This window comes from Lycium barbarum, chromosome 3, assembly GCF_019175385.1.
Source record: "Lycium barbarum isolate Lr01 chromosome 3, ASM1917538v2, whole genome shotgun sequence".
NCBI classification, from domain to species: domain Eukaryota; kingdom Viridiplantae; phylum Streptophyta; class Magnoliopsida; order Solanales; family Solanaceae; genus Lycium; species Lycium barbarum.
The window spans coordinates 139,559,882-139,629,587 of NC_083339.1; the positions used below are offsets into that span (position 1 = coordinate 139,559,882).

At 34.7% G+C, this 69,706-nt stretch overlaps 8 protein-coding genes and 1 non-coding gene across 15 annotated transcripts in view; 6 read left to right on the top strand and 3 right to left on the bottom strand.

Moving 5' to 3' along the window:
* The first annotated feature begins 17,025 nt into the window (after positions 1–17,025).
* Positions 17,026–22,923, top strand: LOC132632965 (uncharacterized). Its single transcript, XM_060349122.1, has 10 exons — positions 17,026–17,265; positions 18,368–18,534; positions 18,621–18,685; positions 18,911–18,951; positions 19,054–19,142; positions 19,242–19,355; positions 20,320–20,397; positions 20,712–20,777; positions 21,458–21,535; positions 22,504–22,923. The coding sequence occupies exons 1-10, from the start codon at positions 17,154–17,156 to the stop codon at positions 22,609–22,611; spliced, it is 918 nt and encodes a 305-aa protein (XP_060205105.1). The 5' UTR covers positions 17,026–17,153; the 3' UTR covers positions 22,612–22,923.
* A 1,496-nt stretch (positions 22,924–24,419) lies between these two features.
* On the top strand, positions 24,420–29,241 carry LOC132632966 (transcription factor bHLH47). Its single transcript, XM_060349123.1, has 5 exons — positions 24,420–24,555; positions 25,215–25,333; positions 27,177–27,295; positions 27,423–27,550; positions 28,387–29,241. The coding sequence occupies exons 2-5, from the start codon at positions 25,266–25,268 to the stop codon at positions 28,795–28,797; spliced, it is 726 nt and encodes a 241-aa protein (XP_060205106.1). The 5' UTR covers positions 24,420–24,555; positions 25,215–25,265; the 3' UTR covers positions 28,798–29,241.
* Positions 29,242–30,889: 1,648 nt separating this feature from the next.
* On the top strand, positions 30,890–33,771 carry LOC132632968 (HVA22-like protein a). Its single transcript, XM_060349127.1, has 5 exons — positions 30,890–31,185; positions 31,341–31,367; positions 31,453–31,575; positions 33,049–33,292; positions 33,423–33,771. Exons 1-5 carry the CDS (start codon positions 31,115–31,117, stop codon positions 33,486–33,488), a joined length of 531 nt encoding a protein of 176 aa, XP_060205110.1. The 5' UTR covers positions 30,890–31,114; the 3' UTR covers positions 33,489–33,771.
* Positions 33,772–34,459: 688 nt separating this feature from the next.
* TRNAP-AGG (transfer RNA proline (anticodon AGG)) lies at positions 34,460–34,531 on the bottom strand. The gene has a single exon. It is a non-coding gene; the product is annotated as a tRNA-Pro (tRNA).
* Positions 34,532–35,960: 1,429 nt separating this feature from the next.
* Positions 35,961–47,303, top strand: LOC132632967 (PH, RCC1 and FYVE domains-containing protein 1-like). 7 transcript variants are annotated; one of them, XR_009579512.1, is made up of 11 exons: positions 35,965–36,640; positions 37,570–37,710; positions 38,852–38,938; positions 39,830–39,919; positions 40,015–40,095; positions 41,107–41,289; positions 41,363–43,483; positions 43,910–44,056; positions 44,934–45,115; positions 45,184–45,225; positions 46,596–47,303. XR_009579512.1 is itself a non-coding variant. In XM_060349125.1 (9 exons), the coding sequence occupies exons 2-9, from the start codon at positions 37,663–37,665 to the stop codon at positions 45,015–45,017; spliced, it is 2,841 nt and encodes a 946-aa protein (XP_060205108.1). In that variant the 5' UTR covers positions 35,965–36,640; positions 37,570–37,662; the 3' UTR covers positions 45,018–45,116. The 7 variants fall into 7 exon arrangements, 2 of the variants coding, with proteins under 2 accessions (XP_060205109.1, XP_060205108.1); XR_009579510.1 differs by having other exon boundaries at positions 46,806–47,303; XR_009579513.1 differs by lacking the exon at positions 45,184–45,225.
* A 2,309-nt stretch (positions 47,304–49,612) lies between these two features.
* On the bottom strand, positions 49,613–54,771 carry LOC132632969 (microtubule-associated protein RP/EB family member 1B). Its single transcript, XM_060349128.1, has 8 exons — positions 54,202–54,771; positions 52,569–52,637; positions 52,394–52,480; positions 51,727–51,833; positions 51,493–51,629; positions 51,344–51,420; positions 50,597–50,710; positions 49,613–50,075 (listed from the first exon to the last, which is right to left on the bottom strand). The coding sequence occupies exons 1-8, from the start codon at positions 54,304–54,306 to the stop codon at positions 49,974–49,976; spliced, it is 798 nt and encodes a 265-aa protein (XP_060205111.1). The 5' UTR covers positions 54,307–54,771; the 3' UTR covers positions 49,613–49,973.
* A 3,346-nt stretch (positions 54,772–58,117) lies between these two features.
* Positions 58,118–65,063, top strand: LOC132632970 (uncharacterized). The gene is made up of 12 exons (XM_060349129.1): positions 58,118–58,338; positions 60,732–60,830; positions 61,060–61,172; positions 61,342–61,496; positions 61,580–61,668; positions 61,753–62,290; positions 62,703–62,813; positions 63,571–63,809; positions 63,898–63,980; positions 64,219–64,330; positions 64,419–64,493; positions 64,585–65,063. Exons 1-12 carry the CDS (start codon positions 58,249–58,251, stop codon positions 64,759–64,761), a joined length of 1,881 nt encoding a protein of 626 aa, XP_060205112.1. The 5' UTR covers positions 58,118–58,248; the 3' UTR covers positions 64,762–65,063.
* A 1,160-nt stretch (positions 65,064–66,223) lies between these two features.
* On the bottom strand, positions 66,224–67,206 carry LOC132632971 (late embryogenesis abundant protein 2-like). The gene is made up of 2 exons (XM_060349132.1): positions 67,045–67,206; positions 66,224–66,846 (listed from the first exon to the last, which is right to left on the bottom strand). Exons 1-2 carry the CDS (start codon positions 67,096–67,098, stop codon positions 66,400–66,402), a joined length of 501 nt encoding a protein of 166 aa, XP_060205115.1. The 5' UTR covers positions 67,099–67,206; the 3' UTR covers positions 66,224–66,399.
* Positions 67,207–68,649: 1,443 nt separating this feature from the next.
* LOC132634290 (uncharacterized) overlaps positions 68,650–69,706 on the top strand; it is a 1,517-nt gene continuing 460 nt past the window's right edge. The window contains exons 1-3 of the mRNA XM_060350562.1: positions 68,650–68,805; positions 69,348–69,428; positions 69,534–69,706. The exon at positions 69,534–69,706 is cut by the window's right edge and continues 460 nt beyond it. Of these exons, the coding sequence (XP_060206545.1) occupies positions 68,746–68,805; positions 69,348–69,428; positions 69,534–69,706 (314 nt within the window). The 5' untranslated portion in view covers positions 68,650–68,745. The remainder of the gene's footprint in view (positions 68,806–69,347; positions 69,429–69,533) is intronic.

The following is a 69,706-nucleotide window of genomic DNA, read 5'->3' on the forward strand; positions in this document are numbered from 1 at the left end:
TGGGAGGATTATATTAAAGAGCAGTTACATTACTATAATTATTCATGTTAAATTTTCCTTTTTATTGAACTAAAGTTTGATCAATTGATGTGGTATTTTTTAGAAAGGTCTTCTAGTAGTGTATTAATTTTATTATGAACTGTGATTTACTCATTTGATAAGATTGTATAAGAATTGAAAATTTTTTGATGGTTTTCACAACTTGAAGGGTTTTTATGTTTATAAAAAAAACTGCAACTTAAGAAATCCAAATTGCATGTCCAAACGTGATTTCATCCCATGATTTCATCTCATGAGATGAAATCATGTCCAAACGGCTCCTAAGTTGACCGCTGTAGTACTAGCAATTAAAAAAATGGAAGCAAAAAAAAAATATCTAAGTTGAATAAAGATGAAGTAAACTTATTTTAGTGAAGTACTCTATTTGTTTCAATTTACTACTTATAATGTGACGCGATCTCCTTTTTAGTTGGTCTTGAACAGAATTATGATATCTTCTATATTTAGTAAAATTTAAACCGTAAATTTTTCATTTTACTCTTAATGAAATGATTAATTTATGCCTACACAAATATTTATGGTTTGTTTTAGGCCACATATTTCAATGTCTTTCTTATATTTTTAAACTATATTTGCGGTCAAACACCATCACATAAACTGGCTAACGGGGGAGTACTACCGGGTAAACTTGCGTACACCCTGCCTAATTTAACTGAATACTTGTTACCTAATAGACTAATATCCTGTTCAAATTAGATCAAACATAATTTCTGTGACCTCTTGGTTACAAAAATGAACATCCACTCCTTTGGAATTTGCAACTATGATGGTATTTTTGGTTGCCTGTGCGAATTGTAGTTTCTATATCCAAATGCAGGGTTCTAGTCCGTTCTTGTGACTTTGTTAGGAGAAAAAAGAAAGCTTAAAAACAACGAAAGCATTAATGTAAAAAAGTTTCCCCTACGATCGACTAGTACGTATTTCCTCTCGTACGTGCATGTCGTTTGTCTCTCAGTCTCTATAAAGCAGTGACTTTTCAAATGTACGTGAAATAAATGAGAAAAGCCAAAGTCACTTCTTTTTTAACTAATTGGAAGTGTCAGAAGAAAAAATGAAATAAAACTGGCAAGATGGCTAGTTGAATGAATCCAAAAGTATGTGGTGGACCTTGGAAGCATTAAAGACTATCTATCTGAACTGTAACAGTTGGCATCTTCAAGCTTTAACTTTTTAGGGAAAACTTATCTGCCATGCTGTAGCCATTCAGGGCATCTCCAACCGATTTCAATCATTTTCTGCACTAAAATGATGCAAATTAATTTCAATCCATTACATTATTTTTTACATCAAAAGAGAATATTTTTTTATATTATTCTCTCTTCTATATTATATTATTCTCTTTTACTTAAATTTTATTTTTTAATTTCATAAAACAAATCCTTTCTTTTTTTCTTTTTTACATATTCATCGCATGTAATTCATAATCCTTTGTTATATAACCATTTAATATAAAATTATTTTATACCATAAATTTTTAAATAATATAAATTGTAAGAAAATATTATACGTTATACATATTAATGGATATTTCAAATAAAAGTGAACTCATTGATAAAATATAATTAAATAAATATTACATTAAGGTAGAATTTATTTTAATTTCTAAATAAATATCCAACTTCCATGATTAGTACGTTGCTCCCATAAATGCTCTATTAATGCATTACGAAGTGCAAAATGAGCATCTTTGTTCTTAATTTTTTTGTGTCGAGCTAAAAATTGTTCAAATCGGTAATTTTCATGTACTATCATTTCTACTGTTGGAGTTGGACCTTCCCAAGCATCTTGAATTTGTGCATTAATATCACGCTCATCCTCGATTATCATGTTGTGCAGTGTAATACATGTAGTTAATATATCATGTAGCACTTCTTTTCTCAAAAAACGTGATGGTATATTATTAACAACATATTATATTTTATATTTGCACTTTTCATTTTTGTGATGGTTATATTTTTTTATGCAATTATAATTTATAATAAAATTATCTCACAATTTTATATAAAAATAATGCATACGAAAATTAATTTATAAAACTTACACTCCAAAATTAAGATGTAAAATTAATATTATAAGATATTGCATAAAAAATAATTAGGTATATTAGGAATCTAAATGTAAAAATTAAAATTTATAATATGTTAAATTAAAAGTGTTATATAATAAAAAAAATATTAATGAATAGGAATGGTGTAGATGAATAGGTATATTAGGAATCTAAATGTAAAAATTAAAATTTATAATATGTTAAATTAAAAGTGTTATATAATTAAAAAAAAATATATTAATGAATAGTAATGTTTGTAGATGAATAGTGTTGCACCAAATTTGGTGCAACACTATTCATGCACCAAAATGGTGCAAAAAATAGTGCGCAAGATTGGAGCTCCAAAACATCATTTTTTGCACCAAAATAGCATTTGGTGCAAAAAAATGGTGCAAGGTTGGAGATGGCCTCATGAGGCCTAGTTAGTCAATTTACCAGTCTTTTTCTTAGCAAATACAGGCAACAAATGAGTCGTTTTAATAGCTATTGCGTGAAAAATATACCTTGTTAGTTAGAGATGAATTAGAATTTCAGATATTTGATAATTGATTTAACTTATATCATTGACATGGTAAAGAATAACGGTTACACTATGCGTATATTTTCAAATCCTAAACTTCAGTATTTGCAAATAATGGTTTGACCATCAGTAGCTACAAACATACTTCACGTGAACTATTTTTTTATATCGAAAAGCCACTCAATTTTCTTAAATATCTGAAAGTTAAAAGTCACTAGGAGGAACTAGAACAAATGAGACATGGTGATAACTAAAACAAATGAGATATGGTGATAACGGATATATCATTATTTCAATAATACTTTGGCAAATAGATTGAGTGACTTTTGGTTGCAAAAATATTATTTGGTGACTTTCTTGATATTTAGGCATAAACTAAAGTTAAGTGACCTTTTGTGAAGTTACTTCAACTTTTTTCCAGGGGAATTTCATTAACCAACACAACTTCAACATTCAAATTTTCTTAAACTTCTTCAACTTCAAATCACTACAAGAAAAATATATTTGGCAACAAATATTTTTTTGTTGCTATAGATTGATTATTGTTGCAAAAAATACTTTTGGTAACAAAAAAAAAATTGTTGGATAGATTTTTCCCAACGGTTGTTATTGCAACAACGTGCAACAAATTTTTTTTTTTATCGTCAAAAGTATTTTTTGCAACAATAATCAATACTATATCAACAAAATTACTTTGGCAACAAAAAAGTTCATTTGCCAACAACAAAACTAAGTTATTGTCAAATATTAAATTTTTTTCTTGTCATTTCTATACTTTCTTATAGTGAATGATCCGTTTCTTTCAATTTCAACCAAATATTATATTGTCCAAACCCTACTTACTGGTTTTTTTCTCTTTGGCAAGAACTGCACTGAATTGAACTGTGTTGTAGCATACAAATTTCCAATAATACAGTAGTATAGATTGGCATTTTTGCTAGTAGTAGTACACTTTACCTGGGCAAGGGGGCTAGAATTTGGAATTTTCACTTGGGTGAAATTATTTCAGTGAGGAGTGTAATTGGCTGTCACAGCCATAATATCAATATAGAAATTTTGTCATGGTTGTACAGAAACTAGCACATGGGTTGAAACCATAAGGTACAACAGAGTGGTCCCTTAAGAAATCCTTGTAGCCCTTGGAATAGTATATGATTAAACAGTCCGAATTAAACCATACATCCAGCCATTGTCTTCTTTTTGGAAGTAATTAAAATCAAGAAAGTCGGGGACCAGATTGGGGAGATTGATTTTAAGTTGCTAATACACATCAATTTTGCTAAATTTGGCCCGGTAATCTCCCTTCTATGATTCCCGCTTTCCCAATATTATAAAATGATGTTGATAGCTCACTTACTTTTGGTTTTTGATTCATCTTCTTGGCTACAATTACTTTTTGTTTTTTGTTTTTTATTGATTTATTTCCTCACCCTCAACCTCAAGCCCCCTGTCACACTTTCGTACAGCGGCGAAGTCAAAAATATCATTAATATATATAGAAAAATAATTTAGGTATATAATATAATTTTTTGACGAAGGATATTCAACTTATCACTTTTCGACATATGTGACTTTGCCCTGCACGCACAAAAATAGAAAATAAGAAAACGTGTGTAGAATGCATCTTCTTCTTTTTTTGCTTTAAATATATGTATTAAAGTGTGAGACTATCTCGTTTAAAAACTTAATAGTTAGAGAAATCACACTCCTATTTACTTAATTATATACTCTCGGCGCATCCCCTCACGTGGGGCCTGATTCTTTTTCATGAGTCAATCACGTGAATTTTTTATTTTTATTTTTTTAATAACGGGTGGAAGTAGCACTTGAACCTAGGTTGAGATGGTTACACATGTAAATAATTTGATATTTGGTACTCACTAGCTCAATTACTCTAAATTCGTGTTGCATAGACTTGAGTAGAATATAAGTATAATTTAAGAAACCTAACTGGAGAGTGTAAGAATGGCAGTTGTAAGTCCATGATTGTAAAAGGTGCACGACAGTAGAACTGTAGAAGATGCCATATGTACCAGCTAGCATATTGTGCACATTAATCTCCCAACTTCTGTTTCACTTAAGGTGTCTGCCACAGAAAGCTCAGACACTCTCTTCCCCCATTTACCCTTTAATGTGGGCATATTTTCTGAAACCTTACATTCAATGCTTCTTTCAATTATTATATCATTCAGAACTCTTGTCATAAACATTTAAAGGATTATATATACTGTTCAGAACCAAGAAATTACATTCAATGCTTCTTTCAATTATTATATCATTCAGAACTCTTGTCATAAACATTTAAAGGATTATATATACTGTTCAGAACCAAGAAATTACTTATATATCTACCATAAGGACAGAGTGTCTTTAAACTCTTTTGGTCTCTTTATTGATTTTGTTGCGTTTAGTCATCGATCAATATATATTGAAATTAAATTTTCATTGTCATAACTGAATGGGAAAAAACGTTAATGTTGGAGCTGCTACCTAAGTTCCATCTTTTCGAGCTTTAAATAACATGTCAAATCTGATTAGTTGGTGGTTTTACCTTTTCTCCTAAAACGTGTAGAAAGGGTGACAGTATACTGTTTTTCCGATGATACGTATAGTTTGGATAATGCAGAGAACGGAACGAGCAAGTCAATCTACATTTAAGGGCAGATGCCAGATAGAAGGAACAACCCTTGTGTTTAAAATATTAATTACTAGAATACACACACACACTAGCTATATTCTCTTACTAGTGTATTTGACCGCGCTTCGCGCGGTATCTTAATAAATTTAAAAATGATCTTTTATAAATTACGTCAAGATAAATGAGATAATTTGTTTTGCTTAGACTGAAACTTCTTTTCCTTATTAACAAATTATGTATTATAAGATGCAATGCTATTGAAAACGATTAAAAAGAAAGGCATACAGATAATTAACGATCTTTTTGGATTGGTTGTGCCAAGTCAAGAAGGAAAATACAACTTCATAAAAGAGCAGATAAAATAGTTGAAAGCGGTAACCCTCCTATAATTCTGAAATCTAAGTAGTATTCTCTATAATTACACACAAACAAATGATGTTAAGCTTGGTATTGACTCTTAATTATATGTAATTAAAATTAGAACATTGGAGCACATAAATGATTTTATGCTACCACACAGAATTCTATATGATACAATCTATAGCTATTGTATAAAAATGACGTTCTTGAACTTCTAGATTTGCGGAGATGAATAATGCATGGAACACATTTAAAAGATGAGGAAGTCGATCTACTTTCTTCATGTTTGTCAATTGCCATGTAGAATCCAGTTTCAAATATTTTGTAGTTGTTGTTATGCAATTTTGTGTTCACCTCTTCTCATATGGAATTAAATATGAACGAATTGCAAGAAGACAAAGAGTTAGAAAACATGTAACGTTTAATTTATCTGTTTCACTTTGATTTTGAAAGTTATTGTGTGTAAACACCTTAAATAGGGAAAGAGGACCTTCTGATCATCCATTTTCCTAAACGTCTTTCTCATTTAACATTTTTTAAACATAGCGCAATTAATCATAATTAAGAGAGTTAAGAAGTGGCTTTTGAGTTATTTTAACATGGCACATATATGAACGGGGGGAAATAGAAAAATGCCAAAAAATTGAAGGAAAGAAAAATAATTGTTCTTGGCCAGAGAGGGGAAAAGATTTATTACCATAGCTATTTTTCACAAATATTGAGAAAAGAAAGTTCATAAATCAGTAATACTCTAGCAATTTCTAAATAAACTAAAGAGTATTACAAAGAACACGAAGGAGAACAAAAATAGCAACATACCTTGTATCAAATGTCTTTTTCGATGAAGTAGCGGAGGCTTGGCGCAAGAGACAAACGTGATCATTTTTTTTTATTTTTATTTTTTGTACAGCACCTAAATTGAGAATTTTGAAGGTAAAAGTGTAAAATCTAAGAAAATGGAAAAATCAAAATCCTGATCAATAAATGGTGCCATATCATCTTCCCAAGAACATCAATTTTTTTTATAATTAGGACATTCATGCCAATAATGATAAATAGAAAATATGGGGAATTTTAAAAAAAAAAAAAAAAAAAAAAAAAATAATTGTGCTTTTTGGCAAAAGGAAAGAGTCAGGTCACTCTCCTTTGCCTAGCTTTATAATATATATGGATATAGGTGATAGTAGATTTTGCTAGAATTATTTAGCTTGCCAATCAAAATCATCCAAGCAACAAAGTCTATATATTTTAATTTTCATATATTAAGGTGTATAATATAGACTAAACTAAAAGGTATGATGACCATTCTCAACAATTTTGTGTCACGAATAAACTGAAAAAGAAGATCAACAATAGAAGTTCTATAACATAATAATCTAAGGGTGAAAAAAAAACATTCTAAAAACATGTTCATATAATAAAAGTACCAAGACACTCACTCACTTGCTAAAATAAATATTGTACCTGAGATGGGAACAATTCCTTCTGCATCAACATTTTCTTTATTTTGTGCTTTTGATCTCCTCCTCAGTTATACAATTTTGTGCTTTTGATCTCCTCGCCCATTCGACAATACTCTCCATTTATTGGAATGAATACCATGTTGGTGTGATTTTAATTAGGTGTCATAACTTGTACATTAAATTGTGAATTATGAAATTAATTACTAATACTAATTAAAGGTAGAAGTTATGAAGATGAGGGGGTGTGAGTTATGTAGATGACTTTGTAAATTAAAATAGAATAATTTAAAATGATATAAAAAATAAAAAAAATGAGAAAAAAGATAAATAGAATCCTTGGCCATATAGAGGTGCCACATAGGATTGTCTATTCCTAGCTTTATATTATATATAGATTAGTTTGTGGTTAGCTTACGTTTGCATAGTCATTTGTATTTGCCGTGACGTACATAGAGTTTTATACAACGGAAAAGGGCCTAAAATACCCTCGAACTATTGAAAATGGAGCAAAAATACCCTCCATCCACCTTTCAGCCCCCAAATACCCTTACCATCCACCTATTGGGTCTAAAATACCCCTATTGCTAACAGAATATTCTGGTCAAACACGTGGCATTTTTTTATTGGTTGGCTTATAAAATTAATTAAACTAATTGACCAGATAACCCAAGTGCCCCCCACACCCTACCCCCCCGACCCCCCCCCCCCCCCCGGTGAATTTTTTTTTTTTTTTTTTGAAAAAAAAGTTGACATTTTTTTTGCACCCCACCCCGCACCCCTACCCCCCCCCCCCCCCGACGCAAAAAAAATTAATATTTTTGAAAAAAAAAGTTTTGACGTTTTTTTTGGGTTTTTTTAGCTGGGAGGGGAGGGGGGTGTAGGGGGAGGGTGCGGGGTGGAAAAAAAGTCAACTTGTGCCTTTTAGATTTTTGGGGGGTGCGGGGGAGGTGTAGGGTGCGGGGTGGAAAAAAAGTCAACTTGTGCCTTTTAGAGTTTTGGGGGGTGGGGGTGGGGGGTGCGGGGGAGGTGTAGGGTGCGGGGTGGGGTGCAAAAAAAATATTGTAGTCTACACTTGTGCCTTTTAGATTTTTGGTTGAAAATATACCATGTTTTTTAGGGTGAGATATATTTTTTTTTTTGGTAACTCAATTACATTAGACATTTTAATTTATCAAGACATTTCACAGTACTTGTGCTTTTTACTAGGAAGTTGAGAAGCGTAACAATATTTTTTTTGCACCCCACCCCGCACCCTACACCTCCCCCCCCCCCCTCCCAGCTGAAAAAAAAAAGTTGACTTTTTTTCCACCCCTCCCCTCCCCCTCCCCCCCACCCCCCAAACCCCGCACCCTACGCCCCCCTCCCCTCCCAGCTAAAAAAACCCAAAAAAAAACGTCAAAACTTTTTTTTTCAAAAATATTAATTTTTTTTTGCGTCGGGGGGGGTAGGGGTAGGGTGCGGGGTGGGGTGCAAAAAAAATGTCAAATTGTTTTTCAAAAAAAAAAAAAATTCACGGGGGGGGTCGGGGGGTGGGGGGCACTATCTGGTCAATATTGCAAAAGTTAATTAGTTTAATTAATTTTATAATCCAACCAATAGAAAAATGACACGTGTTTAATGAAAAGATTATGTTAGTGATAAGGATATTTTAGACCCAATAGGTGGTGATAAGGGTATTTTAGACCCAATAGGTGGATGATAAGGGTATTTGGGGGCTGAAAGGTGGATGGAGGGTATTTTTGCTCCATTTTCAATAGTTCGAGGGTATTTTAGGCCCTTTTCCGTTTATACAAACAATATTGGCTTATTCTTCTAATTTGCTAGCTGTGCAATTACGTGAGTTTCGGTTTGAAATTTCTGCGTGTACACACACTTGTAGAAAAAGTTTTTGCCAAGCAGTATCAAATGACACCTCTGCCACTATGGACCTGAATAACCTTTATAATTATTACAAAAGGGCCAAAAATACCCTCAAACTATTGAAAATGAAGCAAAAATACCCTTCATCCACTTTTCAGCCCCCAAACACCCTTACCATCCACCTATTGGGTCTAAAATACCCTTATTGCTAACAGAATATTCTCATTAAACACGTGGCATGTTTTTATTGGTTGGCTTATAAAATTAATTAAACTAATTAACTTTTGCAATATTGACCAGATATTGCCCCCCACCCGAGACCCGACCCCCCCCCCCCCCCCCCCCGTGAAAAAAAAATTGACTTTTTTTTGCACCCCCCCCGCACCCTATCCCTACCCCCCCCCCCCCCGACGCAAAAAAAAATTAATATTTTTGTGTTTTAGCTGGGAGGGGATAGGGGGCGTAGGGTGTGGGGTTTGGGGGTTGGGGGGAGGGGGAGGGTGCGGGATGGGAAAAAAAGTCAACTTTTTTTTTTCAGCTGGGAGGGGAGGGGGGCGTAGGGTGAAATGTCTTGATAAATTAAAATGTCTAATGTAATTGCACCCCACCCCGCACCCCTAACCCCCCCCCCCCCCCCCCCCCGACGCAAAAAAAATTAATATTTTTGAAAAACAAAGTTTTGACATTTTTTTGGGGTTTTTTGCACCGCCCCCCCCCCCCCCCCCGCCTCAAACCCCGCACCCTCCCACCACCCCCACCCCCAAACCCCGCACCCTACGCCCCCCTCCCCTCCCAGCTAAAAAACCCAAAAAAAAACGTCAAATTTTTTTTTTTCAAAAATATTAATTTTTTTTTGCGGTGGGGGGGGGGGGGCGGTAGGGTGCGGAGTGGGGTGCAAAAAAAAATTCAAATTTTTTTTCAAAAAAAAAAAAAAAATCACGGGGGGGGGGGGGTCGGGTCGGGGTGGGGGGCAATATCTGGTCAATATTGCAAAAGTTAATTAGTTTAATTAATTTTATAAGCCAGCCAATAGAAAAATGACACGTGTTTAATGAAAAGATTCTGTTAGTGATAAGGGTATTTTAGACCCAATAGGTGGTGATAAGGGTATTTTAGACTCAATAGGTGGATGATAAGGGTATTTGGGGGCTGAAAGGTGGATGAAGGGTATTTTTACTCAATTTTCAATAGTTTGAGGGTATTTTTGGCCCTTTTCCGTTATTACTATTATAAATTAATACAACAACCCATAATTGACGTCTTTCCACACAAACCACACTTGTTCCTTTTTATATGAAAATTTATAAATTAACACTTTTAGGTTTTATAATTTTTTTACACTGTATGAGTACTATGGTTGGACCTTCAGATTGTTTTGTTGGATGGTTCCCTATCTACAACATGCTGTGTTGAGGTTTCCTTCAAAGAAGTTGCATGTTTGTCCTTTAAATGGGCTGGTCTTTTATTTTTGCCCCTCAAATGGGCTGGCCTTTAATTTTTTCCATTAGCAATCGGACTTATGCTTGCGGGGCTTAAGTTCTTTCATTGTTTTTGCACGGATTTCCTTCTTTAGGCGTGGTCTTTAATTTTTGGCCCTCAAATTGGTGGTCTTTAATTTTTGGGCAGAATTTTACCTTTAGGCAAAATTCTGCCTTAAGGCAGAGTTCTATCCAAAACTCTACCTTAAGGTAGAGTTTGCTAAGGCATAGTTTGGCTGCAAAACTGTACCTTAAGGAAAAGTTTGCAGGCTAATCCAGGCATAATTTGCCTGCGAACTCTGCCTTAAGGGAGAGTTTGCGGGCAAACTATGCCCGATGGGACAGAGTTTGTAGGCAGCCTTTGCCTAGTGATTTTTTTTTAATTTTCTCCTGAGCAGGGCTTCAAACCCGGAACCCAGAGGTTTTAAGCGAAGAACAAAAGTTAAATACTTTCATTTTGATGGACAAAAATTAAAGATCACCCAAAATAGGGCATTACTGTTAATTGCCCAAGTTCTTTAAGGATGCAGCCATAAATTGTATGATATTATGATGCGAAAATATAAATTTATGTCCCCCGAAAATTTATTTGTCTTGAGAGACAAAAATTAAAGACCAACACAAAATAGGGACAGAAGTGCAAATGGCCCGATTTCTTCCGTCGTAGTGTAATCAATCGCCCGATTTTGTGCTGGTCTTTGATTTTTGTCCCTCTAATAAACAACCTTTTCGCGGAACATAAATTTATATTTTCGCATCATTATATCTCACAAATTATACCCCGCGCCCTTAAATAACTTATGGCCACTAGACATAAGTACGATTGCTGACGGCAAATATTAAAGACCAGCCCATTCGAAGGGCCAAACTGTGCAATTAAATGGCAGCTACTTAGTATGCAGAAGTCTCAGATGAAACGTCTACTTCTGGGCTTTGGCCCAATTTTGTTACAGAAAAGACAGGACGAAGATTCTAGGAAAAGTTACATAAATACAAGTAAATAAGTAAAATATTTTTTAATCTATAACTATTAACTAAATTACATAATCTACAATATATACTTTATATTTAGGGTATTTGTATGATTTTATACCATAAATAAAAAATGCTGCTATGAATAAAAGGCTAATAATAAGGAGTTTCCTATATTAGTGATAATCAAATTAAATACATATCAGAACACATTAATTAAGTTTCTAAACATCTCAATGTACTCAGTTAGCATTTTAATCCATAAAATAGTATACTACTGTTTATATGATATATATTATACAATTCCTTGAACCAGTATAAATATTCTTGTTATTATATATTCCATATATTTCACTATTATATAATATATATAATATTATTTTTTACGTATATTAACTAGTATATACTATTTATAAAATAATTTCTTATGTGTAGTAAACAAAGAGTATTATATATATATATATATATATATATATATATATATATATATATATATATATTTGACCACATACATTATTGTATATATTAGGCATATATTGTTTATTATATTAAATATATACAAATATAAATTTAATTGAGTTAATTTTCCTATTTCATGGAAGAGAGAGAAAAGAAATTGAATAATTAATATGTGATGGCAGAAAGGAAGCCAAGTTTTATGAGATGGGGTGTCAATTATTAATTAAGATCCTATTTTATTGGTAATCCACAAGTAATCATATTATTTTATATGTTATTGTAGAGTACAATTGGTTGGCACATAGAGTTATATATTCATATATTAGGTATGTCGTAATATTATATACCCTATACACAAATAATATTATTATATTATATATTGTATATAATAGACAAACTTAAATATACTAATTTCTACTATTATATTCAAAAATATTTTGTGATAATCTTTTTAGTTAAATAAACCAATTTGAATATATCATATACCTTTTAAGGTATATTTTCATGTACATTTCTTATACCATATTTTCAAATACCATATATTTTCATGTACTTTTCTTAATAGTAATATATTCAAATAATTTATTTTAGTCACAAAAAATAATTGAATCATCATCAAGTGAAATTAAAAAAAAAAAGAAAAAAAAAGTAGGAAACGAAAGAAAAAAAAAGTCTTTTTAAAATGGTAGATGGAATATGGGATTTGAAGTTGATTTTGTTATGTTTATTTGAAAAATTACATTATAATGATTTTGAAAGAAAAATAAAGTAAAAAGTAGATATGCATTAATGGTAGTAACTCTTAAAATTAAGTATTATTAATATTTTAGGAATGTAAAAAGTTGTATTTTTGTAATTAAGAAATTAAAATTTTGAATAAGTTGTATTTATGTAATTTTTTTAAAGTAATTATTAAATTTTTAATTACTATTTGAAAAAGTTGTATTTGTGTGACTTTCCCAATATTCTACAGGTCCGAGGTGGGAGAACTTCAACAGAAAGCCCTACAGGACCATTAAAAATAGATTAGGAGCCTGTTTGGATTGGCTTATAAGTTGCTTATAAGCTGTTTTCAGCTTTTTTGAGTATTTGGCTGGCCAGCTTAAAGTCATTTTGTGATTAAAATAAGCTCAAAAAAATAATTGGGCCCATTTGATTTAGCTTATCTAAAACAGCTTATAAGCCAAAAAAAATAAGTTAGACTACCCCAACTTATTTTTTTTAGCTTATAAGCTGCAAATAGCTTATAGGCATAAGCCTATCCAAACAGGCTCTAGATTGGGTGTGGTGAAAACAAAAGATAGTAAGAAAGAAAATATCTACATATAATAAGTGCCATGGAGGGACGAACACAGCACTCCCTCCTTGTATCCGTTGCTTCACGAATTGTACCCGTATTAAATTCTTGTATCATGAGTTATATAGTTTGTACACTTTATCCAACTATTTTTATATCTCATGTAGACATGTGTCATGATACTTAATATTTATTCCCTACTCATGTATAGATGTATGCACTTTAAATTTAATTATCCGACACATTTATTTCCTCTGTGCACTTTTATTGTTCACTTTTGACTTTTCGTGTTCTAGCTGAATATTTATTGTTTTCTCATGTATAGACATATGCAATTCAATTTTAATTCTCCTACACAAATTTATTTCCTCCATGCACTTAATTTGTTCACTTTTGGCTTTTCACATTCTTTGAGAATTAATAAATCCCACGTGGATATATATCATAGTACTGAATATTTATTCTCTTCTCATATATACACGTGTGCACTTCTATTTTAATTCTCCGACACATATTTATTTCTTCCGTGCACTTTTACTTGTTCAATTTGACTTTTCAATATTCAATATATAATAAGTGCCATGGAGGGACGAACATAATAGTCCCTCCTTGTACCCGCTGCTTCACGAATTGTACCCGCATTAAATTCTTGTACCATAAGCTATATAATTTGTACACTTTATCCAACTATTTTTATATCCCATGTAGACATGTGTCATAGTACTTAATATTTATTCCATATTCATGTATAGACGTATGCACTTTAATTTTAATTCTCCGACACATTTATTTCCTCCGTGCACTTTTATTTGTTCACTTTTGACTTTTCGTGTTCTAGCTGAATATTTATTCTCTTCTCATGTATAGACATATACAGTTCAATTTTAATTCTCCTACACAAATTTATTTCCTCCATGCACTTTAATTTGTTCACTTTTGACTTTTCACGTTCTTTGAGAATTAATAAATCCCACATGGATATATGTCATAGTACTGAATATTTATTCTCTTCTCATGTATACACGTGTGCACTTCTATTTTAATTCTCCGACACATATTTATTTCTTCCGTGCACTTTTACTTGTTCAATTTGACTTTTCACGTTATTTAAGAATTAATAAATGAAGTACTCCTTCCGTCCCATATTACTTGGCCACATTACTATACTTGACTTTTCACGTTCTTTAAGAATTAATAAAAATGAAGTATTCCCTTCGTCCATATTAACGTAGACATGTGTCATAGTACTTAATATTTAATTCTCTTCTCGTGTATAGACGTATGCACTTTAAATTTAATTCTCCGACACATTTACTTCCTCCGTGCACTTTTACTTGTGCACTTTTGATTTTCGTGTTCTAACTAAATGTTTATTCTCTTCTCATGTATAGATAGACATATGCAATTCAATTTTAATTCTCCTACACAAATTTGTTTCCTTCATGCACGTTAATTTGTTCATTTTTAACTTTTCACATTCTTTGACAATTAATAAATCTCACGTGGATATATGCCATAGTACTGAATATTTATTCTCTTCTCATGTATACACGTGTGCACTTCTATTTTAATTCTCCGACACATATTTATTTCTTCCGTGCACTTTTACTTGTTCATTTTTTACTTTTCATGTTATTTAAGAATTAATAAATGAAGTACTCCTTCCGTCCCACATTACTTGGCCACATTACTATACTTGACTTTTTACGTTCTTTAAGAATTAATAAAAATGAAGTACTCCCTTCGTCCATATTACTTGGCCACATTACTAAAAATATATGTCTATTTTTCTATTCTATATTTATCTTCTTTTCTATTTCTATTATCCCCGTTTTCCTTCTTTGTCAATACTTTAAACGGGAAGAGAGGACGAACAATAGCAATGCAAATTTGCACCAAAAGTTATTTTAATGCTCCTACACATAACTTGTTTACTTTTGACTTTTCACGTTTTTTGAAAATTAATAAATCAAGTATATATTTTATCATAATATCCATATTTATTGGTATATAGTCTCAATAGCCTCAGAAAATGATTTGCAAATGAATAATTAATGTGAAGGGTAAAATAAGAAGAAGATTTTTTTTTCCTTGATATGTTAACATCGACAAGTAAAAGTAAAGGGAGGGAGTGACATTTATCCCCGTTTTCTTTCATTGTCAATATTTTACTTATTTACTCTCCTCTGCAGTCTCTGATTATTGTTTCTTTACATTTATAAAATGTATTACTTTATATTTTCATTTCAGAATTAAAATTTTAATGATTAATGATATAACATATATCTTTCTAATTTTGATTTCTTTGTAACAATTAATATAAAAAATTATAATATATTTTTTAATTAATTTAATAAAAATATTTTAATCCAATATATATAACAAAATGGTTTTTATGTTTGGATCTGAATAGTTACTTAATTGAAATGGATATCAACCCGTCGGTATACATATAAAATATTAAAGAATTTAAAAGAAAAAATTTAGAATCAAAATATTAATTTTCCCTCATATTCTTACTAATTTTCTTTTACATCAATGAACAACTTTCATTGTCATAATAATGATAAAAAAGTACGATTCTTTCCATCTCAAAGACTTTTAATTACAACTAAAGTGATGGTACATAAAATACATTTTATATATATAATAACAATTAAAATGTTTTTAAAAGTTATTTTTAAAATACAAACTTTAAAGATTGACTAATTAAAGTGAATAGATGCACGGGCGTCTATGGCTACTATTGTAGCTAATTGCCTAACTTTTATGATACCCACTAAAGACTACAATAATCATCAACTTGTTGTGAACTTGAAGTTCCCACATCGCTCGCACACGGGATTGTGTGCGTGCTTATAAGCAGGGCCTGAAACCTTTACTTGTAGACGCGTTTTAAAGCCGTGAGGTGCGCTAAAACGGACAATATCTACAAGCTGTTTTTAACACGTTATCAGCACGATGCTCGCGATGGGAGGGTGTGTTGTGAACTTGAAGTTCCCACATCGCTCGCACACGGGATTGTGTGCGTGCTTATAAGCAGGGCCTGAAGCCTTTACTTGTAGACGCGTTTTAAAGCCGTGAGGTGCGCCAAAGCGGACAATATCTACAAGCTGTTTATAACACACCTAACATTTTTTTTATAAGAATATCATGGTCCCACAATTAAAATCTTCTTTATACGATGTTTATAATTATTTATTTAGACCGACATATGTATAGAAAAAAAGAGAGGATAATGTGTAGATATTTTTTGTTAACCGTGTAAGGGATGCTGAGAGAACTACCTAAAATGCTCTTTATTTATTTAAAAGAAAAAAAAGTGTGCTGAGAAAATCAACTGGAAGGTAAAAAATAAAACTAGCTCCATGACCTTGGTTAGTTGTTGAACATGACATGTTACCTTAGTCTTCAAATGAATCCATTTTTATAACAGTCAGAAGCATCTTAAAATCACAAATAGATTACAAACAAGGATAATAACTGAACTCCTTTAATGCGGAATTGTTAACCCTAATTCAAAATTTATAGCACACATAAATATAAAGGAATTAAAATCTGAATAATTGAAAAAAAAAGTCACCTTCAGTTAGAAATTATCACTCTAACCCGCAAGGGTGGCTCAGTTAGTTGAGCACAGGGCTTTCATAATGGAGGTCTCAAGTTCGAAACCCCTGCCTACGACAACAGAGGATTTGCCTTCTAGGTTGAGCTCGTCGCACCGGGCTTGCCTAGTGTGGATTACTTCTCCGGTGTGGTTTGCGAGTTATTACACAGAAGCTGAGTTTGCTGCGGTTCCATGTCATTAAAAAAAAAATAAAAAAATTATCGACTCTGATCAGTTGACATGTGTTGGCACTTATAGTAAGTAACGTAAAATAAATGAACAGAGCTGACAAGTGCTGAAAATAGAAAGGAGATGAAGTGATCTGTGGAAAAGTAAACTGAAATTGGGGAAATAATGACACAACATAATCTATTGGACTGAAATTCGAAGTAATGGCTAGGGTTAGAAACTGTTGTTCCACTTCAAAACCGGCTATTTGGATCTGGTTAATCTCTGCAATTACCTTTTATATTCTCTTCCTTATGGCTACCCGCAATTCTACAGGTAATAGTAACATAGATTTATATTCATTAAGTTGTTTCCTTTTATATTTGTGAAAATTTGCTTTGGTTGTTGTGAAATCAGATTTAGTAATTAATTCCGTAGATTATTTATATTGATTCTTAAGTACACTTCTCTATTACTTTATTTCTTTATCTGCTGCTTCGCCGATAATTTAGCTTCTTGTTATCCTTAATTAATTAGCTTAGATTGACTTTCCATATTTGTATAAATTTAGCTTCTTTTTATCTTTAATTAATTAGCTTGGATTGACTTTCCATATTTGTGTGTGGATTTATAAATGCACTAAATTCTACTTCTGGATTTATATATAGTATATTATGATAGCTTAGTGAGACAGATACTGTAATCGAAAAACAGCCAGAGAGAATATCGATACATCTCAAATGCAGAATTTTGGTAAATCTATCAGTAAAGCCTAAATGGTTTTTTATTCTTAATTTTTTTTTTTAAATGTGAATAAAATGGTAGATTCTGACTTGTAATTGGGATGCTTTTTGCTTATTTTTGGTTTTCTTTCCTTTGCAAAAAAAATTGGGACTCGTCGCTTGTGTTAAGTTTATCACTCTGCTAATTATGGTTAAAAAAAAATTAATCTATGCGAAGTTTTGAGGCTACAATCTTGGTAAAACTGTAAATCTAGATGGAAGTTGAGGCTGATGTTTCTATAAATTGCTCGTTGTTATGCGTGTTTTCTTTACGGTTGTCGTGGAGGAGTTCTCCCCAAACCCTACTTGTGGGATTACACTGGGTATGTTTTTGTTATTGATAAGTAGTTTTCGTGGAGGAGCATTCCTTTCCATATGCTAGTGATGCTACATTTAAATGTTGTTCCATTTGGAGTCTCCTTTACTGAATCAGACTCCAGAAAAAAAGGTTCTGTCTAAAAAGAAAAGGATGATGTTTGCAACATCGAATTCGGGTTTTCTTTACATGTAATCCTGAAGACAACAAAACATCTTGGGAACTAATATATGGAGAAACTATTTTGAATATCATAGCAAGCTATGTGTTAGACACGCACAAAAAAAAAATGAAGCTATTCTGTTGCTTGAATTGACAAGTAATTAAATGGTTGGGACAGAATGGTCTATCTCAAATGCGGAGCAGAGGTCTAGATTGTATGAAAAGATGGAGAAAGACTTGGAGGATCACGGAGCTGCTTTCCTCAAACAAGGAGAAACTACTCAATCACTTTCCCTGTCAGATCTGTTTACTCTCAAAGACGGAGTGGTCACTCCTGTACTCAAGGTTAATTTCACTTATTAATCAACATTCAGCCATATGCTTGTTTGATTGTGTCTAAATTGAGGGTGGTTATTTCCATCTGTGCATAGGCTGCAAATCCCCCTGTGCGAGCAAGTGTTTTGTATCTCAACCCAGAGTATTCTGCCCCTATAACGTAAGTATTGCATTTTGATTTCTTTGGACAAAATCAGCACAAAATTTCTTAGCTATCACTGAAGCAAAATCAGTTACGTTTAGTTAATCTTAAGAAAGCCAAATTGACCTATTTTGAAGGAGAATATTGACTACTCTTACAATCTTGTTCAATTATGTGAATTCTACTTTTCACATTGAACGTGGAATTCCTATATTCACACTTGTTCTCATCTGTTTTGTAAAGGGAAGCTGTGAGAGCTATATTCTCGCCACATTTCGATAAAGGTATGGTGTCTTTTTTATTGATTAATATTTGAACGAATGAGTTAGCCTTTGTTATGCATCTCTCATTACATTAATTCGGATGCTTATACACATGTTGCTTAGCAATTTGGTTTCAGAACTCCAGTTTATATCACTTTAGCATGTTCCACGCTTCCCATCACATTACAGCTGTCCCTGCTTCTGAATCAGAGGTAAAAATGCTTATGGATGAAAAAATATCTTACTGTACATCCTTTCTTCTCATTGAAATATTATGTTGATGGAACTGATAATGTTCAGTGTTTCCTCAGATTGAAGCTGAAGCAAATGCTGTTAGAGCTGTTTCTGAGTCAATCTGCCCTCTAAAAATTGCCCTAGACCGAGTGGTTCTGACATCAACTGGGGTGTTAGTAGGTTGTTGGCAGGTCTTTTAATAAAACTCGATCTCTCCCTCTCTTTCTCTTAATCTATCTCTCTGGAGTATTTTAGTAAGTTTTTTTTTTTTTCTGATAAGGTATTTTAGTAAGTTTCTAAAAGGTAAATATTTGAGATAAGCATAGTGCTAGTGCCCGATACTACAGATTTTGTTTTTCCTCTATTCTGAATGTAGGGCATTCTCAAATATCATTTCAAGACACACTGATGTTTCAAGCTTTCATAGGCAGTTGCACGAGAATCTCTTACTTTGCTTTTGGATATAGTCTTGCGCTCTATATAATATTACTTATGCTTGCAAATAGATGATTAAGGACCAACATTACATTGATTGTTCGTCTGCATCGATATCTCTGTTGGTATGACATGGCCAGGGTTATTTTTTATTTTTCAAAATATGCTGTAAGTTAGCAAAGAAATTTGCACGATCCCATACTGGATACCACCCACATCCTTATTGGTGGTACACCATGTATGAGTCCATGTAACATTGTTAGGGACTTCAGAGTATTATGTATAAGTTGAACTTTAGGTCTACTTTTCCAACCGATAGTGTAGTCTCGGGCGTAAAAGCAGTGTTCTACCTATTATTTCATTATCAAGAGAGACATTGTTACGTTTGCATGACATGCCTCACTTTAACGGTGTTCAGCATAAAGGGTGTGAAGTTACCTGGGTGTATCTTGTGACATAAATGAGGCAAAAAGTTTTTTCTTGTTGAATCATAAACATCTTATCTAAATGACCATTGCAATGAGTTATCTATTTTCTTATTTATTTATGTTGTTTGCCGCCCCTTATCAATGGCTTATGGTCAACTCAAATGGTGCACCACTTTGGAATGGTCATCATATGTTGAAATCATTAAGTTAAAAAAGAACATCATGAAGATATAAGTTGGTGAAATTGCAGTCTCTTCCTTCTTACACTTACATTTTATGTTTTCATTTGTAGGTGGACTCTGGAACTGATCCTGTAACTATCCGACAAAAATTGAGAAATGCTCTCCCACGTGCACCTGCAAAGCAACTTGTGAGAGCTAAACAAACCTTTTCTGCTTTACATCTTGCTGAAGATGCTAATGTCTTTGCACTTCAACCACTAAGTGCTAGTTTACTCACATATATTCTCAAAGCTGTAAATATAGTGTGGGCAGTAAAACCATTATGAACTTTTATGACAAATCAGCCATTGCTACTGCATGATTCTTCCCCTCACTCTCTCATCCCCTCTAAGTTTAGGATTATTTGCTTTGATTTATAACTCTTGTATTCTCAAGATAGAACTGTTAAAATAATATGTCAAGATTTCTAGCATTTGCTAACTACACTTCCTTGGTGCTGCAGTATGATGCTGTAATGCTTCATACATCATTTGCCAGGCTTCTGGGACACCCTAGCAATTGGCCTGAGGTATTTTAACACTAGCATCTTTGATCTGTTGCCTGCATTTTAGATCTTCCATTGTTTCATTGATGATTAAAATCTGGAAATCACTACAGTCCCTGTGATATGTTGTTCTTGGTGATAAAAGGAAACGACACTAATATTAACTACTAGCAGTTACAAAAAGTCAAGATGTTTAACACCTCTTGATAGTTCAAACATAAGGGGATAGGGGAAAACAAACAATAAATCTTGATGGAGATCAGTCCCACACTTCCAGTTTGCTACCTATTATTGAGCATCTTTCTATTGAGAAAGAAGAACAGCTTTCTTTAACGGAAGGAGATGAAGGAAACCAAAACTATTAACTTGAACTTGCAGAACAAGGTTTTCTGATATAAATGATGCTTGTTTGAAGAAAGTACATTTGGAATCTTACAAGCTAGTCAAGAACTTAACTGAGGGCGATTCGGTTAAATACAATGTAACCATTTGTTGGAAAATCGCCCTCAGGTTCAAATAAATTACAATAAGACATAGACATCGTTTCAGCATGCGCACTTGTTTTCATGGCAAATCATGAGTACTTTCACTTGGTTATTTTCATCCAAAAAAAATAGTCACTTCTCAAACTAAAAAACAAAAAATAGTCACTTGGTTAATTGAATGTTTTTCTTATTCTTTTCACTTTCCTTTATCTTTCACAGGAAGCAAATAAGCTCTCAGAACTCCAATTTCTCCGTGAGCTCGTGAATAGATTAAACAACAAAATCCGTGGCATTAAGGTAATTTTTGGTTTTACCTAAATTAACCCTTATTGCCAAATAGTGAATGCATTGACCCCCTCCCCCCGTATGATATGTTTGTGCTGACCATGTCTGGAGCTCATGATTCTGCTTTTGGAAGGAATATGAGGCTTGCTTTCCATACACTTCAACATGTGTTTTAAGATTGAAGCGTAAATCTCTAAATGGAATGACATTTGGCAAGACTTGCTGCAATTTTGAGTATGTGTGGTCTTGTTGTCTCCCCACTTCATAAAGAAGCCAATTTTGCTCTCAGTTATTTTACCTAACAAGAACCTCCAAAAGAGATAACACAGCTCCTTATAGAGCATTTTTGGAAAAGTGATGGAGGTGAACAGTAAACCTTGATGAAGCTGTGGCTTGGGATTATATGACCTTGTAACATGGAATGTAGCTGATTGCAAGTAAATGTGAAACATATGATCTAAACATCCTGCAAATAGGATTCACTTGGGAAGATGGCGTGCATATAGAGCTTCTAGAGCATAGGAATTTGTTGTTGGTCATTCATACTGTAGAACTGTTCCTAGGCTTGGAAAAGATGCTAAAACTTGGACCACTTATTAGATCCCATATTCAGTAGCTCATTGGCAGCTGAGAAGGAACGGCTTTCTGGTTCAATAGTTGGCATCCCCTTGTTTCGTTACATCTTATATGAATCATTTGTGTGGTCATCCAAGTTATAGAAATTACCTAGCAAAGTTACTTTTGCTTTTTGTAACAATAAAATCACTCGTGTTTGAAGAATGATCCCACAAAATCACTCTAGCCTGAGAAGCTATTTCTCTCATCGGAAGATATGCCACATCATTTTAGAATGCCTAGTTGGACCCTAATGTGTTGTTCAATTCAGAAAGGCAATCTTGCTTTCTCAATGTTTTGCTTAAGATTTTGATACTGATTTTCATTGGGTTTTGCATTTATAATATTTACTTCAAATGTTGCAGGCAACGGTCGGTGAGCTCTGGTATGTTGAGGAGTATGACATATTAGCGCTTGCGTTGAATGGGAGAATGAAAGTCCGCAAGTTCCAGCTTGGCTGTTCGAAAGTGTGAACCAATCTATGAGAGTAGACGATTGAACCTCTCACTGGTCCCTATATGGCAGCGAAGTTGTTCACCTATTGATGGGATCATACGAACTCTGATGTACAGCTTATTCTCCTCCACTATATATAAAGGAGCGCTCAAAGTTGGATATTACAGTGTATTGCTTGCTCTGTGAGCATTTCTGCATGATACGTGAAAATTATAAGTCTGTTGGAAGTACGCAGTAATTTAGAAAAAGTGACGGTCTTTGGTGTAGAAGTTAAGATGGGAAGAGAAAATCGATTTCTCTCCCCAATTTTACGATCTCTGGTCTCTCTATATTTGCCTTTGTGCAGAAGACTCTTCTAAGACAGCTTTTTGCATTTTATAAACTGTTCTAAAGAAGTAAGCATCCAAAAAGGAATAAATTACAAAACCTTTGGTGCAAAGTTAAAGAGAAAAGGAATGCAAGTCCCGTCCCTCGATTATTTGATCTCTGCTTGTGGTATCTCTACATTTGACTATGTATAAAACACTTTATAACGTTTCATATTTTGCATTTCGAACCGATTGTAGACAGATCTAAAGGAGTGGGCATTCAGGGAGAAAATATAAAAGAAAAGCCAAAAGAGTCTGTTTCCCCCAACGCATGCTTCATCCCTCTTAACAAATGCTAAATTTCCTTTCTGGATGCCAAAGCGTCGAACCGGATAAAGGCATATGAGTAATACAACTCATAAGCTTTCAACAGGATAAAGTATCAACGAAGCTTAGAGTAGGATCCAGAAGTTACGGAAGCGACTAGAAGGGAAGCAACTGAACTAGACCGTTAAGGGTTAATTTCAATTTTCACAACCATAGTCTCTCATCCCTCTAATTGATCATTGTTGCTTTCCATTTCTCAAATGCATCACCTGAAGACAACTGTTACTCTAGCTACCTTCAATTCACTTCCACGACACTCACAAAAAGAACAAAGAAAAGTTTCACATTAGCCCTCACCCCCATTCAAACGATTTCTCTCATGTCTTCGTCTTTACCTTTTTTTTTTCCCAGTAGGCGGTAACTATATTACCTTCAAAGGGCATATCGACCTTCAACAACTATAATCCTATTCCTACCTTGATCCCCATAATATTATTGGCTATGTAAATAATTTGGGAGTTAATTATTGTGTAACTGTTTTTGTTTAGGATTAGAAGGTTTGTGTGTAGCTCGGACATCATTTATTAGTGATTTAGAAGGATTTGTGATAGCTCCTGCAAGAGTGAAAATTCAACTAGTAGGTGCAATTAATCATTTATTCCATTTGGACGTATTATACTTGTGGGTGATTAATTTCAGCGAGGAATGGAGATCTAGTCGTTAGAGATTTCTGAGTGCTGAAAAAAACGATCTTGGAATATGTCATAGTTCAGGGCAAGACTAAATCATTCTCATAGTTCAAGAGTAAATTTGATCCTCTTTCTTTATCAAAAGGCTACATGTTAGAAAGCATCCGTCATTAGTCAATAAAAACAAATAGAGACCATTTTTATAAAAGTAAAGATATATTTAATTCCAATAGTTAACAGGACAGATTTATTCGTAAAGTTTAGAAACAACTCTAGACTTGTTGCCCTAAATAAAATGAGGAGAAATGAAAAAATAAGAGGATAAAGACAGAGTTTGCTTCAATAATTGGAGAGGAGAGGCGTGTGTCATGTGTGAAGGGAGAAAAAGATGATGACATGGTATGGGCAAAGCGGCAAAGCCAGTGGTAATTGCAAGCATGAGCGTGTACGGCTTTACTATTTGACAAAAAAACAGCGCTGGCGTGGCACGCATCTCATGTGTTCCCCATTTGATACTCCCAGCCAACACCTGCTCTCCACACGCCCTTTCCCAACTCCAACATATAAAAATAAGTCTTTAACTTCCCTAATTTCATTTTTGCGAATCTCTTTCATCATTCCATCCATCTTCCACAAGGTATAATTGCTCTCATATTCTTTGTGTTTATCTCTCTGTTTAACGACTCTTTTAATCTTTCTTGATTTTAGCCTGAATTGTTGGGGGGTTTGCAATACTTCGTTTAGTTATGAATTTCCTTCTTGTTTCAGTTTATTTCATAAAATTTTCATTTTCCACACTGATTTACTTCATTTAGGATGCTAATTCTTTTACAAAATTCTATTAGGTTTTTGATTGAATAGTAGCGCCTTACAGAAGTCTGGGGCTTTTTTTTTTACAAAATTCGGGTTCTTGCTTTGGTGAGTAAATGGGGACTAAATGATGCATCAGGTAAAATTTCATTGAAATACATAAATGGGGATTAAATGCTGTTATCTCCAGCCTAAAAACTTTGAAACAAATAGTTTTCTTTTTCTTATGAGTTCTATTTACCTCAATTTAATCAGTGAATTACGCTGGACTTAAACAGTATATCTTGTATTCTGATGTGTAATAGGCAAAGTAGTGATCAACAATCTATTGAGTAAATGAAATATACCGTGTTAGCAGTAAAATTTTGTTACTTTCAAATGAATTTAGCTTGTTTGTAACACGTTGCTCGTCCATTGTTTGACAAACTGGTATCTAATTCTGAGCAAAAGTACCTTATCGATTGTTCCCTTTTCTCCTTTTCACAGGACAGCCAATAGCTTTTCACATCAAACATACAAGGTGGACTCAAATTAGAGATGGATACAGAAAATCCTGCTCCAGTAATTGAAAAGGATACTACTGATGTGGAGACATCATTAGATAGGTCAGTTCTTTTAGATCAACTTCACTTTTTGTCGCATGAATGTCATATCTTTTATTTTCTTTTGTAGTATGGGAATCTCCCATAAGACTGGTCTGTTTTTTCCAAACATATAATGTGTGATTTTCATACAATTTTGATGCCAAATTGAATCTTATTCAAAGCTTAGCTTATGATTTTGTTAAATTTTCAAGGGCATAGACCCCTAATATAGATAGATCAGATTTATATATCCATGTACGGAGCAATGTTTTTGTTTGGATTGGATGGAGATCTTTTATTTTTCCTTTTGATATTAGAGAAACCTCATGTGAGTTCGGTGGGGATCCCTTTGTGGTTGATGATACCAGCAAGGCTGCAACTATTATTTTCACAACATAGATGCATTATAAAAAGCCCAAAACCATACCTTGTTGAATAATTTCGTTTGTAGACATTGTCTCGCCGTAAGTTGGAAGGTTTTGTATGCTACTTGGCAGTTTGAATAGTAAATTTAGATAATTATATGATGGAAAAGAATTGTTGCTTCTTATTTCCAAAATCTGTGATTTTCAACAAGAATTTTAGTCCTTTCTGCAAGTTTAACTAAAGTTACGTAAGACAGCAGTTTCTTTTTCCAAACTGGTGATATTTGATGATTTTTGTGGTTATGTCGATATGGTCCTTTTCATCTGTCAAAGAGAGCCAACTCTTGCAGTGTATCTGTTAACCTTGGTTAAGTACTATGCAGGCTACTTCGTTCCTTCCCAAAGGACATATGCTCCAATTCCCTGCTTTTCTAATTCAGGCACATTATGACCTTCCATTTTGAGCAGCTTATCTTTTGAAATGTAACAGACCCCTTTAAATTAAGGGGAGATCTGGCTCCGGTCTGAGAAAAACTCATAATAGAAAATATGTAGTGTCCATCCAATAAGTAGTCTTTTTGGCGGCCACTTGGTAAATGGTTCTTTCTTTATTACTCGCGGAAAGATACAAAGATTTTGAATAAATATGTAGTGTCCATCCAAGAAGTAGTCTTTTTGGCGGCCACTTGGTAAATGGTTCTTTCTTTATTACTCGCGGAAAGATACAAATATTTTGAATAAAACACAATTGCCAAGTTGAGTGCCCATCTTAACTGATGCTTGATTTGTTTCCAGAATACATGAGATTGGCCCAGCTTCCCACTAAATGAAACTCCCTGAATTTGTTTTAGTGTTCTGCAAGGTTAATTATAGCTAAACAATAATTTGAAGAAGACCAGCTTACATCTCGATCCTAGCAGATACCTCCTATGTGACATGGGTTCTTACCAAATTGCTAAAAGTTGAACTAATCATCTGACTTACCTGTGTCCAAGTCTAAATAACTTGGGCATGCCCAAGCGCCTGGTGAAATAGCATTAAACTAGTTGTGGAGTTGCAGAAGAGCATAATTCTACTTGTTCTACTATATGAAAGTACCAACTTGCCCTGTATCAAAAAGAGGTGCACTATTAAACGCCAAAGGAATCTGTTAGATTCTGAACTGAAAGTGCTACTTATGAGAAACTCTGGGTCAAATTATGCCCCAAAGCAATAAAAATGGGGGACAAATGGGGATCTGGAATTGTGAAGTATTACATTTACTAACTTGCAAAATTTCTTCACAAATTTAGAGAATGTATTTCTGCCTCTTGATAACTCTAATGCTTATGTGTTATGTCTTTGAATCCTCATAAAAGTTTCCAAATCTCAGGTTAAATACAGTAATAATTTTTGTACTCAGCTCATGTATTTATTTTGACTTCGTTTGGATTGCTTTCTGCATCATTATCCGTGGCAAATCTATGACAAGTCCTGATTGTTAAGCTCTCTTGTTACAGCTCTCATATCGGCAAGAAGATTCAGAAGAAAGTTCCAAGAAGAATTCACAAAGCTGAGAGAGAGAAACTGAAGAGAGAGCATCTGAATGAGCTTTTTCTTAGTTTGGCTGATGCTCTTGGTAATTTCTTTATCGCTAATAACTTGCCCATGTTCATTTTTGACAAATCCCAGAAATGGTTCATCTAGTATACATTTTCAGTAAAGAGATTGCTGATTTATTAGACATGGGTGCCTTATTGTTGCAGAACTATCTGAGCAGATGAATGGAAAAGCCTCTGTATTGAGTGAAACTGCTCGATTTGTAAAGGACATGCTTTCTCAGATCAAGCATCTGAGGACAGAAAATACAACTTTGCTGTCTGAATCTCAATACGTAAGTGTCCTAATTTCTGGGAATTTTGCCAGCTTGGAGACAATGTCCATTTTTTTCTTTTTCATGTCCTTTGAACTTGGATTCACATAGAACATCGTGCCACCATGCAAACATGGTATTTAGAATAAATATGAGGCCCAAACTGAGAAGAGTTGAACCCCTTTGAAATGAGTCAGCCTTCTAATTAATTACTTAATGTGAGCTTTCCAGTAGGCCAATCGGTCTCTGCTTGATTGGCCGTGACTGCATGATCTAACTCAAGGAAGATTACAAAAATAAAATAAAAAATGATGTAATAATAAGACGGGGTTCGTTTGTCTATGAATGATTGTTTTTACCCTTCATTCCTCATCCAGGATGTTGGATCCACTCAGTTGTAGTTTATGCTTACAGCTTGTGATTTTTTCTGCTTTTATTCTTTTCTAGTTCTGCAGCAGTGTTGTCAAAGGCGCACTTAAGTCCTGAAGCGAGGCTCAAAACATGTCTAGCGCTTCGCCTCGCTTAATGTGCGCTTCAGTGTCATCGTCAAGGCTATAACACAAACTTTTCCTGGTGAATGAGCGTCTCTTGAGGAGGAGACACTAAACAATTGATATTTCACTTATATTGTTAAAAAAAAAAATATATTTCTTTATCCATACATTTGTTATTCATACTTATAATTATTAGTCTGTGACTAAACATATATATATTTGTACTTTTTTCTCCATTTTTCCTTTTTCCATTAAAGCCTACACTTTCTTTGCACTTAAAGCCCCAAAGGACCTTACAGCTTTTTTGCGCTTTTCACTTTTGATAACACTGTTCTGCAGTCACTAAACCTGTTTTCTTGACAGCTGAGTGTGGAGAAAAAGGAGCTTCAGGACGAAAATTCAGCTCTAGAGGCTGAAATTAGCAAACTGCAAAGTCAGGTCAAAGCAAGGGAACTTGAGACTAATCTTGACCTAAATCTAGCTCCTCCTGAAATACAGCGCGCAGAGTTTGCATTACAAAATAACTATATGAGATTGCCTGCTTCAGAAAACGCATTTCAGCAGTCGCAAATCATGAACCCTTTTTATGTCTATCCCTTGAGTTCTAATCCCCAGGCTTATCCAGCGCCTCATGCTGCAGATTCCGCAGGTGTGCCCACATCTACTGTGAAGAAACCACAGCCCAGATATCCCACACCAACTGATGTATGGCCATCTGAGATCTTCGAAAAGCAGCCTCGGTTATTGCTACAGGAGGTTCAAGATGGTGCATAACAATAGTAATTTAGAAGAAATGAGGCATTCATACATAGGGAATGGCATGTATAATTGGGTAATGTAGATTTGGACGATAAGCAGCAGATTCCGGAATACTTTGGACTTGCAGCTCTACGTGGTATATAACCTTTTGTTATATTTTGACCAACAATAATCTAGTTGTCTTTCGAGATAGTAGTTGGGGAGCAACCATAGAAGTGTTAGATACAGAAATGAATTTAGATGTTGAACTGTTACAATGTTCTTGCTGTTGAAGTCATTTTCAAGCTCTGGGTTTCTAAGGAGGCAAAATTAGTACTAGTCCATTCTACTTTGACAAGGCAGGAGACAAAGAAATGAATGCCGTAGTGTCATTATTGTACGAATCTTGAGAAACTGACAAAAACAATCACTCATGTTTGGAGTAGGTTTAAAATTGTTGCTTAGATTTATTCTTGAGCAGTTTTGGTGCTTGTTAAAAGCGAGCACTTTTAATTTTCATCATATATTTAATGAATGTTATTTATTAAATTTAACGTAAATAGTGAAAAAAAATATTCTTTTTCACAGTTACAGTTTATGAAATTTTGCTAGTGATTAAATGTATTCATTTTTTGATAAACTTAATAGGATTAAAACTGGTCAAAATATATTTTTAAAAAGTTATTTTAGAACTATCTGAAATAAGGAGCCATTTTTGTCATTTTATGTAGGAATGGGATCTTGCACCCGTTTTTTTAAGTTGAGATTACACTAGAACCTACCAGAAAATGGTCTTTTGTGTCAATCAAAGTAGTAAAAAAATCCTAGGAAGGGGCAGATATACCGAGTTCCGGAAGTTTTGGTTGAGTTGTTGGACGGTCTCACCATCCATGCTAATTATTTTCTATTTTTTATTCCTCTAATGCATTTTTAACGTCGAGGTGCATGCTTCCAAAGTTTAGACTAAATTTCTTTCACTTTTTGACCGAATTTTGTTAAAGAAAAGATTTATTTTTTTCCCGTAAAAGAACAGAATTTTTTTTGTTAGTGTTTGGTTGAAAAATAATTCTTCAAAAAGCTGTTGAATAGATAATTTCAAACAAAGGTTACCTAATAAGTTCCAACGGATTTTGATTTTTTTGTATACCCATTCCCATTACTTCAATATTATATTAGCAACCTCATACAGTGAACTCAACTCTAGATTTTAGTTAAGCCTTTCTTTTAATTATTTTTATTATTTCCTTGTGTTTTAATTTGATTTAATTAATACCATATATCAAAAGTTAAAAGGGAAACGTGAGAAGCAAGCGCAAGGCAAAATAATTGAGTCACGGATAGCCAAAGTTATCCTGATACTTTCAGCTTTTACCTTTCATAGATTCAACTTTATGTCTTGTGGAGATAATTTCTTCTCCTTTTTTTTTTTTTTCTAGTGGAAAGAAGTATTTTCTCCGGTAATGGACATAATGTATCAATCATGTTTTTAACTGAAAATGATTATTAATAAAGTAAATTCACTATATTGAACTTTTATTGTCGATGTCTCTGTCAAAAATCAAAATAAAAAGAATTCTTAGTGGTCGATGTCTCTGTCAAAAAATTGAAGGGTTATTTTCGAATTTCAACTTGAGAAACAATTAGAATTTATGATTTAAAATGATACCAGTGAAAGTTTGCTGCATGATAAGTTTTTAAATTATTTTGGTTTTCTCCATCTTTCAGCCTGAGTAAGAATAGGAACTAGACATTTTACTTATGATAATTCATATATTGTAGGCTTATTTTTATTTGCATTTAACCCTTGCAGTTTTAGAAAAATAATGCCCCCGTCTTAATTTACGTGACACTTTTCGAATTTCGAGAATTAAATAATTTTTTTATCATGATTTTTATACCCCTTGAAAAATTTGAATTGTCTATTATTGTGACTTTTAATACTTATTATGTAATTTTTAAATACTTAAATTTTATTTTAAAAGATTTTATGTTCGAATTTATGGTTAAAATTTAAAAATTTGACTTTCAAAATTTTAATTGTGTGGAGTATATATTTTACAAAATCAATCTGGAAATTTAGTCGGCACAGAAGCGAACGAAAGTAGTCAGAAATAGAAATACACTCGGTGCATTATTTTGTTGTTTTCCCATAGAAAGGACCGGAGAAAACTCTCTCTAACTTTACTCTTTCTCTGAACAAAAACAAAAGCAATAACTACTCTCCTCCTCAGCCACTACTGACCCAAATCTAGAACTATCTTCTTTTGCACTGCTACAACAACTGCAAATCTCAGACTTATAACTCTGTTTAGAAATTAAAAGTCACAGCATAATTAATTTTAGATTTTAGAAAATGGGAGGATCTGGTGGTGGTATAGGTAGCTTACTCAAGGTCATACTCGCCAACTTTGACATCCTTGCCGGGTATCTCTCCCATCCTAGTCCATTTTCCTAGTAGTATTTCTGTTACAAATTGATTTTTTTTTTCTAGTTTAATTCATAGATAATAGAGACCAATTTACGAGAAATTTATTCTTGTGAAGTTTAATTTATTTTTTCTTGTGTGCTTGAAATTGCAGGCCGGTTGTTAGTCTGGCATATCCTTTGTAAGTGGGTTTTCACTTGGTGATTTTTTTTTTCTTAAGGCCTGCTATGTGATTTTTTGGTACTGGGTTGTGGGTTATATGACAGGTATGCGTCAATAAGGGCTATTGAGACCAAATCCCCAGTGGATGATCAGCAATGGCTTACTTATTGGATTTTGTACTCTATGATTACTCTTTTTGAGCTCACCTTTGCCAAGCTTATTGAATGGTAAATTTTCATTGGTTGAGATTTTTATGTTCTTTTCAGCTACTTATTAGTGTTTCTTCGAATTCTATGACAAGTAGATAGACTCGTCTCTTTATCACTTGTAAACGGAACACTACAACAACAATTGTACTTTTGGGAATAGATTTGCTTTTCCTTAGGTTTGGGTGGACAGTGGTGGAGGGTTCGAAAAAAACAATAAAAGCTAAATATAGAAAAGTATGTTGTCTTTGGGGATTGAACCTAGGACGTTAGAGACAATTTTGAACACCCTGGACCGCTTGAGCTGATCTTTTGCATTTGTTCAGGGTGTTCAAAAAGTTAATATATGTACATAAACACGAAAAATTTACCCGATATATACACTATAATTTTTTGCTGAGGGTGTTCGGGCGAACACCCTCACCACCATGTACATCCGCCCTTGCAGGTGGAATGGAAGAAAAGTGATGAAACAGATGATGGTTGTGAATAACCTCTTTTTACTTTCTTAATAATGAAGCCTTGAGCATTGATTTCATTGCCTAACTTATTTCGGTTCCTTCCTGGTTTTTAAATAATTGTTATAGAAGAATGAAGGACTTTGAACTACTATATACTTCTATGTGATAACATGTCGGCCATTTTAAGTTTTACTAACTTGAACTTGGTAGACAGAGTCTTTTAACTTTAGGTGGTTTCTTCCTATCTGTCCAAGCCTTGATAGACAAAGTTACTTAGTACCGGTGCTGGTGGGTGCAAGCTGGCTCGGACTCCACAGTTATTAAAAACCAAGAAAAAGTTTGGTGTTGTAGATTGGCAAACAAGTGATGAGCGATGACGCGCTACCTAAGAAACAGAAAGATCATCTGCTGATTGCAGTTTGCTATCAGATAGAATAGGAATTGTTAAGTCAACAATCGTAGAAAAAATGGGAACGCAAAGTAATGGTGATTGAAACTTTGTTAGGCCAGGTAAAAAATGATTCTGATGTTTATCATAGAGTAACTGTCATGCTTGACAATAGTTTTGATTCATTATCGAGTGGGTTAGCACTCATATAGTGGAATTTCACCACTATATTTGAAGCAAGAACAGTGACCCTAATAGCTGTCTGTTTGATAATTCTTTGTGACGGTGGTCGTACAAGAATTTGGGTTGATAACTGCAAAAAATGAGCTGTGGCTGTGTAGTTGAATTACCTTGGTTGAAAATGATATGTTTGAGCACAAGGTACTTCCACATTGAGGTAAGGTTAGGAACACCCCCCTCCCCCTCTTTAACTCTGGGTCATGTTTCTCGTCATATTTGTCTTCTTTTTATTTCAAACGCTTCAATTTTCTGTAATGAAGCACTTTTGAATGCTGGAAACTAGATTGTCTGGCATAGTACATGAATCTCTTTTATATCGCTTCACTTCTAGTGAGTTTGGATGATTTTCCGAATGCCAGATCTGCATTTTCTTCCATTGATATGCTCTATTCACTTTTATATCAGGCTTCCTTTCTGGTCATATGCAAAACTGATTGCAACCTGCTGGTTGGTGATACCTCACTTCAATGGTGCAGCATATGTGTATGAGCATTATATTAGGCCTTATATCGTCCAGCGAAAAGCAGTCAACATCTGGTATGTGCCACGAAAGAAAGATGTCTTTAGTAAGCCTGATGACATCCTAACTGCTGCAGAGAAATATATACAAGAACATGGAACCCACGCATTTGAGGAGATGATCCACAAGGTATGATAATCAGTTCGCCTTTTTTGTTTATAGTTTGACGAAATGTCAAAGAAACATATAGAAACCAAGTGACTTGAGGCAGGCTGAAATCACAAAATTCAAGTGTTTAATTTATTTTATATTTCTGCAGGCTGAAGGAGAACGAAGGCCCCAAACCAGCAATTACGTGTTTTATGATGATGACTACAGATACTGAGCCTTGTACACTACAGGTTTTTTTGTTTGGTTTCTGCTGCTCCAGTACTTCAGGAAAGGAAGAGATCTATGTGCTGTTGTAAAAAGAAGTGCCCTGAAACTGATGTTTGGTCTGTCTCCGTGTTAACTACTATCTTATGTTTTATAGAGTTCTTTGCAATCCTGTAAACTATGTATAAACTTGTAGTGCTCAACCTTTTCACCTGTGCCTTTCTCCTAGATATTTTTGTCTGTCACTGTTAATCTCAAGCAGTTTGTTAGTAATGATAATAATCGTTGCTCTATTTCACTTCCTATTACTTTGATCGCTAGCTAGGTGACGGGTTCTGAGTGAGGTCGCGGTGATTGTTTGCCTGACTTGACTAAATTTAAAATACAGAACACGATCGAGTGCTGCATTGTATTTAAAACTGGAAGTGCTGTCTGCCTGTGTACTAGCACCTAAAAACTTTTATTAATGTCTTCAATTTTTCTATGTTATTCAATGATCCTTCAGGTAGTCAAAATCTGTATAGGTAGGAGCAAGTGCTAGCTTCACCAATGCTTTGGATACTTGTTTCTGTAGGTTCTCAAAATGTGGTTCTGTTGTACAGCTTTTGACAAAAAAAAAAAAAACAAGAAAAAAGAAATAAGAAGTAGTTTTGGTGTAATTAAAAGTTTGAAACTGCCTGCGGACCTAAACTTAGGCACCATGTCATATCATTGGCAAGTTGTTCCAATCTCTGATCAGGGTAAAATTACTATAGAATATCTTGCAAATTAAGCACATAAGTGATTTGAAAAATGACTTTACCAAACAATAGGTGAACAGCTTGATAACCTTTTTGGTAGTACTTTCTTATGTAAAGATCATTAGACTAATACGGTTCCCCGCTGAGCAAAAAAGATTAGTTTAGGGATTATTTTGTCAAAGTGTCTTGATGGTTAGTTGCTTTACCAAAACATAGTAGGGAAAAAGCAAAAAGAAAGAAGGGGGCATTCCGAGAATTGAACTCGGGACCTCTCGCACCCTAAGCGAGAATCATACCACTAGACCAAATGCCCATGTTGTTATCTCTTCTATTTCTTACCGTACAAAGTCGCTTTCCAAAGACTTCTAGTTCTCTAGAGAAGGCACTTTAATAGTTGGAACAACATGGAAATAATTCATACAGTGAATTCCAGATTGTTTGACAATACAATTGACGATTTTTTCCTTTTTTTTTTTTTTTTTTTTGGTTTGTTGTTTGTTTGATAGTTCGTTTATTTCATCAAAAAGAACCACTCAATAAGTTATCTTGTATCAATTTATATGGCAGTTTTTTCAATTCGGGATGTCGTGAAATGTTAGACAACTTTTAATTTTGTAATTTTTTTTTACTATTTAATAATTTAAATTCATTAAGACCTTCAAATTCTAAATATCGATACAATGTTTGTATCTTATCAAACTATCTTTTCAATCATTACTTTGTATCTTATTCCATTATCATTACTACAATAGACTAGTCAAATAGAATATATTAGACTCTGTGTTTGGCCAAATGCAGTCATACATAATGGGATGATGGGATGAACGGAGTGGGCGTTGTTATTCCACAATCTTTTACAAATTCATCTAGTTAAACCAACCTTGGAATTTGTATGAAACATGGAGTATTAACTAAGGAAATTATTACACGAAAGAAGGAGCTAAAGCCTAAAGGCTGGCCTCTATAAACTAAAGAGAGGAGAGCAACCTATTTCTTTTCACAAAGAATCCTTTAGCCTAAAAAATTGTTAAGAGGTAAATAATCATTTAGCCTAATAAATGCTAAACTAACAGAAGAGAACAAGGTTAAAATTGATTGAAAAATAATGCGACTCCACAGCTACTACTTTCTCCTTTTTAATTTATGTAGTACAATTTTGATCATTAAAACTAAAAATGAAAGAATGATTTCTTTATGATGATCTTTTCTATGAATTTGAGATCTTAAACATGTAATCATAGTTGTACAACAGCAACAACATACCCAGTATATTTCCACAAGTGAGGTTTGGGTGTACGCGGACCTTACTCCTATCTTTACTTGGTAGAGGGGCTATTTTCGATACATCCACGGCTCAAGAAAATCATTTTCAATAGATGACACTACAAGAAAGAAGACATTCGCCAACAATTTTTTTTGTTGTCATAGTATTGACTATTGTTGCAAAAAGTACTTTTGACAATAATATTTTTTTGTTGTTGCATAAACTTTTTCCATCGGTTGTTATTGGAACGCCATGCAACAACTTTTTTGTTGTTGCCGAAAGTAATTTTTGCAACAATAGTCAATATATGACAACAAAAATTAAATTGTTTGGCAACCAAAAAAAGTTCATTTTTAAAAGTTTTATCATATATGCCAACAATAAAACTAAGTTATTGTCAAATATTAAATTTTGCCAACAATATTATTTCTGCTACCAAAGAATTGTTACCATTTAAGCACTTTCTTGTAGTGTGGTTTGAAAGAAAATGTAATATTAGTATTTGTATGCACATAAAACTTTTAAAATTTATAATCTTAAACATGTCATAACATTTGTACGACAAGAATTTTTTATTAAAAGTAAAATAAAAAATAAAAAAAATTATGGTTAAATTTAAAATGAATTATGAAAAAAAAAAGGGAAATAAAGCATAATATATTACAAGAAAAGAAAGGGAAAATAGGAAGACACATAACAAACCCAGCTAGGAAGAAAGTGGCGGGAAGTTAGTTGATTAGAGACAAGACTGGTAGAAACAGAAAAGGCCCCGAGTACCCCCACTTCCTTGCCCCGAAAAACTTGCAACAGATTCACATTTTCGTTGACTACGTGGCATCAACAAACTATAACAATTCACCATTCCAATAACTATAAAACTAAAAAAAAAAAAAAAAAACGCGAGGGAAAAAGAAGAAGAGCTACGCTACGTATATATTACGCGCATTTACGTACTGCTCACAGAAAAAGGAGAGGGGAAATTAAACAGAAAGATTCACACACTAACGAAATTCTCATTTCGGTTCTAGAAGTTTCGATCCGAATAACTTTTAGTATCAAATTTTGCTTATAGAAGAATCAACGTAACGAACGCTTCGCTTTTGCTATGGTATTTCCTCTGTTATTCTGATTACGGAGCCATAATCGACTTAGGCAACAGTGAGTGCTCTTTAATTACCTGTATTGATCTTCTTAAATATGAGTTTCGTTTGAATTTTTATTGAATTTTGATTTGCTCTGTTGTATACACTGGTCAAACGTGTGTAAATTGGTTTGCATTGACCTAAACCCTAGCTCCTTGTTGGTTCTGATCATGCTGTTTGATTTCCTGCTGAATTTTGAACGCAAAATATAGGAATCTGTTTTTTTTTTTTTTCAATGTTTTTACGTGATATTTATAAGTATTTGTGATTTTAGTTAGGGAGTTGTGTTACGTTGTTGAGTACTTCCTTTGTTTACTTTAACTTGTCACGTTTGTCTTCTCGAGAGTCAGTTTGACTAATCTTCAGAGCTAAATTGAATTAGATTAATTCAATATTTTAAAATTAAAATTTAGATGTTTTAAAACTCTAAGAAAAATACTCTCATATTAATATGATGAAAAAATACACCTTAAAATATTGGTCAAAGTTATGTAGTTTGACTCTGGAGAAGCGAAACGTGACAAGTAAAAGTGAAGGGAGGGAGTACTTATTAAATAGGACGTGGATGTTGTCATGAGCAGAGTAGTTCTGGATATTCAAGGAGGTTTTGCTTAGATTTTAGGTGTAATTGCTACATGCTATGATGTTTTGTTTAAATGTGTACTTGATGCAACTTATGTGTTTGATAAGGTGACACTACTAGTGGAAAGTAATCTTAAATCATTGGTCATTCGGTACAACGTACAACGGTATGAGAGCCTGCATTTTTTCTGTGTCTCTATTTTGTAGGAAAATTGCCATTTCTTAATAGTTTGTGTGGAGGTTCTTCTAGAAACCATTTTCCTTACTTTAAGCTTATTCATGATTATTAGTTCTTCTGAAATAGTCTGTATAATATTAATATCCTTAATATTACTGATCTCTTGAACGTAATTTTTTTTGAAGTCTTCCTATGGAGGAACCATGGGGGCTATTTTGCTGTGTACCGGATGTTTGGTATTGTGATGATCAAAGAGCTAGAGTTCATATAACAGCTTAATGAACAACCTACAGAGGAACAGTCTCGGAGAGAGGAATGTGGAACAGGTGATGTTTATTGCTTAACTTCTCTATTCTTTGCTGCTTAAGAACGGAACGATATTGAAGAAGGGCAACAATTAGTTCCACTGTAACAGCTCCGCATTGTGCTTGGTAAATTTCCTTTTCCTCCAGGAATAGGTTCTTTTGTGAGAACCGAAAAACTCTCACCACCATTATGAGAAAGTTGGCTTCGTATTCTGAAATAACACTGTAAATGTTTGTATCATTTAGTCAATAAAGGAAAAAGTACAAATTGCAGGTGATCGAAGTAAGGGAGTCGTACTGGTTCACCTAGTCATGCAATGAATAGAATCAAGACAATAGTTACATCAACACCTATATTTTTGTTTTTCAGACCTTTACATTATGTTTGTTTATCAAGGAGGATGGAAAAAGAGAGAAGGTTCCATGCAAATTCATATATTGACCAATGGATCTGAATACCTGCAATAAGCAGCAGTACATTCATTATGAGCGTTAACCGTAAATTTTAAAATTAGAAGTCAAACTTAAAATAACTTAAAGGATACTCAGTTATTTCTTTTTCTGGTTGCTCCACCACAGACACCTATATACTGTACTGCCTGTTATTAATTGGTTTCACTAGTAAAATGACCAGCTCCCTTTTTTTCTGGGAGAACATGTAATGTGATTATCTGCTGTAGAAATCTAAAAAAGCTATTCTCTGTTAGAAAAGAGATAAAAGCTAGCATTGCTGTCACAAATTAGATCCAGTTGGTTGAAGTTCAGTTCCATGTACAAAAGTTAGCCTTCTGTATCATGATTTTAGCAGTTCAATCCCTTTGTTCCATGCCGTATATAGACCTTTCCTTTTCAGTTCAATTCTAAAATTATTTTGGCACAAAATTTTCAGTTATATTATATCCTTAAATAGTTACATGGATCCCATGTTCACTCTTTTGACCAGACTTCTTTCCCTGTTCTGTTTTAGAACTCCAGAAACTAAGATTTGGCCTTTTAAGTTTCCCTTGTCAAATAGTGGTACAATTCATATATTATCTTAATAACCGCACAAACCAAGGTTATTAATTTGAGGAATAAGGGAGTGTCAGTTGCTGATACGGTAAAATTTCTATAAATGAGCTGTTATCTTCAACCTACAGACCCTTGTTTTTGCAACTTGCAGGCCATTACAGCCTTAAAGAGAGGATCACACCTACTGAAGTATGGACGCAGAGGAAAGCCAAAGTTCTGCCCTTTTCGTCTTTCTACTGTATGGGCTTTGCATTAGATTTAGCATTATTTCCCAATCTTTTTGCTTATTTTTTTTCTCTGGTTTGCTTCTCCTCATAAGACCATGCTCTTTGAGATATCTTTTCATCTTCCAAATCTGCATTTAACGACTCTAAATGCCATCTATTAGGCAAGTATAGTTTAGAAATAGCCGATTCCTCAAAGTCTCAGCAGCACTAAAAAATGTGCTGTCAGAATGTTCAGATTTCTTTGAAATAAATGTCAAGTTCTGAACTACCTGAATTTAACTAGCTGGAAAGGTCTATTGCATGCAACAATGCACAAAAAGGAAATATCGGGTGAGAATAGCTGATAACTTAATGGTCAAATTATGCCCTTCTTTGTACACTTTCAAGCCATATAAACTAAAAATTTAGGGCTCACTTGACTAACTGAAACATGGTCTTCTCTTATTTTAGCAAGGAACAGACTTAGAAACACCTTTCATATCAATGTATATACATGGAATGGAAAAGAAAGCGAAAAAAGTTTGAGAAGCTCAAAAATATTTTGAAACATGTTCAGTAGGAGTCTAGGGCGGGTGGGTGTACGCAGACCTCCCCCCCCCCCCCCCCCAAGTGCCCCCACAGACACACAAGGGTCCTATTCTCTGCTTGACCTATACTGTGATACCTTTCCCATGCCAAAAGAGGGGATTGAGGTGAAGTTAGAGCATCCAAGGCCAGCTCTATGCTTATTTCTTTGTTCTACTTCTTCACCCCCCCCCCCCCCCCCCCCCTCCTCCTTATACAGACACTCTTTTACATACAAGGGTCCTATTCTCTGCTTCAAATAAGGGGTATTCCTCTGAGGTTTTGTAACCCATTCTCAAATTATCATCCATCAACTGCTTCTGATGGATAAATTTCAGGATGAAACAACACTGATATGGTATGTTGAAAAGGAGGAGAAACAGCTTCAATTGAATCAGGTTTCAAGGATTATTCCCGGTCAACGAACTGTAAGATCTAACGCTATCAATATCATGCACGCCAAACTTCATACTAAGCGGTATTGTGTGACTAATTGCATTTTCTATCTCAAATGAAATTGTAGGCAATTTTTCAGCGGTTTCCGAGACCTGAGAAAGAATATCAGTCATTTTCACTTATATACGGCAAAAGATCCTTGGATTTGGTAAGTAATACTTATAGTCTTAAGAGCACGCCACATTACCTTCTAAGTTTCAGCACTTGCATAAAATGGAATTCCTTCACTTATATATTTCTTTTTGAGTAGCAAATAGTCATCAAACTGTTAGAGACATAACTAATTACCTATGTACGGGGAAGTGTGTGATTTAGATAACCCTTAATGATATGGACCTGAGGATTGAGCCACTTTTAATTGATTGATTAGCAGGTAGCTTTTTGAATGCCTTCCACAGTTTATTGATGGACTCTCTTTTGAGGTTAAAAATTCCGAGCTATGCATTTTTATTTCATATCTTAGTTGCCTTTTTGTTTTGGTAAAATGTAAATCTGTGAAATAATCTATTCAAGTAGTATGAGGAGATGGCAGAAAATTGGAAATTGTATCTTTATGCATAATTGCCTTTCTATATTGGTCAACAACTAGCCAGTCTTCATGATTCAAAGGAATGGTTATCTTTGCTATTACCTTGCCTTAGGCATAGACAACTAACATTTGTGGCAGAGTGTGCAGTTTGTCTGTATTTTCATGATATCTGAACTTTGAGTCATTTGCATGCTTCAGGAATAATATATTGTAGATTTTAGTAACTGCTCCTTTCGTTGGTCGAAATACAACATTTAAGAAAGTGGAAACTTTGTACTTGCATATCGTACTTCGCTTATATTATAGAGGTGCATGTGCTTGTGTCCTTCCTATGAGTGAGAATTCCCATTCTTTAAATTCCAATGGGTTAATGAAGCACGATAGTATGAACCTCTGTCCTTGCAAAAACTTAATGCTCATTACTGGTTAGATATGGTTACCATAAAGATCATCATTAAAGCATGTCTTATGTACTTCCAAAGAATATGAACTAGTAATCTCAGAGTTAAGAAAATAGGCTGACGCAGAATATGGTGATTGTAGTAGACCATTGTTATTAGTACAAAAATGAACAATTGAAGAATTTTATATCTTTAGATGATAGAAACAACGAATTGAACCCTTTGGCAGATCTGCAAAGATAAGGAAGAGGCAGAAGTCTGGTTTGTTGCTCTCAGGGCCTTGATATCTCGGGTTAACTGTCAAAAGTGGACAAGGGATATAAGACATGATGCCGCATACTCTGATGGTTCAACTTCTGTGACACAACGAAGTTTGTCAAGTAGTAGTGGAAGCAGCAGTACACCCTATGAGGTACTTACTGTGATGCTTTCCTCATTAAGCTGATTGATTTATGGTCTTGACTCCTTCTCTGTTCTCATTACAGGACCCAAAGAAAAATCAATTGTGTTCAGTACCATCTCAGAGTCCTCCAAAAAAGAGATTAGAAAGAGCATTCTCTGACTTTTTACTGTATAATTCAGCCGCAAAATGTTCTTCCCATAGAGAGTTTGCCGCTAGTTCCCTCAACTCAAGATCATACGGGAACTTAGATGATGAAATTGGGCGGAGCTCTACAGATACTGTCCGAATTAGTTTCTCCAGTGCCATCAGTTCATCTAGCCAGGGATCTTTTTCCGCAAATATTGATACCCTTTGTGACATTTTAATATGGGGAGAAGGAATTGGTGATGGCCTGCTTGGTGGTGGGATGTGTGGACTTGGAAGATTTGAAGCTGCAAGAAGGGATGCACCTTTGCCGAGGATGTTGGAATCAGCATTACTACTTGATGCTCAATATGTTGCTTGTGGGAGCAGACATGCCATACTAATCACAAAGCAAGGAGAGATTTTTAGTTGGGGAGAGGGGTCAAGTGGCAGACTAGGCCATGGAGTAGAATCTGACGTTTCTAGCCCAAAACTTATTGACACTCTCTGTGGGTTGAATGTTACATCAGCAGCATGCGGAGATTATCATACTTGTGCTACAACACTCAGTGGAGATCTCTTTACATGGGGTGACGGTACCTTTAACTTTGGCCTCCTTGGGCATGATACTGGAATCAGTCACTGGACCCCCAAAAAAGTAAGGGGTCCTTTGGTTGGTAGGCATGTCTCATATGTCTCTTGTGGTCCTTGGCATTCAGCTGTTATAACATCAGTTGGCCAACTTTTTACTTTTGGTGATGGAACATTTGGTGCTCTAGGTCATGGGGATCGTAGTAGCACTGGCATACCTAGGGAAGTTGAAACTCTACAAGGACGAAGAACAGTTAGAGTATCATGTGGGCATTGGCACACTGCAGCTGTGGTAGAGCTTTCTTTTGATGATTCTGGTTCTAATAACTCCCCACCTCGGAAGCTTTTCACCTGGGGAAATGGGGATGACGGACAACTTGGACATGAAGATACTGCTTCTAGACTCACTCCATGCAACGTCGTACAGTTGGATGAGATTAACTTCAGTAGAGTAGCCTGTGGCCATAGTATTACAGTTGCTCTGACAACATTAGGAAAAGTATATACAATGGGGAAAGCTGATTATGGGCAGCTAGGAATTCCTGGAAGTACTGGGAAGTTTCCTTCTTGTGTTCAAGGAAAAATTACAAATCGTTTCATCGAAGAAATAGCTTGTGGCTCTTTCCATGTTGTGGCCCTGAGCTCAAACTCTGAGCTTTACACGTGGGGAAAGGGAGGAAATGGACAGCTTGGACATGGGAATAATCATGATAGGAATACTCCTACACTGGTTGAAGCGCTGAAAGCAAAACAAGTAAAGCATGTGGTCTGCGGAAATAATTTTACTGCTGCCATTTGTCTACACAGAGAGGTGTCTATTGCTGATAATTCCATTTGTGCTGGATGCCAGAGTCCATTTAATCTCAGACGAAAACGTCACAACTGCTATAACTGTGGGCTTGTCTTTTGCAAAGTGTGCACCAGTAAAAAATCTGTAAGAGCTTCTTTGGCTCCAAAGATGAATAAACCTCATCGTGTATGTGAAGATTGTTTTAGTAAATTGAACAAGGGCTTGGATACTGGATTGACCTGTCTACCACCGAAGGCCACTATTGGAAGCTTACAGAAGAATACTGGCGAGAAGGGGAAAGAGATCTCGCCTTCAGAACAAAAAGGCCTTCTCTCTAGGCTGTCCTCATTCAATTCATTCAAAAGGTCTAACAATCAACATTTTAAAAAGAACCAGAAGCAAGATTCAAATTCTGACAATGTCTCTCCAATTTCTAATGGCAATACTCAGAGTGAAGTATCTCGAACATCAAGCCCGTTGATGTCTTTTTCTGATTGCCTTGAGAAATTGTCTGTTTCTTTTGTTGGATCAACAAGTCATTCTCAAGCTGGTTCTTCTGCTTCTCTGGAATCAAGTTCATCTTATTCTGTGTCATTGAGATCTTCTTTTGCTGCACAAGCAAATCACGAAGTGGATCTTGATGATTCGAAGCAAACAAGTGAAAGTCTGAAAAAAGAAATTTCAATATTGAAGGAGCAGGTAAAAATGGCAAGGTTTTTTGTCAAGCCTCTTTATTGCTGCATTCTTTTTCTTAGATAAAGCAAGGGTAATTTTATCAAAGATAACAGATGAAAACAACATCAATAAAAAACTTTGTTTTAGTTATTCTGATTGATCCAAAATAGTTTTTTCATGCACAATATCCTACAGTCCATTGACAAAGATTGTGTTACTGAGGTTTTATAATATAGCATAACAACCTATTGCACTAGATACTGATACTTCTCTTGCAAAGGATTTCCTTGAAATATTCCAAGGACCAACTGATTAGAAACAGCAGCCAGCTTAAAAGTTATAGTAAACTAATTAATCTGTATGCAGTGTTACTTCTCCTTTAAACAAAGAAATTTATAGTAGAAGTTGATCTGTACGAGCTCTATTGCACCTGAGACATACCCCATGCAGGTAGAGATTCTCACCCAGAGATCTCTATTCTTAGAGGCTGAGCTTGAGAAAAAGTCAAGGCAGCTACAAGAGAAAACTGACGAAGCTAAAATGGAAACAGACAAAAATAATGCTGCAAAGGAAGTCATCAAATCTCTAATGACGCAGGTAGACCTTTTTGTTCTATATGTTTCATTACATTCTTAGTTATATTCTGCAGTTAATTAAAACTGTTTATATATCGCTAAAGTGTACTAATTATCAATCAGATTTGGAAATTCGAATTTTCCTGTGGAAATTTTCTGTTTACAAAGAAAATTGTTTATCGATACATCCAGCTGCCTCTTTGACTTGTCCAAAGTCTAGCACAAAAACCTTGATAGAAAATAAGTCAAATTAAGTACCTGATAAATAGTTTTGGCATTTAACTTAGCAGGGAGAAAGAAGAAAGGAGAAACAAAAAGATCTATGTAAGAGAATGTGGAACCAATAAATGTGAAAATGAATAAGTGCCTAACAGAAATAATAATCACAACTATTAGAACTGGTAACGAAGGTACTACATTACATTACATTCCAGTTCAGTTTTTTTTTTTTCCAGTTCAGTTACTCTAGCTAAGCAATATTTTTCCTTTTTTATGATGTTATGTGATTAGAGTTGAAAATGGACATACGATCATTGCAGCTTAGCCCCACAATGATTTTGATCTCAAGATAGTTCGACAAAATAGGTTGTGATTAGAAATAGCATATAATGGAGATACGTTAGAGGAAAATAGGATATACTGGCATGATGCATTACATGCCTGAGTGTTCATTGACTTGGGAAAGCACCCTCTTTAGCCCTGCAACTGGAATTATTCTTTCCAAAATTCAGGAGCAGTTCTGGATATCTTCTGCTGTTATTCAATCCAGAGAGGACTTAGTTTACACTTGGGACAACTTTCATCCCCCTTATAGGTCTCTATCCTTATTTCCGTCTGTAACTACTATTCATTGAAGCATTCTTATTATTGTGCTTTTTTTTTTCTGGATTCTCTGCTAGGTAAAGGGCACCACTGCAAGAGCACCTCAGGATGGTTCTGCAGAATATCTGATCCATTCGATGATGACACCTACAGTGCCTTGAACCTTGTATCTGAAGGACTAAGGAATAAACCAACCAGCTCGGATTTCATCATACTCCTATTCTTTTTGCACTTATCTGCTGATCACAGAAGATCTATGGTAGGTTTCGAGATTACTTATTTATTGCATTTAACTATTTTGTCACTGAGTGGTTAATTATGCTTCAGGAAAAAATTGGTTAGTTATAATCTGGATGGAGTTTACTTCGGGTAAGCATTGATGCCTTTCATGCTCCTACTGACTTTTGATTGATATAGACTTTAGAATTAGTCATCAAACAAATAAATGGCATTCTTTAAGAAGATAAGGTAATACATCTAGTACCTTTCTTAAAAATAATGGAAGGTTTATATATATATACTTTCTTAAAAATAATGGAAGGTTTATACATATATATATATATAATGGCTGGTCTGGCTGGTCACTACCCAGTGTAATCCCACAATAGTGGGGTCTGGGGAGGGTAAGATGTACGCAGCCTTACCCCTACATGGGTAGGGAGGCTGTTTCCGATTGACCCTCGGCAACCCTCCTCCTTTATCCGGGCTTGGGACCGGCAATGTGAGCAAGCTCACACAGGCGGAGTTATATATATATATAATGGGTTAGTTGTAATCTGGATGGAGTTTACTTCAGGTAAGCATTGATGCCTTTCATGCTCCTACTGACTTTTGATTGATATGGACTTTAGAATTATTCATCAAACAAATAAATGGCGTGCTTTAAGAAGATAAGGTAATACATCTAGTACCTTTCTTAAAAATCATGGAAGGATATATCCTTCCATGATTTTTAAGAAAGGTACTAAATGTATTAATCTGGAAACATATCATTCTCAAGTCATTCTTAACCAAAGTGTGTGTGTGTGGTGGGGGTTATGTTTGTTCAAATTGATAATCTAGTACAAGTGGCAGCTTTTTTTATCCATAGAAACTCTATGCAATTTAATTTCTGGAATATAGCTTTAATGTTAAAGACTTATAGTTTGTACAAGGGGAAGTTTGGTTGATCCTTTTTCTGGCAAAAAGGAACCTCAAGCTGATTCTGGTGAGCATACACCTATAGGGTATCATTCATTCTAGCCCAAGCCAAAAGCAGCAAGTGTTGTATCCTCAGCTCAAGCTAACCAGATCCGAGAGAATTTAATTCTTCCTTCTTTAAGAAAATGAAACAAAAGCAACTTCTTTAACAAAAGCAAACTCGCACCATTTTCTCTAATCAAGAATGAAACCCCTCCCAGTGCTTTGAAGTTTCCGAGAGAAGCTATTTATGATATATGTCTTGTTACTACCATATACCAAGTGGCATAGTATTCCTATCATACGGTCGATACATGCCCATGCTGCATGGTTGACACTCACTCACACTATTAGACCATAATCTGACTCTAAATATGGTTAACTCAGTATATTTACTTCAGTTAATTATGTCCATCCCAGATAATCATCTTGCCACTGGCCTATGTCTAATTTGTAGCTTGTTGCTTGTTTATTTGTCCGTTTGCCAATGTTGTATTCATGGTTCTAGTCATGCATTGTCTAAATCAATCTATGTTTTCTGCATTTTGAAATGGATGAAGGGCCTATTGCATCAATTTGAGGATTCTCCTCCGGCTTGCTATCATGCAGAAATCATCCTAATTTTTTAAGTTTCCACCGTAAATGAAAGGATCACATCAGCATTCAATTGCATCATGTGAAACCACAAGTATTGGAGAACTATTTGATAAAAAATTTCTTATCTCAAATACATTTTGATGGAAGTTATCTGCATCCCTGTGTATGTGCAGTTGGAGATGTCATCTATGTTACTGAAAGTTTCAGTCGTGAAAATCTGAGAATATGAGATGCACGCCAACTGTTTCAAGGGCAGGAGTCTTATTACCAGTATGACGATTTGATACTAAAGAAGCTGTCTCTCTATCAGAAAGTGTATATTCAATTTTGCATATAGAGTGCAGCTAATATCCTTAGTACACATTAGGATGAACGGAAGGCTGATGTGTCTATGATGAGTAGGTGAAAGGAAAATGAAAATGGCGACAATAATCAACAGACTGTGACATGTACTTCCACGTTCGAATTCATTCAGCTGTTGAAGTACCTCTTCTTTCCCACTTCATGCCGTTCTCTTTCTCCCAATTGTGTAAAGAAGTACGAGGAATTTTTTTTCTAATGTCACTCCGAGGATCTAGATCTTTTCAATTTTGACGATGTTACTGTAGAATAAAAGTTTTAACACTACGAGTATTCTGATCAAATACATAAAAGCAACTTATTCAGTAGAATTCGCAGTTTCTCGAGCATCTCTTGAGTCTAGTTCCCATCTTTAAATGGTTATATTTTCACATGCCGCTAATCTTTAGGTGCGGTGTTGTGAGAAAAACGAAAATATGGTATTGTGGTACCTTCGGATGACTTAAAAAATATTATAAATTGAGAACTGCAAATATATTTTTGTTTATGATAAGTTCTTACTAAATTAATATGTTGGCGCTCTCACCGATACAATTAGATGGCTACTCGATATACCATTTAGTGATGTAAATGTTACTTATATCATTATGCCAAAATAAAAAAGTGAGGATAAAAAAAGGACCTTACCATTGTGTTTTGACAATCTAAAGCTACAGTGCTTCTGGGCCAAAAGTGTTGGCTCTAAGAGTTCTGAGAGCAATCTGGGTTCATTCTTGTAAGTACTTAGGTGTACTTGAATCAACTAGGAATATATGTAGACTGCATATGTAATTTTATTATATGCAGGTGAAGTGAATTGGATTCACATTTGTCTTTTTCTATTTTGTTATCTTTGGAAGTTTACCATTTTCTTCAAGATATTCATTGTTTTCATGACTGCATTAACATCAAATCCTTTTAACCTCATCAGTAATTCTACTCACTTTCCAAATGCATGCCCTCATTTGCTTCTTCCAAATCATCAACATTACGTTTATGCTTGTTCCCAAACCAGCAAGGCCATAGGCAATGATTTTAATTTTTTTAAAGACCTTGACGTGCATCACTCTCTGGTGCATCCGCAGGCAAAGATGCTTGTAACCCTTGTGCCAAAACGTTATGATTTCTATTGGGCCTGATTGTCCCAAATGGATTTTACCAGTATCCGACATGGACACACGAAGTCTAGCCTTTCTACTGGACCATAATGGTGAGCTGAAGTCTTCTTCAAATTGGAATGTCTTTCAATTTTGCTAATATGTCTACTTTTCCCTTTGGAATATCGTTTATCCATACGGGGCTGTCAGAATTTCATGTGGAATCACGTGATAAAAGCATTAGAGTAATGGCAACGAGTAACTCTTGTTTTCAGAATTTTCATGTGGAATCACATGATAAAAGCAATAAAGTATATTTCTTGCTTGAAGATATAACAGTTCAACTAGCAATTCTGATAGTTTTGGCTAAAGGTAAGAGTATGGTGTAATCTATTGCTCAATATGGACAAATGGTCTCTAGAGATGTATAAGTGACAATGTATGAATGTGGGAGTATGCTCTTCTAGTTCTAGGAAAGGGCCTGTAGACTTTGTCTAGCGTGTTTATGTATTCCTTTAGATCGAGAGGCCTATAGGGCAAATAATAAGTAAAATAGAAAAAGATACAAAATGAAGAGAATATCTGACATTTCAATCGTTAAAAATCTCTTATTTTACAAGAACAATTCAAAAGAATGAAAGAAAAAGATAGATGACACCAAAAAGGTCATTTTAATTGAGTTTTAAAGCTCTTATCTTGTCCAGAAAAAAAAAAAAGTTCGATTTTCAAAAAAAATATTTTTCTTTCCCTTCATTTCCCAGACTATGGTCCGAATCGAGTTTTTCTTTGCATTCCCTGGACTTATCCCAAAAAGGGAAAAGTTAGGGAAAGCTCCGTTCTTGAAATTGAAAATCAACGAAAGAAACTAAGAAAGGGAAGAGAAAATTGGAACAATAACAAGAGGGGAAATAGAAGAAAATTTTCATTTGGCTCTCCATTCTCCACCTTTTTAAAAATAAAATGAAATCAAACAAGAAAAAAGAATCTTGTACCTTCTTTTCTTTTCCAAATCTAATTAATTAGCTTGTGGAAGATACGTACCTTTAGGGGTGTCAAATGGGCAGGTTGGACTAAAATTAACCCAATCAAAATGGGCTGAAGTAATAAATGGGTTGGTTAACATTGGCCCAAAAGTTACTTGGGTTGAAATGGGTCGGGCTGAATTGGGCTAAAAATGAGCTGGGTCATGACCCGTCCAACTTGACCTAGTTTTTTTGAAGGATCTATTTTCTAGAAAAAAACATTTTTCTTAAAAAATATTTTTGCGGATTTTTCGTGAAAATTATTTTTGAGGAAAATATTTTCCGTGTTAAATATTTTCGAGAAAAACATTTTTTGTGAAAAATATTTCCCTTCATATTAAACATAATTTCGTGAAAAATATTTCCCTTCGTATTAAACATACCACAAACTTATAAGATACATGATACAAGAAAAGTGTATACATAAAAAAAATAAAAAAAATCTCAAGCAATAAACCCAAATTTAAGTAAATCTTAAAAATGAGCTAAAATTGAGCTAGTATTGAGCTAAGTTAGAGATCACTTTAAAATGGGTTATATTGAATTGGGCTAAAATCAGCCCAATATGAAATTATCTTGAGCCTGACCCATAAAATTTTGAATGGATTGCACGGGTCAAATTTGACACCCCTGCGTACCTTCATAGTACTTTTTCTATTAAAGTTGACTAATTATGGTCTCTTGACGTCGAAATACAAAATCCGCTTCACTGGAGATATCTCCATCAAGCAAACATTAGAGAAAGACTCTTTTTAAAGCCAAAAAAAAAAAAAAAAAAACATGGATGTACACAGCAGAAGCTTGGCAACATTTCACCAAAAGATGAACTACATTTAAGAAACTACTGCAAGCAACTTATCATCTTCCACTTCCAGCTCAGCTTTCAATTTACATCCACGTTGTCACTTAGAACTTCTTGAGCTTCTGCCAAAGCTGATTCTCTTGCATCAGCAGCATATAATATCTTTTTAACTGCCACAGCCATCTGTGAAATGTAACAAGCCCAACCCCCATTGATTAGATGACTCGTAATACATGTTAGTGACAGAATGTAAAAACTTTGCTCTAACGGTGAGATACAGAAGGAGCAGTGTATTCAGCATTATGCTATACATAATTGTCAGTCAATGCACAACCACTTAAATGAAAATCTTTATAGTATCATACATCAGCTAAAGCAGTTGAAAATGTCTAGATAATGGGCAAAGGAGAAGACATAGGGTCAAATAAATTCTCTGCAACTCTTCTGACATAATGCTGAAAAAAGCAAAGTAAAATATAAATACTCTCCTTACCATGTTATCAATGTGACAATTAGAAAACATTATTGGAACCGTGTCAATTAGAAAACATTATTGGAAAGAGAATATATTCCCAGAGATGTTTGTTTGAGGTATATCAATTAGACACACACAAGAAAGTCACGCTATAGAGAAGAACTTTTGGTAGCTAGGCAGCTACATCACAATCATTCTCTTTTGGTAGAGATGGGAGAGAAGAGCTTACCGGGACATCTTCTAAATCTGGAATCTGACAGAGAATCTCAATATCTCGTAACTTTGCAAAATAAAAATCTCTTTCTTTCTCCAGGTGGTCATTAGAGAGCTTGAGATCTGTAACCTGGACGGTTAAAATATGAGTACCAATAAGCATTCGAAGTACTACCACACAACCGAAACAGTGAGTTTACAGCAGGAAAGTAGCAATTGTGAGTTATATAATTACAAGTGGATACTTATCACAGAAAGAAAAGAAAAACAATAATAACAACTATACCTCAATCTCGATCTAGTTGGGATCTATTATGATTCCGCGATATCCGCTCCACTACTCAATAATTTATCTTTTAGGCAAATTAGAGATTCTCTAAAACTAGGAATTCTTTAAATCTTGACATATCCTACGCTGTCATATTATCTCTAACCAAACTTTAAAGACTCCTGTCAAAAACCAAACCTAATGTCAAAAAGAAAGAGAAAAAAGTAGACCAAGAGCAACAGATGTGATCCCTTAGTACGTAAACAAACAATATCCTAAGCTTCAGATTTTCTACGTTTCGGTGTAGTTTAGCAGTCCAAAAAAGCTTCAGCGTATCATTAACCATACAGAAACAAGTACTGTGATTGACCTTAAGCCAGCTTAAATCGAGCTTAATACTTAGAAGACACAATTATTTACTCAATCAATCAATCTGCTGAACCATAAGTAATAGGTTTTGAAAGATCCTACTTCACACAAATATTAGACTATTACCTCCTTTGACAAAGCCTGAATCTCTGCTGAAGAATTAACCCCACTCATTACTGGACTTGACCTTCCTTGTTTTATTCCTAGTAAAAACCATAGTTTAAGAAAAGTAATACTAACGAAGAACACATAAGGAAAATACCACTGCCGCAAACCTGTAATCTTAGTAATGCCTTCCCCTAATCCTGGGTTATGATAGTTGTTAGTTTGCAGTGACTTTGCAGTTCTCTGAGAGCTCTTCACATTTCGTTCCCTCCCAACCTTACTTCTGCGTTCCAGGGGATTATAATTCCTGCACACTTACAAGGAAGGAGAGATAACTAATGAGAATCTGGCATCCAAGTTTTAGAAGTAACAGAACAATCAAGTATGTGAGGAGAAGCACATACTCATTCATAATACCACCATTTACAGACTCACAATAACGCTTCATCCATTGCAGGAACTCCAAATTATCCAAAGGACGACCCTTAACAAGCCTGTTAACCTCAATATGCTGCAAGCAGAATGGAAACCAACTGTAAATTTGACCAAAAGAATCATCTAGTTCCTCTCCGTAACAGGTTATTTTGTTTCACCATGGCTAATCCTTAGTTAAAAAGGTAGCTGTGCCGGTAATGCAGAACGGAAAATCTCAAAGGAATCATTCCTCCAAATCAGTGTCGAATTAGTATAACTGAATTTTCTAAAAAATTCTCTATTTTTTAACGGTGGTGTCCAGGCCAACTTGCGCACACCTCGACTTTTCCACTGGGTGCCTTCTATCTCCCAGCAGCACAGGACTCGTTGTTTTAAATTTATTGTTATTATTAGTATTTGTACTATAAGATAAGCACCATCACACATCCGAAGAGCTAAATACAGAAAAGTAAAACTAGGTGAGACAAGTATGTTGAAAGATTTAAACCGCACTTCACATGAGAAACAAAAAAAAAAAAAAAAAAGCCAAAAAAAAGCATTATCTGCCTTGAGAGGTAGCAAATGGAAAGAAGGGAGCCAAACTTTCTCAGTAAAAACATCCACATAAAACTTGAAATGTGTTTCATAAGAAGTTACCTTGTCAATTTTGAGCTTGTTAAAAACATCTTGCAGCACTTTGTAGTTTTGGATCATGTCATATTCAGTCTTTGCGTCAAAGTTGACCTGTAACAAAATATGCTCAACATCAAAGATGCCACAACAAACGAAACATGTTACATAGGACCACTAGAACATCACATGCAGTAATCACCTTGTGCATTGGAACAGCTCCAGGATAGGTCATGTCCATCATCTGACACTGCACAGCCCCAGATGCAGCCTAACATAATAAATTTGTAATTCATATATGTAATAAAACATTAGAAGAGAAACAAAATCAGCAACATTTCAAAAGGTAACTATCATTTTAATTATACTGCATTACCTGTAATACTTACTGGTTAAGTAAGGGGACAATATGAAGGTTGCTAAAATGTTGGCTAATCATTCCACCCATTACAAAAGATGAAATTAGAACCTTTAAAGCAAACTGTGATATCAACCCCACTTCACAAATAAATCTCATACGCATTTGCTTATCTAGTAACATAAATTTGAAAGGAGAATGTGAACACCAATTAACTATTTAATCTGTTTATAGATCCACATATTCCTACTAAAAAATTTGATTGGACACTCCATGATTTCATATGAACAAACTGAAAGCTAAATTTCCCACCAGAAACGAGACATAAATGTTTCCATTGTCTTACATGATAAAACAGAAGCAACATAATATGGTCCATTTGCATTCTGTATTCAACTGAATATTAATCGAACTAGAAGTAATATAATTCTACCCCATTCATCAGCATGTTATTCCTGTGCCTTTTCTCAAGAACTGGACCTTTACATAAACCAAAAGGATCATTAACACCGTTATAGGTCAAACATAAATGCATCACCTAAGTGTCCAGGATTATAATTCAAAAGAATTCCATTGCACTTTACCCTAGTGACGAGTACCAAATAAATCCTTTGCAGTAGAGAGACGTGCCACGCCTCTTAACTTTTACAAGAGTAAATTAAATTTCTCATAACATTATATTTATCTTGAAATATGCTACATTGAGAATTAAGATAAGTAGGTGAATAAAATATATTAAGATAGACCAGTGAATTTCTTCATGTCTGTGTTTAAATCATGAAAACTTATAGAAACAACTTCCTGGGGAAAATATTGAATTATCAAATCAACCATAGCTGATACACAAAGGATTTTATAGCCACTCCAACTCGGGTACCAAAATCTGAAATCAATGAATCACAGCTACACAAAATGTAGATGCTAACTTTAAAAAACAATTGAGGAAAATTTCGCAAAAAGCAGCCAAAGGAAAAGCAGTAAACCAACAATGCCTTAATCAAACTAGCTAAGTTCCATATATGAATATCAATGTCTAATTCTCATTTACACCTTAACATTTAATTCTCATTAGCATGTATAACGGGGAAAAGAAAAACAGAAATAAAATTTGAGGAAAGGCGCAATTTCTGGACAAGTGAACATGAAAATTGCAGCATTTATTTCGTTAATCTGAATGAAATAAACGTGACCACGGGTTCGAGCCGTGGAAACAAACTCTGACTGTAGGGCAAGGTTGTGTACAATACACTTTGACGGTCCCGCCCTTACCCGGACCCGCGCATAACGAGAGGTTTGCACCGGCCTGCCTTTTTTAACTCAGAATACGACAGAAAAACTATTTGAAAAATCTAATAACTTACAAACAAGAACAAATTAAGAAATTCCATAACAGAAAACCCTTGACATTCGAGATATAGAAAAACAAAGGCATTCGAGAAAATGCAAAACACGAAAGAAAATCAGAAATGGAGGATACCTCTTCAATGCGAGTGAGATTAAGCTGCAACCTGGCATTAATCCATGTCAATAACTCATTTCTCCCAACAAAATACGCACTATCCATTATCCCTATATTCGCCATTCCTCTTTCGTTTCGTTAATCCTAAAATTTCCTAATAAACGAGATGAATGGCTTTATATAGAAAAAAGAAAAATAAAGCAAGTCACATAAATGGAATGTGAAGAAGAGACATATTTTTATAGGACGGGAGAGAGAGTGCGTAAAGCAAGGGATTTTTGTAATTCAAATTATACAGTTTAATATATAGCCGTTCCCGTTTTATTCATTTGGAATTTGTTAGCCTAACCCCGCAATAATTGCATGAATTAATTCAACTAAATCTTGATGAAATTAAGATGCAAGCAAGCGTGGGAATTTAATTCTAGTTGTATAGGAATTTTTAATTAGGATTAATGGATTATTAAAAGGAAAAAGAAGGGATGATTCTAGCTTCTATACTTGTTTTGGGGAAAAGAATCGTTAGCTTTTTTGATTAAAAAAAATAGGAAGAGCGTGAGAGCGGACTGCAAGGGGGAAGCTTTTTGTCAGTTTCGTGTTTGGTTTTCAGCAATTGCCAATTGGTCATTTTCTTAAGTTTGGGGGGTCCCAATTGACTTTGTCACATCACATGCAAACTCAACTTCATTTCTTATTGGAAAAAGACACTTCTGCATGGACAAAGGTCCTTACAATGCTAAGATTTCCTTTTCTACTGAAAATAAATATGTAGCTCAAGGGCCATACAAAGAAAATCAAATTTCAGTTAGGTGACAATGAAATACATGCCTTGTTTAGTATTGACTCTCCAAATAAATATATGGAGTATAAGACAAAGTTGTTGTTTGTTAGACTGAACATGAGAGCTTGCCTCAATCCAAAAGAATAATCTATAAGGTGAGAGAGCTCATTCAACTTATAAATTTCTCAAGTTTTTTTTTTTTTTTGTTTAAATCAATGAGAGACTGTTGGCACGGAACAATCACCTCACTTGAAGACCAACAACCTTGTTGGTCAAGACTGGTACCACTTCTTTTTTATTTAGGCCATCATCTTGACACTCCTATGGTCAAGTGAATTTGTTAATTCAAAAGACTAGTCTATTAGATGAGATACCTCATTCAATCTATAAATTCATTAATATTTCTCTTTTTAATAGATAAGGGGCAATTAGCACAGAGTAATTACCCCGTAGGTATACATTGATTTGCTTGATCTACTCTTGATGTTGGAGTGAGCCAATTTGTGACGAGATACTAGTTTGCTTTCTCCGGATTATTTCGCCAGTTATCATCAAATTGATGTGTTTAAGTTTTTAACTCATATTTCGATGTTTTAATCGACAAATCTCGTGGTGCTTGTCCTTCTTAGGTTTGTTCATACGAACATATGTTGATCAAAATTCCAAATGATAGTATTGGGTTTTTTCCTATCTTTTTTTTAATTAATAAAATAATATCTGTGCCAGTTACAAAGTGAAGACCATGTGGAAATGGCACCAGATAGCCACTTTTAGGACCGGTATCTAAGTCTTAGCCAACGCTTGCTAAGTATTTAATATTTAGAAATAACTTTAACAAATGAGTAGATACGGATTCTTCTTCTTCACTTCAAACCTTCATGACATTATGTCCAAAAATTCACTTCACAATCGTAATTGTGTGTCTTGAATTTTCAAGTTTTGTTTAAACTTTCTATACATAGCAAAATATAGCTCGACGCGCGGCAATATGGTATTGGAACACGTGGCGTTAGAAGGTGGAATGTTGCAAGTTATCTCATTTAGTTCAAAAAAGAAGCTCTGGAGACATCTGGAACAAATCCACAAAGGCAATAACACGGGGTCATTAATGGGAGAATAACGTTAGAAGGCCGGTCCATATACGGAGCAGGCGTTACGATTTATAATTAAGACAACATTTATTATTATTCATTATTAGAATTTAATTGCAACCTAAGAGTTGATGTATATGTACTTTAAAAGGAGCTTAACAGTCCTTGAAAGAGGACATCGAATAACATTCACTTATATTCATTTCTTGCAATTCAGTCTTTTCAATTAGATATATTACTAATTCTTTTGTACCGGAATAGTTCTTATTTTCTTAGAACCGGAGTGAATACTTGTTTCAACAAAACCCAACGAAGGATTTGCTCCAAGAATCAATAATAGCCCAGGCTTATTTAATTTACTCTATTATAGCTCGTTTGACATCTTATATATTTTTACCTGATTCATTATAATTATCATTGATTTCATTTCATTCATTTATAACAAAACAAATTCCGTATCCTTTAAACCACAAATAAATTCAACTGTTCTCATTTTAGGGTTAGGATATTGTGTCCTGAATTTCAGTTTTTCATTTCAAAACTTCAGAATATTATATCCTTTAAGTTCAATTTTTTTAGTTTTTTTTTTTTTACAAAAAAAATTAAAAATCAACTCAAAACATCAAGATACTTTGTCGTTTAGCTTTCTTCAGTCTAAAACTTCATGATATGGTGTCCTAAGTTCATTTTTCAAATTAAAACTTCATAATTTCAGTAATAGTGTACTGAAATTCAATTTTTTCGTTTAAACTTTTTGGGAGTCTTTGTCCCTATTTCGAACTTCAGGTTTGTGTACTGAAGTCTAATTCTTGTGGTTCCAACTTCAAGCCACAAGAGAAGAAGAAACGATTAGGAGAATAAGAAAGAAGAAACAGTAGTAGTAACCAATTTGATAAGAGAAAAGCAGCTTGTTTCACCTTTTTAAGTGCCGAATAAGCTTTAAATAATTTGCAAATATATCTTTACTAACACTTAAATAGCAACCAAAAAGATGGGTATCCATGCACTTCGCCCGAAGTAGGAAATGACGCATGCTGTCTCCAAAAGTGTCAGGTTTTAAATTTTTATCCCCACTTAATTTTTTTTTTTTTAAAATGACTTAAACTTGAAAAAATTCGTTGGGAAGAACTTATGTTTCCCATCATGCATAAGCTCTAGCTTTTGGCCTATAATGCAGAATTTGTAGTCAATTGAGGAGGTTCATTTTCCTAGAATATCATATGTTACCCATTAAACATAAGTTTTAGCTTTTGGCCTATGACGCAGAACTTGTGGTCAATTGAAGAGGTTCATTGTCTTAAAATATCATGAACTTCTGTTTTATAGGCTAAAGCTATAACATATGCCTTACGAGGCAACACAAGCTTTGCTTCTGTTGCCTGTCAGACATAAGTTCTAACTTTTGCGTATAAGGGATGACTTGTGGTCAATTGAGCAGGTTCATTAAACTAAGGAATAATTACTTGGCATAGCTATTTCTAAGAGATAATTATTGATAGTAACTACCTTTTAATTTATTTATATTTAGTAGCTAAAGTGATTTTGTAAATTACCATTCGTAGCTATACCAAAATACAATAAGCTTATGTGGCTGGAGTGGTTATTGGGTGTGGCTCTGCCCTTGCCTGCCCAGGTTCGAACCATATGAGATACATTCAAGTAAAATTCAAATACATGTGACATCAGATACAATTGAAAATGTAAACTCGAATACAATCAAATACAACAAAAATGTACAGTCAAATATGGCGAAAACATTGTCAAATACACGCGAATACACAAAAGGTAGCTACGAATGGTAAGAAGGGACAATAAGGTAGTTATTTATGTAAGTTTACTTTAAACTAATTTATGTCCGATAGACAACAAAACTTTACCTAACGACTTTTCTGAAGCGTAGGCTATTTTATAAAAAATTTACTCAGCGGGCCCAAAAAATCAAGATCATCCATTGTGGAGGCCATTTGTGAACTTAACCCCGCCCCAAGCCCAAACTGGGCCTGAATGAGAAACAAAAAATTGGAGCCCAAATATGAATCACTTTTTTCTTAAATCTTTCCAAAACCCTCTTTCCTCCCTTTCTTTCTGCAGCGTTCTTCTCTTCTCCGACACAATCAATTTTTCCGACTCTTCTCTATCTCACCCTATCCTCTGCCTCTAAGGAAAACTCGCCACTTCGTCAAGTTTTTGGTCATGGCGAGGGAGAAGCTAAAATCGCTAGTTACGTCCTTTACCGCCAACGGTGAATATCTCGCCGTATTGTCTCCTGATGGAACAGTTAGAGTAAGCCTCTCTTACTTTTCATCTGAATGAGTTGTGCTACTTGGTGGAATTTTTGTATTAGTAATCTTCACTTCACTTTTGTTTCCATTTAGTTACATTGGTACTTTAGACTTACTATTATGATGCTGGCATCAAACTGTTCTTGGGACAGTGTAGTTTTGGGTGAAATATACTGAGCATCAATTCAACTAAGATTAGAAAATTTTACATTCCGCTCAATCCAATTTTGTACAGAGTTTTTTTTTTTTTTTTTTTTTGATGACATGGGAACCCCCAGCCGCTACCCTTCGGGTAAACCCAGCTCCTGTGCAATAGCTCGCAAACCACACAGGCGAGGTAACCCGCACTAGGCAAGCTCGACCCAGAAGGCAAATCCCCTGCTATCGTAGGCAGGGGGTTTCGAACTTGAGACCTCCATTATGAAAGCCCCATGCTCAAGGAAAAATTGTGCCCATGTATTTTCTTTTTACTATTCCTTAACCTAATTGACTTAATTTCCCAATAGAATTGAAAAATAACAAGTTTGAAAGAAAAATGGAAGTTTTTTTTTTATTTGTGATTTTTTGCTTTACTATGCTGATATTTGTGCTCTTTAGAATAACATTGGGTTGGAGAGGTGGTTTATTCTTAGATGAAGAGGCCAAGTAGTTGAATATATTAGTGTACAGTATACAGATCAATAGCACCATATTATGGGGGGGGGGGGGGGGGTTCCCTCTAGACACCTATGTGACAATATTAAAAAATGATTCTACTATATAGTATTTAGTGCTCTATAACATGCTCATAGTTATTTACATCATTTGATGACATTGTAGCAATTTTGTCGTTGTTTCCAGTAACAGTTGTGTAATATCAGTCCACTTTTTGCAACTTAGATGTGTTCACTATCTATTTAAAACCACCTTATGTCCTTACCTTATCAAAAAAATTTATAACCAAAACATATTATAATATCTTGTTGATCCCGAGTAGACCTCAACTAGCATACTATCTGAAGAGCTTTTGTTAACTCAAGAAGAATATTTGTTTCACTTGGCTGGAAATACTAGTGTGCATGGAATTCTAACGATTGGTTGACTGAGTGATGTAGAAACCAATAAGCAGATAGATTACATGAGTTGAGCATACATATTTCATCGTTTTTTCGTACTGTCAAAGATTTGAACAAGAAAATTGATGGGAAGGGTTGTTGGTTCACCAAACAAGATTTTGCTGGCCTACACCTAGGTTATTTTAGCCTACTGGTTCTTTATCTGATGCAAAAAGTACCATATTCAGCAGAGAATCATAAGAAGCCAGAAGCAGGAAATATTATAAACAATGAAGAAATGCTAGAACGAACAACTTATTGCTAATGAAAGAAGAGAAAACAACCATTACCAAATGTTAGTGCAAGCTAGTGCTCATAGATCTTCACATAGGTTATTATGTAAGTACAAGACAAGCTGATATGGTTCTTCCCAGACATTTAAGCAACTGAAGTGTTTAGTCTTCATAGAACCTTATAAAAAGGTGTTTTAGTCTTTATGTAAACAGTTATTTCTCAGAAGACCACTTACGTATGGCATTACATTCTTTTTTTAAAAATATAGATAGACAAGAATATGAAGTAGGAAAATCTCTACAAATATAATATGTTTGTAAAACATTTGTGTGAATCGGGCACAAAGTTTAAGAAAGAAATAAAGACTTTTGAAACTTGTGGTATTAAACATGTCATACATTTATGGGCTATAAGATTTTCGAACAATACTTGTGTGATATAAAAACTTGTCATTAGAGGTAACTAGGAAAGTTTATGTTAAATTGTTTCCAAATTTAGAGAAGAGGTCATTCTTTTGGGACAAACTAAAAAGGAAATAGGGTCACATAAGCTGGAACGGAGAGAGTATCAGATATCGTGTCTGCAAGTAAGCTTCTTCTGCCACACCAATACTGTTTTCTCTCATTATTTGTAAAGAATTAAATTAAGAAAAAAGCCATTTCCATTTCAAAAAGAAATACTGTATCCTATCATTGGAGTTCTCAAAACATAATTTTTATATTTAAAACTTCTGTGTATTGCAAGTTCTTGTATCGGAACAGTCTTAAAGTCTAAATTAGCTTTGAAAAGTATGAAGTAAAGAAGTTCAACCACTATCAAGATTAGATAAGGCGCATGTGTGATCTTATCATTCAATTGTCTGTATGCTTTTTTGTTTCCATCTATGTCATATTCCAATTCAAGAGTTACAGAGTCAAGTTAGTGAAAAGAACCGGTTACTGGTTAGCTGCTATGCCAGGAACTGCGTTTTTCCATAGTTGTTACGACTCCGCTTTGCTATTACCTTGTCTTGATCTTTTGCTTTACTTATTACATACTCAGTGACTAATTGTTGCATATTCTTCAGGTTTGGAACACAAATAGTGGAAGCCTATTTGGTCAGTGGAGACTGAAGAATTCTGGAGACAGTTTTCCTTACATGGCGTGCTGTATTGTAGGAAAGAAGGTATAGAATATTGAAAAAAGTGCCTTCGATTATTGTAATGATGGAGTGGTAAAAAAAAACAGCCAAAGTTTTTTGAACAAGATCTGATCTCTCCACCTCTATGTGTGAAGTAGAATTTTTAGCCAATGCACTCGTCGTTTTGTTGGAACACTTCCGATAATTGTGTCAACTTCGTTAGTCTATTTTTTATCTCATGACTATGTGGTATCTTTTTGTTTTGAAATTTTAGCGCAGAAAAGAACAATGTCTATTAGTAGCTCTTGGCTCAGATGATGGAAGTGTTTTAGCAGTTGACATTTCTTCTGAATCAGTAAGGTGGAGAAAAGATGGAGCCCTTCCTAGGTATGTTATTTTTTTGACAGAAGGTACTTCTGCTCTTACGAGGATGGAGAAGTACTTGTCAGGAAACACTTAGACAGTAATGAACACCTTACTTGAATGATGGATGTGTTTGTTATCTCCAAAAACTATTCAAATGTGTAAACAAGAAATATCTTGCTTTTGAATGCAGCGGAGCTGCAGGTCTGTCTTTTGTGGGCAAAGGCCGTAGGATTCATGCTGTTGCTGCGAATGGTTTAGTATTTGAGATGAACTCCGAAACTGGAGAAGTCATCAAAGAGTTCAAAGTGTCAAAGAAGCCCATTTCCTCAGCAGCTCATTCAACTGGTTTGTATCCAACTTATGTCTTAATTTTTTTTGTTTTCAACTTTAAGTGCCTTTTATTTGACTTCCTTATTATCACTGTGAAGACGAGAAAATTATTGCTGCGGCCAGTGATAAGCTGCGATTTCTAAATTCAGAAAGCGGGAAAGAGTTGCTGAAGTTTTCTCCAGACTCGGTAAGCTGTCTTAAGTTTATGTCTTCATTATGTGGTGTTATTTTGAAGTCTAAAAAGACATAAACATAAAAAGATGTATAACAGGCTGCTGCACAACGTATTTGGCTATCTGATGATGCCCGATTTGCTGTTACCGTGGGGTTTGGTGAGAAACAACTTCAAGTGTGGAAACTTGATTTTGGGGAAAAGGCTGCAGAGTATGGGCATGTTGTTTCCATGAAACATCCTCCTATAATGGTCGAATGCAGGAATAATTGCAAGGGAGAAGATGGTATGGTTGTCCTTGCAATATCAGAGAAGGGTGTTTGTTATATTTGGAACTTTGAGTCTGTCACTGATGAAGTTGCAAAGCCAATTAAGATCACAGTAAAAGCCAGCAAAGGGGAAGCAGATGAGAGAACTGGAAGAGCTAAAAAGAATCTTATGCCTGTAATTGCTGCCAGATTGCATACTTTAGACACAGATGCACATTTGAGAACCTTGATTGCTTATGGCTCTGTTGAATCCCCAGAGTTTACATCAGTAGACATTTCAAGTCCAGGGGAGGATATCGTCATAGCAGCAGGAGACAGGACCAAGAAAGAGGTTGCTGCAGTTCAAGAAAATGGTCATGTCAAAAAAGGTGCGTTAATAGCAGTTTATGTTTTCCTGTCTCCTTTGGGGAAAATCAAGACTCCTTTACGGAAGTCCGTGTCACTGTCTCCCCGTTCCCCTCTCCTGTTTATACTTCTGACTGGCCAAGCAGGGCTGACTAGCTGAGCTACATTTTCTTATACTCGAATTCTTGTCTTGATGTTTTAGATGGTCTAATAGTCACTATGAGAGATTAAAGCACTTGTAAAATTGCCAATGTTTTTGCAAATAAGGCCATCACTTTGTTAGGTTTAACAAAGATTTTTGAGAATATCATGTATCACGCGCGCTGATACATCATGCGTATGATAACTTGACATTTTTTATTATGATGTGATCATTTTCAAGAAGAGAATTATCCTTATAATCTGTCTTTCTAAAAGCTCCTCCCTCTGTTTCAGGTGCAGATATGGAAGTGGAAGGTGCTAACTTAATCCAGAGAAGCAAAGCGACGAATAAACGACCAGCATCTGATCTGGATGTCACTGGTGGAGTCACTATCACAGATAATGGTATGTATTTGCATGATTTCTGCATTTCTCACATCGACTTTCAACATATTTTAGGGGCTCTTTAAGGCACTATCTTATTAGTAGTCTCCATCATAGATGGCTAATCTTTATATATTGGAGAATGACTAAGAATAAAGTAAAATTCAGTATATAGAGAATCTGTATTGGTCCATTTACTTGATATCGCTTCACAGCTTCAAACTTAATCGTCATGCCTAGTGTTAACTAGCAAAAGGGAGAATTAAAGTAGGGGAATGTCATATTTAAGAAGTACAGAAAGGTCCTTTGTATTATGAGAATATCTAGGGGTGTGGTCAATGTATTTGACCCTGATATTTATTGAATTTGGAAAACGTTAAAATGTCAAGGTAGTGACCCTGATAAAACTCAAACACATTAATTTCTGTTCTTCCAACTTGAAATGATATAGTTATTATTTTGGGTGTCTTAACATTTTAGGGCTTCCTGGATGTGTATTGTGTTACACGGGGTATTATTCACAAGTAGACTGCTTCCAGTAGAATAAACCTCGGGAGTTGTTTGATACTTGGTCAGTCTGTTGAGTATTCAGTAGAGAACCTATTCATTCCTTTTGAAACGGGTCAACTTTTTTGTTCTTTAGCAGGTGGGCCTTTACGTGTCATCTTTCTGATGTTTCTGTGTATTGAGCATTAGGACGTGGGGTCATTTGATATTAGAGACTTGAAGAGCATTCACTACCTTCTAGAGGATAACCTTTTTGTTTGATGATGTGTAGGTAATGGTGAACCTATTGATGGAGTTCAGATTGATGATCTGAACGAGCCAACCATGGGTGAGAAACTCGCAATGCTCAATTTGGCAGACAATAATGAAGATAAAAACAACAAGAATCTAGAATCTGCTCCTCAAACGAAGCCTCCAAGTGCTGATTCAGTTCATGTTCTGCTGAAGCAAGCACTTCATGCTGATGATCGAGCACTTTTGATAGATTGCTTATACAGACAAGATGAGAAGGTTCTATTTCAAGTGAATTATTTTTAGGGTTCTAGAATCTGAATTGATGTTTATTTCCTAATCAGTGGGATGTATATTGACTATGCAGGTTATTGCAAATTCAGTATCTCTTTTAAATCCTTCAGATGTTCTCAAGCTTTTACAGTCACTCTTGTCAATTGTCCAGTCAAGGTAAAGGAGATTGTGAATTTCATAAATCTGGATGATTCTTTATATGGTATTTTGTCTAAAATGTGCATCTGACCACCTTAAGTAAATCAAGTTAGAATGCACCAAAGGGTTGAATGCTAATTATGAGACTCATTATGTGACTCAAATTATCATTTGCTGTCAACATAGTGTTATCATTAGGTCTCCATTGTCAGAGATGGGTCAAGTTAACGTTTGTTATGGTACTTTGTCTTGACAGGGGCGCCGTATTGGCTTGTGCCCTTCCTTGGTTGCGAAGTTTGCTTCTTCAACACGCTAGTGGAATAATGTCTCAAGAATCCTCTTTACTTGCACTCAGCTCTTTATATCAGGTAAGGGGAGCAACTCTTCCGTATGTTGATAGTAGTATCTATAGCGACTGGTAGAATATATCCAAAAGTATTTTTTTTGTCTGTGCAGCTTATTGATGCCAGACTTTCAACTCTCCACCAAGCTCTTCAGCTATCAAGCTCCTTAGAATTGCTTTACGCAGGGGTAAGGGCAACGCAGAGTGTCAATCCCTCAGTTACTTCCTCCCTCTCAACCTCTTCCCATGGAATCTTGACAAATTTATTTGTTTTCGCAGACTATTGATGAAGGTGATGATGAAGATGGTGTCATACAGCCCGTCATCTATGAAGATGATAGTGACGAGGAGGGTTCTGAAGTTACTATGGAAACAGAAACCATCCCAGATGTTGAGGAACCCGAGGCTTTCAGTGACATTAGTGATCACGAAGGAAGTGATGGCATGAGCGAGTGAGTTCTAACCAAGAATTCCACCAGTTTTATGAGAATGCATATGCATATTTTGGACAAACGCACAATCTCGGAAAATGGGCGACAGATCCGAATGGACGTCACGACTCAGATATCAAGACAGACCGACGCTATAGAGAATACAAACGGGAGAAGACGCTTTGTGATCTGACAATTTTGTTTTAGAAAGTGTTGAGAATATCATCTGATTTCGAGGCCCAGGGGGCTATAATTATTTATTTGCCCACCATGTACTGTCAAATGCGTGCGTGTGTCAAAGATGAAATTAGAGTAAGTTTTTGTTCCCCTTTCTGTGAACCACTTCTGTATTTTTTTTTTTAGAGATAGGTAATTGCAACGAAATCTGGTATCGAAGGTCGAGTACACAATCAAATTGGTAGCAATATCAAGAAGAGAGATGAGTTCAAGCTGAAATAATGCAATTACTACAGTGGTCTAAGCTTGAGATGAGTGCAAACAAGGTTTGTTACAATTTAACTACCGTGTCGAGCTTGAGCTTAGGTCAATTAAGTTTCATTACTATTAGTTTAAAAAGTTTCAGCTGGGCATTAGAAATTTAATGATTCAGAAAATAAAATAAAAGAAGTGATGTTTTAAAGAAATGATTAAATTCATATATAAAGTCGTAAATTGCTAGTTTAAATTAAAAATTAGATAACATGAATGAAGTTCCCGTTGCAAAAAAGGTTTGAGTAAAAAAATTATGCTAAATAAAATTCCATCTGTAGTTTAAATCATTAAATTAGAAGCTCTAATTACATTTTGAGGCGTAATAAACCGTGTTTAAATTATAACATGATCAAAACTGAATACCTATCAAGAAGTAAAAAAATAAAGTCAAGGTTGTCAATTACTCATAGGTGTATGAGTTAGTGTTATAAATTTACAGGTTAAATTGAACCTACTAGTTAGGCAATCGAGCTCTGATTAGACTAGAAGCTCCAACCAAATCAAGGTTTGACCCAAAAAGACCGGAACTAACACTACCATAACTTGGTCTTAGCCCTGATAGAACTTATTACTCAGCAACATATAGCTGCAATAACGGTTATACTATTACTTTCTAAAGTCTGGAGTGGAAACGATCCGCACTGAATCCCCTCTCCTCCAGCTGAAATAATTTGAAACAAGTCCGACCTCCGAAGTGAAAGAACAGATCCGCACTGAATATTTACAGATTTCTGTCGCGATTCAATTTCAATGTCTTGCAGTAAGTTACTAAGGAAATTCGCTAAGGTCATATTAAGATGTCTTGCACTAAGTTACTAGGAAATTTGCTAAGGTCAAAAAATCTAGAACACTTTAGGTTGACTACAACTTATGGATAAATGTACGCAACGAAGAGAATTTCAAGGTTTCAAGACACGTTCTCTTAACACGAATTAAAATTGCACGGTGTTCGATCAAATGGACGGCATCATATGGACAATAATTTTGGGATCACCTTTCGAACAACAAAGTGAGAAACCTTTTATTATTACAGTAATAACTTCTCCCTCCTCAGACGGAGGCAAACTTCAAAGGAAAATTAAAACAAGCTGAACACAAAGATACATGAGTACTTGAATCCATCAAGAAACAAAGAGGATCCAAGTAAGACACTAAACTAGACAAGTCTAATCTAAAGTTCTCTGTTCTTAGTAGCATGAGGATCTTCCTCGGTCTCCGCCATGCCAAAGGTGTGCTTGACAGCATCAGCAGCACCCTGAGCCATGCTCTTCACTTGTTCTCCAGTCTTTTGCAGCATGCCACCTGTTTTCTCTTGACCAGCTTGGGCCGTTTCTTTGGCAGACTCCATCATTTCTGATGCCTTCTCCTTTGTAGCCTGAGCTGCTCCACCAGCCTTTTCCTTAGTAGCCTGAGCTGCTCCACTTGTCTTGTCTTTGGTTGCCTGAGCTGCTCCACTGGTCTTATCTTTGGTTGCCTGAGCTGCTCCACCTGTCTTATCTTTGGCTGTGCCTGTCTTCTCCTGTGCCGTTCCTTTGGCTGACTGTGCAGTCTCAGAAGCCCTGTCCTTTGCTGCTTGGGCCTTGTCTTTGATGTTTTCCATCGTTTGACCAACCTTCTCCTGTACACACAACAAAGAAAATATCAAGATAGTACAAAAATATACTCAAATCAGTTACGATTGAATTCAGAAGTCTATGAATTTTGATCTAGTCATTTTAAGTTACTGAATTCAGTATATAGTACCAGTTCAGTGTATATTACTACTTCAATACAAAATCAAATTAAAAATGAGGTAGTTTCCTGTATATATACATACCCGAGTTTGGCCTTTGGTTTCACCAGCTCTGTAGCTCTGCTCGTGGGAAGCCATTCTTGCCGTTACAAAAGTATGGATATGTATGTGAATAAAAGCAGAAAGTAGAAGAGGTATCTAGGAAAAATATTTTAGAAGCAGAATTGTTGATATTGCTTCGAATGAGATTGGAGCACCGGTTCTGCATGGTTTATAAAGACTTGGGAATGTGCTACATTGCTGACACGTATCCTGTTACCAGACGCGTGTAATGGACACGTGCTGTGCTGTAGTAAGCTTCGTTGTTTAGTTATCTTAATTTAACCATTCTGCAAGGATCATATCGATGACGAAAATGATTACTATAACTTCCTGTCTGCTGCTGCATACTATCATTAGGTTATTAATTCCTCGAAAAGTAGGATTGAGTTAAACTAGCTACTAACGTAATTTAATTGGTTATAATTGAAAACTATTTAGGTATGTTTTTACGTAGTTAATTAATTTGTTCGAACTGATTATCTTATATTAACTTTAGAATTATTTTAATAATGTACAGTACTACGAGTACTTCTAAAAGCTAATATTACAAGCGTCTTTACTTTCTTTCTTTAATAAGAAACTCTTAGTAGTCTCTAGCTCAATATAAAGAAGATGGTTCAACATAACTTATAATGGGCCACGCAATCAAAATTTGGTAGCAATGACGTTCGGTGATCATTTTTCCGTTCTATCATTGAAAAATAGTTGGTATTGTTATTAAGTTTTAATGTGCAAAAGTTTCTGCAATTTCTTATGCATTCGGAACTCCGTCATATTTTCTCGCTAAAAATATTTTCTTCCATGACGGCTAAAATATAAAAACGCATTTAGTTGGTCGGACAATGTAAGGTATATATAAAAAAATACATATATTTCGGGGGGAAATATGAGATATGTATAAAAAATATAATCCAAAAAACATCAAGAATCTCAGTTTGCACTCTCAAGACTCCTCATGTAAGCGTCAATTCCTGATGATAACAATCAACTCTTAGCAATTAACATCCTTCATTATACACAGAGGCATTCCCGTCATGTTTGTTTGTTTGTTTCTTATTTTACTAGAATGAGAACCTTTTGGAATACTTATAATGACGTACAATTTTCTTTCGTAATTCAAAAAAAGAAGAAACTCGGCCTATTAATTTCAATTGAAAAAAAAAAGTATTCAGATGTAGTGTAAATGTAACAATGGACAAATTTAATACCAATGGTCAATGTGAACACTTTTCTGTAAACGACAATGAAGTTTGAATTTACTGAGAGTCAACAAGTTCTGCGACTCTGCAGAGACTATTGTACATGAGAATTACCAAGAAAACATAAACGATAAAGAGGAAATAATTGATTTGTTAGTCTTAATATGACTCTTGACCCCAGCATTTTGTCAGTAATTACATATTTCCTAACATTAATAATTTTCCCAAATTAAACGGAAGAATAATTTATTTAGAGACGTTCTTGTCCGCTCAAAACCATCCACCACGCTAGGAGTGATCAAGTTCTTGCACTGTGCCATGTGTTGGGATATGCATGAATTGAGATCACCAATTGTGCATTTCTGAAGCTTATAAATTCATCAATCCAACAATTTCAAAATCCATTCCATATTTTGCATTTTGATCTACAATTACTAGTACACTACTTTTGAAACAAAATTAAGCAAAAAAAAACCCAATTAACATGGCAAACCAAGGAAGCAACAACCTTCATAGCAGTATCCAAGTCCCCGGTCAAGCTCAGGTTTCATGACTCTTCTCTATGAAGCTCTGTTTTTCCTTTATACTAATTAGGGTGTCAAAATTAGTTCAGAAAATATGATTCATTTAACCCGTTCAAGTCTGAATGGGTTAATGCCCAGTTCATTAGTTCCTCCCGTGCTAACCCACCCATACATAAATTTAGTTGATTTGGGCTAGTTAAACATGTAACCCGAATTAACCCATGAGAGATCTTGTAAAACTATATAAATGTATTCATTTAGTTAATATGTTATTTATAGACATAATAAGGAAAAATGTTTTATTAGCTTAGTTTGATAATTAAGTAAATTATACATAAGTAAATAATTTTAAAAAAATTAAATTTGGTAATAGATCAGCGGGTTGTGCTACCCATTGTTTGTTTAGTTTATCTTTATTTCAGCCTATTAATCTTTGTGCGCTTAGTGACCCAATCATTTAAATAACTCATCTTATTTTGACCCGTTCAAATTCAGTTCAACCTGCCTATTTGACACTTCTAATATTAATAATCTTTTTTGTTTTTTTTTAAACCAATTGTAGATGATAAGGGAAGACTGGTTGAACCAACCATCTGACATCCATAACCAAAGCCAGAGCCAATCAACCAACTTGCTTCAAGAGGTAAATTAACATTTCTAAATTTTCTTGTTTCATGCTGATCGATCAATTAAGTGACTAAATGGAAATAGAAAGAATAAGTCGTGAATATTATTTCTGTTTATTAAGACTGGGACACAAGTGAAGAACATGGCTCAAGGAGCAGCAGGTATGGCACAAGGAGCAGCAGGAAGTGCAGTGAACATGGCTCGAGGAGCTGCAACGGGTGCAGCACACATGGCACAAGGCGCAGCTGATGCGGTCAAGAATACTCTCGGAATGAATCCTCCACACAACACTAG

Bases quoted from the DNA above. Each gene is read 5' to 3' on its own strand.
- LOC132632965 (XM_060349122.1), top strand. From the start codon at position 17,154: ATGGCTAGGGTTAGAAACTGTTGTTCCACTTCAAAACCGGCTATTTGG. The intron at 18,535-18,620 runs GTTAATTTCACT...ATCTGTGCATAG, and splicing joins TGGTCACTCCTGTACTCAAG to GCTGCAAATCCCCCTGTGCG. The intron at 20,398-20,711 runs GTGAGAGCTAAA...TTGGTGCTGCAG, and splicing joins GTGCACCTGCAAAGCAACTT to TATGATGCTGTAATGCTTCA.
- LOC132632966 (XM_060349123.1), top strand. From the start codon at position 25,266: ATGGATACAGAAAATCCTGCTCCAGTAATTGAAAAGGATACTACTGAT. The intron at 25,334-27,176 runs GTCAGTTCTTTT...CTCTTGTTACAG, and splicing joins GTGGAGACATCATTAGATAG to CTCTCATATCGGCAAGAAGA. The intron at 27,551-28,386 runs GTAAGTGTCCTA...TTTTCTTGACAG, and splicing joins TGCTGTCTGAATCTCAATAC to CTGAGTGTGGAGAAAAAGGA.
- LOC132632968 (XM_060349127.1), top strand. From the start codon at position 31,115: ATGGGAGGATCTGGTGGTGGTATAGGTAGCTTACTCAAGGTCATACTC. The intron at 31,576-33,048 runs GTAAATTTTCAT...CTTTTATATCAG, and splicing joins TTTGCCAAGCTTATTGAATG to GCTTCCTTTCTGGTCATATG. The intron at 33,293-33,422 runs GTATGATAATCA...ATATTTCTGCAG, and splicing joins TTGAGGAGATGATCCACAAG to GCTGAAGGAGAACGAAGGCC.
- LOC132632967 (XM_060349125.1), top strand. From the start codon at position 37,663: ATGAACAACCTACAGAGGAACAGTCTCGGAGAGAGGAATGTGGAACAG. The intron at 39,920-40,014 runs GTAAGATCTAAC...ATGAAATTGTAG, and splicing joins TTATTCCCGGTCAACGAACT to GCAATTTTTCAGCGGTTTCC. The intron at 40,096-41,106 runs GTAAGTAATACT...ACCCTTTGGCAG, and splicing joins GCAAAAGATCCTTGGATTTG to ATCTGCAAAGATAAGGAAGA.
- LOC132632969 (XM_060349128.1), bottom strand. From the start codon at position 54,306: ATGGCGAATATAGGGATAATGGATAGTGCGTATTTTGTTGGGAGAAAT. The intron at 51,630-51,726 runs GTATGTGCTTCT...GTAAGTGTGCAG, and splicing joins AATGGTGGTATTATGAATGA to GAATTATAATCCCCTGGAAC. The intron at 50,711-51,343 runs GTAATAGTCTAA...TTAACCGTCCAG, and splicing joins TTCAGGCTTTGTCAAAGGAG to GTTACAGATCTCAAGCTCTC.
- LOC132632970 (XM_060349129.1), top strand. From the start codon at position 58,249: ATGGCGAGGGAGAAGCTAAAATCGCTAGTTACGTCCTTTACCGCCAAC. The intron at 58,339-60,731 runs GTAAGCCTCTCT...CATATTCTTCAG, and splicing joins CTCCTGATGGAACAGTTAGA to GTTTGGAACACAAATAGTGG. The intron at 61,173-61,341 runs GTATGTTATTTT...TTTTGAATGCAG, and splicing joins AAAGATGGAGCCCTTCCTAG to CGGAGCTGCAGGTCTGTCTT.
- LOC132632971 (XM_060349132.1), bottom strand. From the start codon at position 67,098: ATGGCTTCCCACGAGCAGAGCTACAGAGCTGGTGAAACCAAAGGCCAA. The intron at 66,847-67,044 runs GTATGTATATAT...TTGTGTGTACAG, and splicing joins AAACCAAAGGCCAAACTCGG to GAGAAGGTTGGTCAAACGAT.